The 70724-nt window shown below is 46.3% G+C and overlaps 2 protein-coding genes across 3 annotated transcripts; one reads left to right on the plus strand and one right to left on the minus strand.

Annotated features, from left to right (window-relative positions):
- The first annotated feature begins 907 nt into the window (after window positions 1-907).
- On the plus strand, window positions 908-30262 carry Cat (catalase). Its single transcript, XM_038332106.1, has 13 exons — window positions 908-1067; window positions 7330-7501; window positions 9595-9705; window positions 10835-10965; window positions 11824-11928; window positions 12472-12597; window positions 15067-15258; window positions 15733-15885; window positions 19407-19545; window positions 23133-23263; window positions 27154-27261; window positions 29445-29528; window positions 29796-30262. The coding sequence occupies exons 1-13, from the start codon at window positions 1002-1004 to the stop codon at window positions 29859-29861; spliced, it is 1584 nt and encodes a 527-aa protein (XP_038188034.1). The 5' UTR covers window positions 908-1001; the 3' UTR covers window positions 29862-30262.
- Window positions 30263-36498: 6236 nt separating this feature from the next.
- Elf5 (E74 like ETS transcription factor 5) lies at window positions 36499-57951 on the minus strand. Of its 2 annotated transcripts, XM_038332107.1 has the most exons (6): window positions 48960-49011; window positions 48408-48641; window positions 45893-45943; window positions 39016-39078; window positions 37093-37288; window positions 36499-36628 (listed from the first exon to the last, which is right to left on the minus strand). In XM_038332107.1, exons 2-6 carry the CDS (start codon window positions 48487-48489, stop codon window positions 36532-36534), a joined length of 489 nt encoding a protein of 162 aa, XP_038188035.1. In that variant the 5' UTR covers window positions 48490-48641; window positions 48960-49011; the 3' UTR covers window positions 36499-36531. The 2 variants fall into 2 exon arrangements, with proteins under 2 accessions (XP_038188035.1, XP_038188037.1); XM_038332109.1 differs by lacking the exons at window positions 45893-45943; window positions 48408-48641; window positions 48960-49011 and adding an exon at window positions 57831-57951.
- Window positions 57952-70724: the final 12773 nt, after the last annotated feature.

The raw sequence follows: 70724 nt of genomic DNA on the forward strand, positions 1-70724 counted from the left end.
AAGTTCTTTATCTAACCCTCCTTATGCCTCAGCTTCTCAGGCCATGTACTAAGGACAGTATTAGGATACAAATTGCAGTATTGTTGGGGTCAACTAAGCAAATATATCAGAAAAATGAACAGTTAAACAGTCCCTGATAAAAGTAAGCACTCAAAGAGTTTCAACTTAAAAATTTATGTTACATTTAAGTAAATGAATAACTCTGTGGTGTGTGTGTGTGTGGTGTGTGGTGTGTGGTGTGTGTGCGTGTATACAAGTGCAGTAGTCAGAGATAACATTGGGAGTTAGTTCTCGCCTTCTATCATGTGGGGCCTGGCCATCAAGTTCAGGTGGTCAGACTCGGCTGTGAGTTCTTTTACCCACCGAGCTATCTTACCGCTCCGTATTTTCTTTCTTTTATTATTTTTTTATTTTTGTGATAGGGCTTCACATATGCTAGGTGAGTAGTCTACCACTGAGCTATATCCCCAGCCCCATGCATGTGTGTGTGTGTGTGTGTGTGTGTGTGTGTGTGTGTGTGTGGTGGTGGTGGGTCAGAGGATATGTGGCAGTTGGTTCTTTCCTTCTACCTCGTGTGTCTTGGGGATTGAACTTTGGGTGCTAGGCTTGGCAGTAAGTGTCTTTCCCACTGAACTGTTTAGATGTGATAGTCACTGACTTCAAGGGCTTCACATTCTAGGGACAGTATGACTGTAGATACAGCAAAAGACACCAAACATTTGCACAGAGCACTTGCAGGAGCACTGCATAGCCCTTTAGTCCTTTCCCCTCTTCCCGTCCCGGGGCCCACCTCCAGGAGGCCCCGCTTCTTGCCCCACCCTCTTCCAATCCTGTGTCCAATCAGGAGACAGCCATCCTGAGGGTGGGGGTGGTGCTGATTGGCGGAGCCTGAAGTCACCCCGCCAGCGGACCTGACAGACAGATCGCCTCCTCCGGGTGGAGACCTCAAGCGCGCCTAGCCGTCCTGCCTTCCACGCTCTGCAGCTTCGCAATCCTACACCATGGCGGACAGCCGGGACCCAGCAAGCGACCAGATGAAGCAGTGGAAAGAACAGCGGTCCTCGCAGGTACCCTATGTTCCCCGGAGCCCCAGGAGAGAGTAGGCGGCGGCGAGTAACGGCGCGGGGCTCCCCCTGGGTGTCCTGCGCTGGGGCTGCACCCCTGGCCACGCGCGGGTGCCTGCTTTCTGTCCCAGGGACCTTTCCACTACCGGGAGCAGAGGATTGGGGCTGCCGGCCTGCAGGACTTGTCGCCGGCAGCAAGGACCGGGTGGTTGGCTCCGAGTTTGGCAGTTGTGCCAGATGGGACAGAGGGCACAGCTTGAGGGAGACACGGAGCCGCCTCTTTAGGCAGAGAGCTGTAGCTGTGAACCAGGAAATGGGAACCAGCTCTGACTTTATGTTTGTAAAATTTTACAACTGCACGTATTGGTGTTTGGGGGATGCCTGGACCAGTGCCCCCAGCAGCATTTTTGGTGATATACAGCAGATGCAACACACACACCAATTAAGTAAAGAGAATTTTTACACCCATTGTTTCATTGGCACTTAGGAGCATCAGATTTGGTATTTTAGAACTGGCAATGACATTAGGCGGTGGTCATTGCTTTCATTCACAGAGCTTTGAGGGCCTGTATTTGCCAGTTAAGCATCACAATGCCGAGCAAGACATACACGTTCTCGTGCGCTAAGACCACACCCTGGAGAAGTTTAGAGTCAAAACTGAGAAACAAGATGTGTAAACAGATAATTACCATGTAGTTCGGCTTGCAGACTAGCTGTGGAGTGTGGAATGAGTGCTGGAACTGGCTGTAAGGCAACTGTAGAAGACACTGTGGCCATGTCTTCACAGACAACAGGGATTTCAGTAGACTTGGTAGGGGCATCCCTGGCCTCCTGGGCGTCTTGGAGAGGTCAAAGCAGTGATACTGCATGGTCCCATAGCTTCTGGTTAGTATGGTGGGGGTGGGGGAGCCTGTCTTCCTTGCTCTTTCTCAAAACCATGCTCTTGTTGGTGGACTGGGGGAATCAGTGAGTGACAAGTGCCCCTGGACTAAGTTTGGGGAAATGCAGATATTCTTCTCTAAGCTCTTGGTCCCTTCAGTTTTTTTTCCTGAGTTCTTCAAGTGAACGAGAGAGACAGTCGTAATCAAGGACGTGCAGTTAATTACTGGTAGAGAGAAGATTAGAATGGGGCCCCTTAGAGCCAGGACCTGGTGGGTACCCAGTGGTTGCTAAAGCCTGGTTCTTACTGTCATGGATACTTGGTGAACTGAGAAACACTTGGTCAGCGAGGTCAAAGTAAAATACACTTGGCCTTAAGTCTCCTGTTTATTCTGAGACCCGTTTGCCTGTTACTCATTTGGGGGTAATCATTAAGTCTTTGCTGCTGATTTCTTAGGCGAAACACAGATGGTCAACAAACATAGGATAAAACTCAGTTGAAATGTTGCTCTCTCCTCTTCCCTTGATATTTCCATGCTCTACGTGTTGCCTATTGAGGGTGATACTGATGTTTTCTTCCTCAATTTGTGCTACTCTGAATAAGTGTTTATTGCTATGGGGGATCCCTCTCCTTCTGGAAGGAAATTAGCATATTCTGGATACCTTGGAAAAGTTGAAGTTCTTGATTATGAAAAGAGTTGAGAATTCAGAACAGCTGAAAAGAGCGGCAGAACATGCCTAACTGCCCAGCTTCTGGATTATATAGTTAGTTTTTGTATAAGATTATTCACCTCCCTGTCCCTTCATTCATCCATGAAATTAGGATTTTTTTTTAGTGTCTCTCATCAGTATACTTTATACTGTATACTTTATCAGCATACTTATGCAGGGATGTGGATGGAGGATACACAGTGATATTTGCATGCGTGTAGATTTGTGTGTTCTCTTCAGCAAGGTTTAATGCATACATGTACCATTATGTCATGAGTAAGATGTCAAGGCTGGACTGAGGTGATGCCTCACTAGGTAAAATGTTTCCTGTGCAAGTGGAAGGATATGAGTTCGAATCCCCAGAATGCATGTAAACCTCGATGGCAGTGTGTCCCTTGTAGTCCCAGCATACTTATGTGGAGTTGGGGGATAGAGATAGGAGAACCCAGCCAGCTAACCTGGCGTGCACAGTAGAACACAGCTTCAAGTGAAAGGCTTGTCCTGACTTCCACCCATGTACATGCACGCATGCACGTTTATACACACGAAAATTATTTCAAAAACCAAATAAACAAAGGGGCTGTCATTGAGAAGAGGTTTCAATTCTGAACAACTATGCCCCAAATACAAGGGCACCCTCATATGTGAATGAAACACTACTAAAGCTTAAATCACACATTAAACCCCACACACTAAGAGTGGGAGACTTCAACACCCCACTCTCAGCACTGGACAGGTCTGCCAGACAGAAACTTAACAGAGAAACAAGGGAACTAATAAATGTTATGACTCAAAGGGACTTAACAGACATCTATAGAACATTCCACCCAAACATAAAAGAATATACCTTCTTCTCAGAACCTCATGGAACCGTCTCAAAAATTGACCACATACTAGGTAATAAAGCAAACCTTTCCAGATACAAAAAAAAAAAAAATTGGACTAGCCCCATGTATCTTATCAGATCACCATGACTTAGTTAGAATTCAACAGCAACACTAATTTCAGAAAGCCCACAAGCACATGGAAACTGAACAGTGCTCACCTGAATCACCACTGGGTCAAGGCAGAAATAAAGACAGATGCTTTCCCATTCCTCATGGGTGCTGTGTATCAGGAGCTAAACCTTTCCCCGCTACATAGTGCTTTTGCTACGTGGCCACACCACTATTTGCATACACTGTTGCTTTACACCTGGGTTGATTCCAGGCTTGGATTATTATGAATAAAATTGATATGAAAACTCCTAAACCAGTCATTTTACGCGCCCACACTTTGATTTTTCCTGGAAAATATCTAGCTGGAAGCAGTGGCACACACCTGTGATCCAGTACTAAGGAAGTAGAGGCAGGTAGATCACCAGCTTCTGACTTACACGGCAAGAATCCTATCCTAATAAGTAAGACAAAACCCCAAACTGCTAAGAGTCGACTGACTGGGATACAGGGCCAGTGGAGCAAATTGCCCAGTCGTCTTTCCAAGTTGGCTGTACCATTCTGCACTCCCATCAACAACATGAGCGCTTTGGTTCTGTCTTGCTTCCTGTCAGCTTTTGTTGTTGTCAGACTTTTAATTGGTCATCGCTGTCCATGGTTTTCATTTGCTTTGCTCTGAGGGACTAGAGACGGGAGCATCTTTTCTGATGCCCGCTGGCCATGGCATAGGGTCCTGTGGAATCTGTTGGTATCTCTTTTGTCGTCTCACCATTGATTCATGACCCTCGTTTTAAGTCCAGTCCTGTGTGGGCTAAGTGCTGTAATAATGGCATAAACACAACAGAAATTTCGTTCTTTCTTGTATGATGGTTCAGAGTGGTTTGAGGTTGAAAAGATTAGAGGTGCTTTTTCCCTCATAGTGATTGAGGCCTCAACTGAAGGAAGCTTCCCATTGATTAGCACAAGGTTCTAAGTACTTGAACAGGGGGCTGGAGAGGTGGCTTAATAGTTAAGAGCCTTTGCTTTTCCTGGCACAGGACTTGGGTTCCCAGCACCCACATGTGGCTCACAGTGACCTGTAACTCCAGTCTTGGGGACCTGACACTCTCTGGCCTCCATGGGTACTGTACCCACATAGTGCCCATACATACATGCAGACAAAACATCCATACACATATAAATAAGTATTTTTAAAAACAACGTTGAATCCAGCGTTTTACAGGCATGACTTTGGCCCATCTAAAAAAAACTCTCTTCTCAAAATACAGTAAAGAGATGATTCTACAGGTATCTGTGGAAATTTGCAGGGAACTGATATAGGAGTTTTGTTGCCTGCTGCTCAAAGCCCATGGGTTCTTCCTAAGTCACCTCTGGCCCCTGGAGAACCCGAACACCAGAGTTCTGACTCTGTCCTGTTCCCTTGTTACCAGGGAGAGTCTGGGTCTTAGACTGTCCTTCCTGCCAGTGAGTTTTCTGTAAGAGAATTTATGTTTTTGACGTTAACCCTGATAATAAGCGTGTTGAGGGCACACTGCCAACATGAGGGATGGGAGTGGAATGGAGCCGGAGTAGCCAGGTTAACTCTGGTGTGAATGAGCTTGCCTGTCTCATGTAGGCAGGAGGGGCAGAACTGCTAAGTCATGGTGTGTCAGCAGGGGAGGCATGGCAGAGCCATCCCGCCTTTCTGTGTGTCAGCAGGGGAGGCATGGCAGGGCCATCACACATTTCTGTGAAGTCTTCACCTTAGCCAAGGTCTAGGCTGTTCATGTGTTCTCTCCAGGTTAGAGAGCAGGAGCTGACTGCAAAGCAAAAATCAGAAAATATTAATTCATAGTTATTAATTTTTGTCATTAGCTTCCCCTTTTTTAAGTACCTCAACTCTGCCACTTCTAATAAAAAAAAGAAAAGGGATATTTTTCATCTGTTGATGACTTATCCTTCAATTCTTAGGCCTTTCTCTCCACATTCTCCTTCTGTTCTCTGCCCTTTGAATAATCGAAGTAGATCAGGCCAGTCATGGTGCTAACAAATTTTAGATCTAGTTTTAAGACAGAGAAAACCCCCTTTTCAGTCGCTGTTTTGTGTACCTGGACGATCTAATAGAGGGTTTTTCTAAATGGTTTTTAATTATTAAAACTTAGTAGTAGTGTTTTGGCCATGAAGCAGCAAAGTGAATATTTGGAGGTATGAGCAACTAACTGTGACCTGTTTACTCATGCAGCCTTGCTTAGCAAAGCATTTCTCTTGTGTGTCACTGAGTGACATATTCAGTCTGTTCTTGAAGCGCTGACTTGGTGACTGTGGAACCTGACAATTACCATTTTCCTTCAAAGAAAATTGGAAGACCAATTTTCCTAACACTGGTCTCATAGGATTATTGGGATGCTTACGTGAAGTAACTTGTGTGGCCTGTTCTCCAGCCCCCAAAGCTCACTGTAGTCAGAAAAGCTCTATTTGCATTGCGGTATTTTGTTCACGATGATTATTTTCAGGGCTGGGGATCCAGCCCAGAGCCTCACACACATGAGAAAGTGCTTGACCATGAAGCAAGACCTGCTTCCCCTGCAGCGTTTGCATCTAAGAACGTATATCATTGCTAACGAATCCTGCCTCAGCTTTCTGGCCAGTGCTCCCCTGAATGTCCCCTGAAGTTGGGCAATCTTCCTTCCCAGTCTTTGCCCTCTGGGCTCTTCTCTGAACTGCTACCTATTAAAGGCTTTCTCGTCATGTTTGTTTTGGAGGTAAATTGTATGTACTTGAGGCCACATGAGGAAATCTGTTAATGATTTAGGAAATTTGGTCAAGTGGTCGAGCCCTTGTTTTACAGTTTCAAAGTGACTTTTCCTCAGTGTTCTTCCGTAAATAGCTCACTGTGCAGTGCCACTCCCTAGGGGATTATGGGGACCATTTCCCTTCAAACCAACACAGTGGCCATGGGCCAGAATAAAGCTAGGGTGCTCACAGTATCATGCGGGACCTCGGACACTGGTCACTCAGCGGAGGGGCAGCTGATGTAACTAGATCGGGGAATGGTGTGTACTACAAGCAGTTGTTCAACACAGCAAAATATCCTGACCTGTTTCAGAGACGGCGACTTCTGTACAATATTAGTAATAGAATCCATTGTATCAGAGACAATTAGCTTTAGCCAAAAGGCACAGGTTTCTTTCTCTCTCTCTCTCTCTCTCCCTCCCTTCCTTCCTTCTTTCTTTCTTTAAATTGAGAGGCGCTAGAGGTGATAGCACACATAGCCAGCACACACAGCTTCAGAGAAATGAGCATTTAGCTGTAGCGTTACTTCTGAATGTCCCCAGCACGGATTGTGTTTGTAAGTTCCACTGCATAACAAAGTTCAGCCCTAAGGGAAGCACCAGCTGGCATGGGTTCTTTGAAAGACCGTCTTTTTACTGTTAGTTCTGACGTTTTGTGTATCAAGCACACAACGTTCCCTTTTGGGGGTGTTGATCTGGGGTCTCATGTGTGGACTCCAGCGCCCATCTGTAGTAGCGGCTGAGCCGGGTAGCAGACATCAGTCACCTCTGCTTCCCAGGACTAGTGACTTAGGAACTGATGTTGAGGTGTGGGAAGGATTTCCCAGAGCGGACTGTAGTGTGTCGTGCTCAGCACACAGGGAACTTAAGAACGGGGAGGAAGGTGTGGAGATTGCAGGGGATGACAGCGTCAGTCCAGGGGTCAGCCGCACTGACTGCTGTACTTCTTTTCCTTCCGTGTTCACATAGAAACCTGATGTCCTGACCACTGGAGGCGGGAACCCCATAGGAGATAAACTGAATGTCATGACCGCTGGGTCCCGAGGGCCCCTTCTTGTTCAGGATGTGGTTTTCACTGATGAGATGGCGCATTTTGACAGAGAGCGAATTCCTGAGAGAGTGGTACACGCCAAAGGAGCAGGTGAGAGCTGTCTGTGTTCTTCACTCCTTACCTGGCACAAAAGGTTTCCCAAAGCACCTGACAACCTGAAGTAGTTATCAGACACACATAGGCTTTCTTCAGTAAAACCCCAAATCTCCATTCTTGGAACAAAGGAAACCTCATTAATAGAAGAGTAACCTAGGTTAGAATATATATATATATATATATATATATATATGCAAAACATATATGTTCATTTAACATATATGGGTGTTTTGCCTGTGCACCATGAATATAATTAGTTCCAAGGAGGCCAGAAGAAGGCATGGGATCCCCTGGAACTGGAGTTACAGGCAGTTCTGAGCTATTCCATGGACGTTGGATATTGAACCTAGGTCCTCTGGAAGAGCAGCCAATGCTCCTAACTGCTGAGCCATCTCTCCAGCCCCGAAACAGTTTTTAAGATACTAACTTTTGGGAGCTGGGGAGATAGTTCAGTTGGTAATGTGTCTACCGCGTAGCTGTAAGGACCCAAGTTTACGTCAGCATCCATGTGTAAAAAATGCTGGCAGGCTATAGAGCACTTGTAACCTCAGTGCCGGTGGGAGGAGGGGGAGTGGACAGAAGTTTATGCCAGTTAATATAGCCAAATTGATGGGCTTTAGGTTCATTGAAAGACCTGTCTCAAAAAACTAAGGTGGGAAGCAATCAAGGGTAATCTAGTTTCTCCTCTGACCTCCACACTCATGCATATGCATACACACACACACACACACACACACACACACTCACACCTGCATGCTTACATGGTGTGCGCACACACATATATGAAACAAACAAACAAATAGTAACTTTCCAGCCGGGTATGTCATGTGCCGTGTACCTGTAAGTAGGGGCAGAGAGAGCCTGTGCTCAAGCCCAGCCAGTGCCAAGCAGTAAAATCCTGTCTCAGTAAATCAAGGGTTGGGATGTAGCTCAGTTCTAGGGTGGCTTATCAGCAAACCTAGGGTTCAGTCTCCAGCACCACACATACTAAATGGCAACCTTTCATTATTTTTCCGTTATATAGTTCAGTGAAGGAGTGAGACACAGACAGAGAAACCCACAGCATAGCTGCAGCTTAGTTAAACCAACACTGTTCTTTATGGGATAAATCCTGAAAGGAGCTGCAAAGTAGAACATAGTTATATGGAAATGGTTAATTTGTGTGATTTTTTGTTTCCTTTTGTCTAACTTCTGTAGACCTTTGATCTTTTTATGATGGATGTAAAAGGTGATAACAGTGTTTCAAAGAAAAGCCCAGTAAGAAAAAGAGCAGCAGCCAGGTACTGGTGGTGCACACCTTTAGTCCCAGTACTTGGGAGGCGTTAGAGGCCAGCCTGGTCTACAGATTGAGTTCCAGGACAGCCAGGAATACACAGAGAAACCCTGTTTTGAAAACAAAACAAAACCAAAACAAACCAAAACAAAAAACAAAAAGGAGAGAGAGAGAGAGAGAGAGAGAGAGAGAGAGAGAGAGAGAGAGAGAGAGGGAGGAGGGAGAGGGAGGAGAGAGGGAGGAGGAGAGGGGAGGGGGGAGGGGGGAGAGGGAGAGAGGGAGAGAGGGAGAGAGGGAGAGAGGGAGAAGGAGCAGCATAGGAAGGATGTTCTGCCCTTCTTGGCCTGCTTCCCTGTGCTCTCAGTTGGCCTTCCCGGTTCTTTCCTTGCTTTCTTTTAGATAAGTTCCCTCCCGTCATTTTGTCTTGCATTTCCATTTGCTGTTTGGCTGCTGTTCTTTCTCCCCGTCTGTCTCCTTCCCTTGAAATGGGTCCTCCGTCTTTCCTTGCCCCGCCTCTACCTCAAGACTCCCCGAAGTCCTTTGCCTTTGGTCACCTTTACCAACTCAGTACTGATAGCCCCCATCCTCGCCTCCTGGCTCCATCTGTGCGGCACTCATTTGAGCCCCGCGTGGCAATAGCTTTTCATTTGGCTCTTAACATTCTGGGTTCGCTTACTTCTTCTCCCCCGTCGTATTGGAAGGTCCTGGACTTCTGTTGTTGGGGGGTTTGGTTGTTGATTGTCACAGGTGCCTCTTGAGGGCCTGATAGTCCGGGGAATAGTCTTGTGCTGAGAATTTCTGTCTTTCTCGTTAGGTGCCTTTGGATACTTTGAGGTCACTCATGATATTACCAGATACTCGAAGGCTAAGGTGTTTGAGCATATTGGGAAGAGGACTCCCATCGCTGTCCGCTTCTCCACAGTTGGTAAGTCAAGTCTGTTTTGCATGCCGCCTTTGGCCCCTTCAACCTGCACCTTATTTGGGGGCATTTATAATTTAATCTCAAGGAAAACATACTAAGAAATAGGAAGCAAATATTTCTGTACATTTTAGTTTATTCTACTTTATAGAAAGTATCTGAGACCCAGGAAGTTACTGTTCTATTTGTTGAACCGTGAAGGCGTTGCCACTGCAATCCTATGACATTTTGAAATGACTTCCTACAAGGGCTGCCTCTAAGGGAAGTTTGGAGTGGAGATCTTCTTTCATAACCATTGTAACAACCGCCCTTACTGAGAATTAAGTCTAGAGCAACAATAGTATGCGTGATTTACTTACAGTAATCTGTAGGTCTGCTTTGCTGTATGGGACTAATCTATTCCAGAATGATTAAGAAATTTTATTACTGTGTTACAGGATTAGTATTTATAGCTAACATTATCATGTTTATCCTAACACATCACAGTGCCTGATTAGTTAGGCTTCTCTGTTAGGTTCTGTGCTTAGAAACAAACAAACAAAAAACCAAGGCATGCAAAAATGAATGAGATAAATAATAAACCTGTATCATAGCTAATTTTCTTGTTACTAGCTTCCCCACAACTTGCTCGTTCTTAAAATTTTTATTATTTCTATTTTATGTGTATGGATGTTTGCCTGCAGGTATATCTGTGTACGATGTGCATGCCTGGTGTTCTCAGAAGCCAGGAGAGGGTGTCCTATCTGCAGAAACTGGCGTCAGATGGTTGGGAGCTGCCTTGTGGGTGCTAGGAATTGAATCTGAGTTGTTGGTTAAAAGTACCCAGTTACCTGCTGAGTCATAACTGTTTATTGCTCTAATCGCCATAATTATTTTCTTACTTTAATTACCTGTTTAAATGGATAATCCTTTCAGGTGTTGGGATATATATGATCTCTTATCGCTTTCTATTCATTCTTTTGTCTAGACCCAATTAGCAGGTAGGTTGTAGCCAAAACACCACAGACATTTAAATACTTAATCTGATTCCAGGAAGTGAATTGGAGATGGTTGATGCTAAGTTTCTCTGTGATTTATGGCTTCTTGGCTGCAGGAAGCTTGGCTGTACTTCATATCTTCTGTTTAAATCTTCCAGCTGGAGAGTCAGGCTCTGCGGACACAGTTCGTGACCCGCGTGGGTTCGCGGTGAAATTCTACACTGAAGATGGTAACTGGGACCTGGTGGGGAACAACACCCCTATTTTCTTCATCAGGGATGCCATATTGGTAGGTAATGGACTGTTCTGCTCTCTGCAAGTGTTGTTGATTTGCATTGATTTCCAGTTCTCTTTGGGGATTGACATTTAAGAATACATCCTGGAGAAAGAAGAGAGTGTAGATTGTTAGGGTTGCCTTTAAAAAAATTTTTTTTTCTTTCAGAATTTAGTATATCTTTATAACAGCGGTTCTCAATCTGTGGGTCATGACCCCTCTGGGGGTCACATCTCAGACATCCTGCATATCAGATATTTACATTACGATTCATAGCAGTAGCAAAATTACAGTTATGAAGTAACAATGAAATACCTTTATGATGGGGGTCACCGCACATGAGGAACTGTATTAAAGGGTTGTAACATCAGGGAGAACCGCTGCTCTCTAAGTTCAAGTGATAATTCTCATTGGCCTTAGATTTGGCATGTCAAGATTCACCGACCCAGTGGGGATAGTCCAGCTTCCATTGTAGAGCCTGGAGGATTAGCCAGCACTGACTTTGTCCAATAAGCAGATAGAGGCCATTTTTGTTTGTGTGCGCGCGTGCGTGTGTGTGTGTGTGTGTGTGTGTGTGTGTGTGTGTGTGTGTTTGGTGGTGGTGGTGGTGTTTAAAGAGATACTTTAGCTTTGAGTGCATTTGATCCAAGAGTATCCAAATAATTGGTTGTATATGTTGATCGAATTTCATTTGAAAGTTTAGCAATCTAAGCTTCTGGAATTGGGTTGATCAGAATTATAATCCATAAAGGAGTCATAGATGGTAGGTATCCTGTAAGGATATCAGTAAGACACTAGATACTATAATAATTCTTATAAACTTAGGTTTGGGACTTTGATTTTCTCTTTCTCTCTTCCCCTGCTCCCATTTAGTTTCCATCCTTCATCCATAGCCAGAAGAGAAACCCACAAACTCACTTGAAGGACCCCGACATGGTCTGGGACTTCTGGAGCCTCCGTCCCGAGTCCCTCCATCAGGTGAGAACCGTTTCTTTTTCACGCTGTTAAATGCGTCACCTGGGATGGCGTTGTTAATTAGGCCTTGCAGTGTGTTATTACCGCTCGAGTTGTCTGATTAGGATTGGCTTCTGTCTTTTGGGGGTGCTTCTTCAGATTTCTTGATTGCAAAGTTTACAGAGGCACAGTGCTTATATGGTTGGAAACGCTATCAATTAATATTTAGAAGACTAGGAATGAAGTCTAGTCTGAGGTGAAGCCGTGCACTAGGGAGAGGGAAGTGTGCTAAAGTCTGCTATTAAAATTAAGTTTGAACAGCATGTGCCTCTAGTTTTCAGATTTACTTTAGCGTTCCGTCATAGAATTTTGCGGTATTATTGATTCATGCTTTGTCATGCGCTACAATTTTTTGTCATTTTTTTTGTAGGCAAAATAATGGCAACTCTTCCCAGGGGAAGTTAGTGAGTGTGTTCCACGTCGTGAAGAATCTTCTGGAAATTCGTGGACGTAAAAAACTTGGAACACTTCAATTTAAACAAGAGGATTTCCATTTCTGTTCCTTAGGTTTCTTTCTTGTTCAGTGACCGAGGGATTCCAGATGGACATCGGCACATGAACGGCTATGGATCACACACGTTCAAGCTGGTTAATGCGAAAGGAGAGGCCGTCTATTGCAAGTTCCATTACAAGGTACTGTTGTTTGGGCGGCGGGTACAGGTTCCTCCTCCTCCCGAACTCTTTCCTTCTCCTATAAGGACTGAGCAGAGACTGAGAATTCTCCCACCTTTCTCTGACTTCCACCCCAGGGTATAAAGAATTGATACAGTTGGAATAGCACCGTGAATATCTTGTGAATTTTCATGGACAAATTCAGGCTGCTCAATTTGAACTGTGAGCAGTCGGTTGTTGGATTCTTCCTTACATGTAGTCAGAGTTTGGGGCACATGGCTTCTGTCTTTGGTACGATCTTGGCTTATGTTATAATGAATGATATTTTATCAGTGAACTAGAGAGGGTTAGCACTGTTTTCTGAGCACCTTCTGTTTCTAAACTACTGGTAAACTAGAAGGAAGCGAGTTCATGAGAAATGGAGCCTCCCTTGTTTTTGTGTCTGTGGTACTGGAACTGAACCTAGAGCCCCGTGCACACTAGGCAGGTACCCTACCACTGAACTGCCGCATCCCCAGTACCTCTAGTATTTGAGACAGGATCTCATTAGGTTGACCAGTTAGCCTTGAACTTATTTGGTAGCTCAACTGAGCCTTGAACTTGCAGTCCTCCTACCTCAGCCTCCTGAGTAGCTGGGCCTTCAGGCCCACATGGCCAGGCTCAGCACATCTGTCCTTTTTAAACAACATCCCATAGGCCTGCTGTCTTCTGTCGTATTTTAATACTTATTTGAACAAGCTATTTACATGTATTAAATGGGAAAACAGTTTCCTTTATATCTTGGATCAATGTTAAGAAGACAGTTGGTCCCTGGTTTTATAATTGCCAAAGGGAGCAGTGTAAGGTCACTTAGAGCAAGACTCAGTGACTGTGGGGGATACGGAGCCTAGTCGGTAGCCCTGGAGTTAAGCCAACCTTAACTCGGATCTTTACTATCCCAGATAGCTGTGACATTAGGCACATTGTTGAAAGTTCATTTCATTGTATAATTGGCATGCCCCTCCAGCGTCCACAGACCTGAATAGATTGTTTACAGGTTTACTGAGCAGAGGATCCTGAGACAGATTGAGATGTATTTGGATTCATTCATTTGCTCGTTAGTATAGCTTATTCTGACTTATAGTTACTCTCTTTTTAACCCAAGGAATTTGGTGAAAATAAGAACAATATTGCATTGTTATGATACATTGAACATATTGGCTCATTGTTATGATACATTGAACATATTGGCTCATTGGGTAACCTGCAGGTGGTTTTTAAATCTTGAAGTTGCCTTTGGCCCCTTTCAGAGTTGATTTTGCTAAGTGTTTCCATGACATGTGGCTTCTGGAGTCTTATTAAGCACATGCTCAGCCAGTTGACAGGCGTTCTGGGGAAAGTGATGTAATGCCTTTTTGAGTGTGATTGGTTTGTTTGGAAAGGCAGAATGTTGATCCTGCCAGCTCATAGCGTAGCTTCAGTGAAATTCCTGGTAGCTCGGTGAACTCAGATTCTTTAATTTCTTGGCAAAACAAAAGGAAAACAACAGAGACAGAGGGTTATGCTGATCACTATTTCAGGAATTTGAGCTGTTTTAAAGTGGGCATTAGGTTATTTCCAGATTTCCGTAGTGTATATCTAAGGCAAACGCTATGAAACGGCATGTCCAAGAGGCACCTACAACTCTCAAGCTTTTCGAAGCGGTGTCCATCAGATGGTGAATGGCTTAAGAAGGTGTGAAACAGTGGATTGCTGTTTAGTCTGCATACACACCTACACACAGACACACACACACACACACACAGACACACACACACACGCACACACACAAACAGAGGCAGAGACTGAGACACAGAGAGAGGCCCTGTCATTGCGACGTTGAGGGGAACTGCAGATCACAGTGCTAACTGACGTGATGTAGCACGCTGTGTCGCAGAGGTGGGGTTTGAGAATTAGAGGAGGAAATTCGAGTGTTGGTCATCGGAGGCCAGGGAGGGTAGGGGCTGGAGGGATGGGAAAGGCTGGCTGATGGCAGGCGTCACAGTCGGGGAGGACCAAGTTCCAATGTGCCTTTGCATAGCAGACTGTGCTGAAAACTTCAAAACCTGGAAGGAAAGATTTGAGCATTTTACTTTAAGTAAGTGCTCATTACTCTCCATTAATATGCATAATTAATGCATCAGCTAAAATAAATTTAAAAACCCTTTCGTTTTTATTATCTCTTGTTGGCTTTAGTGATGAGAATTTTTATTATTAAGAAAGTATTTTTCTGATTAAAAAGTAATATAAGCATAAAAGTATAAATGATGTAGAATACATAAAGGGAAAGAGAGCAGTGATTTTTAAGTGTGAAAAGTGTGGAAGAAATTCCCTTGACGTTGAAGAGAAACGGGATGAATAAGAATAGTCAGATCTGAACAACAAAGAATGATGTAAAGAAAGTGTCGTCTGCTTATGTTTTGGTTACCTCTTCCCTAAACTTGGTTTGAACTCCCTTCTTTTTCTCTGCAGACTGACCAGGGCATCAAAAACTTGCCCGTGGAAGTGGCAGCAAGGCTTACGCAGGAAGATCCAGATTACGGCATTCGAGATCTTTTCAATGCCATTGCCCAAGGCAACTATCCGTCCTGGACTTTTTACATCCAGGTCATGACTTTTAAGGAGGCAGAAACTTTCCCATTTAATCCATTTGATCTTACCAAGGTAAGTCAGCAGGAACTGTGTCGTTTTATAAGTGTCTTCCTGTTTATAATAATAAAATATTATTTTATTTTTATAGTTAACATAATAATAGTAATAATAAATAATCATAGCTAAACATTTACAGTGATGAGGTGGTAACTCTGCAGGGTCCTTGTGCCTTGAGTGGGTGCCTGTCAATGCCTCACTTCCGCTCCTGTGTGGGAAGTTTCCTGAGGTCACTTTGGATGCTTCCTGGGTTATTAGCAGGGGACAAGGTTTGAAAAGCTAATATGCTCTGGTTCTGCACGGTTGTCAATATTTGCCACTCCTTATTGCAATATGATAACGCAGTCACCTGAAATTCTTATCATGTTTCTATTGGGTTCAGAATTATTTTCACTGTTGTGATTATGTTTGCGAGTTGGTGTTTTCATGAATACCTTTAATATGTGCCAGTAGGTTATCTGGTAATTATGAATACGACATTGTTTTCAGATCTGGCCTCACCAGGACTACCCTCTTATACCAGTTGGCAAACTGGTCTTAAACAGAAACCCAGTTAATTATTTTGCTGAAGTTGAGCAGATGGCTTTTGACCCAAGCAACATGCCCCCTGGCATTGAGCCCAGCCCTGACAAAATGCTCCAGGTAAGCCACTGAACTGAGACATTCTGAGGCAGGTGTCTGTGTGTGCGCACGCATATATGTGCACACAGTGTATAACTTGGCGTGGTCTATGAGGAATTGCTCCAACTTTCACTTGGATTTTAGCTGAGATGCTTAATTCCTGTGAGCTCACTGGGATGAAACATCCTCAGGTGGCCATTCTTTAGTTAGTCAATTGCAAACTACGTACATGATAAGGTATCTAATATTTGAAGATGTGAACACTTGATCTCGGAAAATATATATAGTAGAACTGTCTCCCAGATTTAGAAAAAAAAATAACATGGTTAGCTCAGCCTGTAAGATATAATAAATGATTAGAATCACTGACAACATAATTTTATCCATTTCCTATTTCAAGGTGATACTTGCCTGTTTTCTATCTGTGAAAAATCATTCATAGTTGATTTTTATTAGCCTGATTTTGTGATTAATGGCAGTGACATAGTTTAATCATGCGATCTCACCAGGCCTTTAGCACCCTTTAAACCGCTTTCTAGGGTGCTCGGCCAAGAGTTCAAAGAGTAAAAATTCTACTTTGGACCAGGAATCAGTAGGAAAATAATTGGCTTAAGAATTGCTGTGCAAACCAATCTTTTGTGATTTTAGACTCTGACCACAGATCATGTTAAAAATTAGACCTTAGATCAGACCACAGAGGCTGAAGGTTGCTGCTGATGTCAGTTCTGATTGGAGAGCAAGCCGAGCTTTTTCATGTGTCTGTGGGTTACCTTTGCTGTGACACTGGGGACATCTTATGCTTTTCCATTATACGAGCTGAGCACTGCCCTGCCGGACAACCGTAGTGTAAGGCAGAGTGTGACGGCGGGTCTGAGGTTGAAACGTGTGGGATGTGGGTCAGTAACAAATCTAGGAACAAGATGGCTCTCGAGATGGAGTTTCAAGGCGGAGCACGATCCTGATTTTCAACACGACAGGAAACATTGGAGGACACGAGGATAGGCACAGATGTGCGCTGTGTTGGTAGTAATTAACCTCAGACCCACTGTGTCCTGAATGAGAGCAATTGAGTGTACGCACGTTCACCATGTCTGTGTTAGAGGAGCCTTCAAATGTTGGATATTTGTACAACTGTCCATTCTGGGAAGACAGAAGGATTATTCGGTTTTGAGAAGCATGGCCTGGTAGCTATCAAGTAGAATAACTCTTCTCAGTGATGAGCAGTAAAGGAAGGAGCTGGGGTTAGGGACAGAAAGGGAACTAGAGCAGGGCGCTGCTGTAAGCAGACGTATTTGGAGCCTGCTTGGAACTGGGGAGTAGAGGAAGTGTGGCCCTGCCACCACCTTTCCTGCGTGGTGGGCAGAAAGGAACTGTGTGATTAGGGGCTATAAGGGGGCTCCTGGCAGCAATCGTCATGGATAGAGCTCAGATTGCATAATCCTGGTGTTGAGAAGGTAGAGAAATGAAAGGTGATCCAAGTCTTCACCAGTGTTCTTTGGGACTACAGGACACCTGGGGTCAGATAGCGGCTCAGTCACACAGTTCTACTGAGAACACTGAAGACTGGGGTGGAGTACTAGGCCCAGGGCGAAGCGCCCACAGCACCTGTGTATTCTGTTCAACAAAAGAAAACACATGTAGGCCAGGCATGGAGTTATTAGCCACTCGTTCTAATTCTGTGATACATGTGAGGAGACACACAGTTGGGGAAGGGCTGTAGGGCTCCTTTGGCCACTTGGGAAGACTCTTTTCTGGAAATATTGGGGCAGAGAGCAAGTTAAGAGGGCCACAGGTACCCGGCAGAGAATGAATACTGACGCTGGCCAGTGCCCTTGCTGTGTTGATGGACAGGGTCTTCGCCGAGGTTTAAACAAGGTCATGTTAATAAATCTTCAAACTTAGTCCAAAGCAGTAAGCCAGAGCATCATGAAACGGCCAGACTTGTGTAACGCAGGAAACAGAGAGATGGTACCGAGTGTCTGGCTATGCAGCTCTATGGCCTTTCTTTGCTCCCATGCTTGGTCATTTACAGCTGGGATCTGAGAAGAAGCTGTGCTGGTTGCGTGAGTGGGGGACAAGTACTCGGTCGGGTGGAGCAATGGTGTAAAGGGCAAAGCCTCGAGTAAGGCCCCCCCCCCCCCGTGCACGTCAGTGTCAGTGCGTGTGCTCCTGTGTCCATCGCTCCACCTGTGCACCGTGCCCGTGTACAGCGTCTCCACGCATAGGTGAGGTTCGGGTTGCCTGCTAAACAGAAGGTGATCGAGCCAGAGTATTGTGCTGGAGGCTCCATCCCGGGAGCTACCTATGGCTCCATTCTCTTCTAGCTCATTGATGGAGTTGGGGCATGGCTTCTGGAGTCAGTGGAGGCAGCCAGCTTCTTTCTGTGGCTGGGGTCTAGTGCCGCCTGCATGACCAGCCATCTGAATGTTACCTGGGTGATGTGGGTGATAATGGGAAGCAGGCTTCTTTAGCCACCGTGCTGGCAGAATCAGTGGGACTGCATTAAGCATGGCAGTGTGAGTGATTCGATACAGAATTACCGCTGTGTTTGCCTTCTTTATCTTGGTGCTTAGTTTCCATTTTTTAAGGCTCATTTAAAAAATGGAGTTCAACTTTAAAATTTTAAATCAATTTTAAAGTAGCATACACATTAATGAGTTTTTATTAAGACATATATATATATATGTGTGTTATATTTCCCCTTCCCCTGCTCTCCCTCCTCTCCTCTCCCTTCCCCATGCTGCTCTCCCTTGCCAATCTCTTCGACCTTTATGTCACATTTATTCTGTAATCCCTTCTGTTTTTCCTTCTCCCTTTAAAATCTCTTCACCCCTCTCATGATCTCCTTTCTAGTTTTTTAAACCTTGGTTTTTATTTTGTCTTATGCAGTCAGGAACAGAAGAACACTGTGTGAGAGTCAGGCAGTGATCAAGGCTGTGGAGGGATTGTGATGGAGTAAAACCTGTGAGACAGTTCAGCGATGAGAGGAAATACAAGGTCTAATCTGCATATGCCCTTTAGCCTCACAGCCATTACCTGCGGCTGCGGAGGGCCAGTAGCTCCAGCCACGGCTTTCTCTCCGTGTTTGTTGGTCTCAGAATACAGAGTGTGTCCAATTCCCCGTGCAGCGTGGGAAATGCTTCTTTGAACAGTTTCCACACAGCTGGCTTTCTGGAATTATGCTGTGTTTTATGAGCAAAGATTCAGTTCTTCCCCCTGGAGTAGAGGGCTGGGGAGATGGAGAATTAATTCAGGATTCTGGGGAGGCAGGATGTAAAATACCATACCAAGGCACTATGGCGTCCTCGGGAATGGGTGGGCATCATTGTCTAGGACAGATGCTATGGGACATTGGGAATGATTATTTTTTTATTTTTTAAAGGAAGAATGCACTCTCTAGTGGGAAGAGACTTGGATCTGCTGAGCAGAGCTAGGCAGGGTTATGCAGTAATCATGTACTTGGGTTTCTAGAATGATGCTTGTGGCACATTCCCTATTTCATAAACCACTGTTCCTGACGTCTCCTGTGTGTACCACCATAGGGTCGCCTCTTTTCCTATCCGGACACTCACCGCCATCGCCTGGGGCCCAACTATCTCCAGATTCCCGTGAACTGTCCCTACCGTGCTCGGGTGGCCAACTACCAGCGCGACGGCCCCATGTGCATGCACGACAATCAGGGTAGGCCTGGTGTAAAGGCAGAGAGCGTGGAAAGTGGGTGGGCTGGGCTCCAGGTCACTGATCCTCAAACTAGCCTCCCTGAGACCTCCTGCTCTGTACCGTGCTCTGCAGGTGCTGCCGGCCACCAGGTCTGATGCTCAGTGGGAAGTTTTGAGCTGCCTGTGGTCTCTTCTTGTTTCTGGCTGTGTTATTTACATTTTTGAGATGTGTCTCCCCCCTACCCCCCCCCCCAGCTTCCCCTTGCCTAGGACACTGCAAAGGAAGCTGGGAAGCTGGCTTGCACAGGGCCGTAGTGGTGTGTGACCAACCTGGGTTACAAACTGCACAGCTCTCCAAGTAAGTCATTCTTACTGGGGCTGAGACCTTGGAAATGCTAAAGCACAGAGTTTGTGCTTCTTCCTGCGGTTCTGGTGAGGCTGGAGGGCTAGATCTGCCTGGAATTTGGAAGGGGAGGGAGGGAGATAGAGAAAATCAAGAAAATCTTTTTTTTTTACATTCTGTCACGGACCGGTCTCGACAAAAACACTTCTTGCCAGGGTAGGAGCGTGGGTTTTTTGAAATATTAGTAAAGAATATGAAGACACATGAAAAATAATAACAGCAACCATAGAAAGTACCAGGAGGGCGTTCCAGAGAATACTGCAATCACCTGCATTGATTTTTCCATACGTTTTTATACCCAAATACAAATGAGGGGAGAATGTAACAAAAGATTTTATTAACGTGATACAAAGGACAACTCACACAGTCAATTACTTTATCACTCTGAGACATCAAATCATTAGCATTCTGTTGTTTAGGCAGTTGAGCTGCTCTAGACCATGAGTGCTGAAGGTAGCCACTCCCCAGGTGACCTCATAGTTACAAAAGAAGCAGCAGAAGCACATTGGCAAATCCTGCTCACCTGTCAGGGTGGCATGGACCTACTTGTATGAGCTATTTTAATGTCAAAAGAATCAAGCAATTACATCCTGAGTTGGGACTCGCAACTACGCTTGTCAGCTACTTAGAACAACCTCCAACTCTCTGACTGTCAGATAAGGTGGAAATAGGCTCGCAGTTTTGGGTCTTCTCCCAGGTTGAATTTACCTAAATCATCAACTGAGATGATGGTCTCCTGCATTTGGATATATTTTGGGGTTCATTTGTCAAGAGCATGACTTTTCTTTTTTAATTATCCTTTTTGATGCTGTTGCCCAGACAGCCTCAGGTTTTGATTCTGATTAGCCATACTGAACACTTGGTTGCTGTGCTTTCTTTTAATATTCCTTCTAATAAATAACTTGGTTTTTAATTTCCTGCTGGGCGCCCATCTTTCAGCAATAGGCTGCAGAAATCCATCTCTGTAGAAGTTTGACCAGTGATGTTTATTTGTAGCCATAGCTATCTATCTGAAAATTAAAGGTATTGTATATTATAGGGTACACCTCTAAAAACAAAAGAATATACATCTTAAAGGGGACTTGAAAAATAGATGATAAAAAGAGACTTAAGAGCTCTGACACCCGGAGGCCATGGTGATTGCATTCTAATGTATTTCTTGCCGTTCTTTTCAGTGATGACTTTTATACATTTCATTGTTTTTATACATGCCATTCGGTGTTCGGCCTCCCAGGCCTCTCTGGTATTTACTGAGTTTGTACCCTTTCTGTCAAACTCCACTGAGTGGATATAGTATTTCTGTTCTCTTAGGGCTCAAGAGGCAGGGGCCTGAAGTTACAGATAGTCCCTGCATCTGTATGGTCTGTCAAGTCTGTATGAGTCTTTTCATTCTGCAGACTTTGTGGTCCTTTAGTTATTGCAGCTGTGCCTGGCACAGACATCTGTGTTTATCCTGAGCTTCATTTGTAGCTAATTGTTTCATGTTTGCATCCCATTGATACACTTGTGAGAAAGCTGCTTTGGGGTAGATTGTTGAAGCCCTCTGCTTGATTTTAGAGCCCATTTGGGCTATGCTCTGGAAATTCTCATGAAAGAACTTAATTGTTCCCAGTTGCCAATACCTTCAAGACAACTCCCACGTTTGGGTAAAGGTCAGGATGTATTTGGAAATCGAATTTAAAAGTTCTCAAAGGGTGAATTCTTAGTGAAGAAATCCACTGGTGCCTAGCTGTTGAGCCCTCTGCCTTTGGTACCAGCTTGGCAGCTCCAGGGCTACTTTCTGAAATGAAGAACTGAAGGCCCCAATAGTATAGCCACCCTCCCCCAACGCCACACGCCCTCGGTGTCCTGATTACTGTGATAGGAAGCGTCTTCTAATTATCCACAGTGGATAATCTGTCCCCCGCAGAGAGCTGTGAAGTTTTCCAGTCACAGGCTTCTTCCTGTAAGCCCCTTGTGTTCCCAGGCAGTGTTCCTGTACAGGCGGTGTAGACTCTGATAGGCTATCTGCTGATATCAGCTAAAGCAGGGCGTGGTCTGGAAAGTATGTGTATCAAAACAAGGGGCCATTGAGATGACTCAGAGAGTAAGGGCATCCACTGCCAGTCCAAAGACCCAAGTTCAATCCTTGGGACCCACGTGGTGGGGGGAGAGTCGACTCCCACAAATTGTCCTCTGATCTTCACACATGTTCTGTGGTACAAGCATACACGCAGTAAATAAAAATTAACTAAAAAATGACAAGATGAGAAAAGAAAAGCTTTATCTTTTATCTCAGGATCATAAAGGTTGTGTAAATATATCTGCCAATATTCTGTTCAATAAATCCAGATAAATGAATGCTAACATATTGCAAATACAGATTTAAAAAAAAAAACCCTTCCCTTTTTTTTTTTATTTTTATTTTTTTTTTCTCTCATGGTTTATTTTTTTTTATATTTAAAAATTTCCATCTCCTTCCCTCCTCCTCCCCCCTCCCTCCCCTCCTTCTCCCCTTTCTCTCCCCTCCTTCTCCCCCCACCCTTCCCTTTTAAGTAACTTTTCTTTAGGAGAGAATATAAAAGTAGAATTGAGGTGAGTATTAGTCTACCAAGGAGAAAAGTTCTAAAATCTGTGCGAGAAAGAGTGTCAAGTTTTCTCACGGTGACAGAGGCAGAAATGTAGGTTCTAACCCTAGCCCCCATGCCCAACCCCTAGGTCAGTAGGTTCTAATCCCGCCTCTCCCCCCGCCCCCCAACCCCTAGGTAAGCAGCCCTGAACATCTCAGAGTGCCACTTTTGGTTTGAGGTGGGGGAACAGGGATAGAGTTAGGTTGCTCTGCACAATTGAGAGTCACTGTTAGGATGACACCTATATCTGAATGAAACTGTCACATCTCTGGACCGATCTCAGTGGCAACCACAGCTTTGAAGATTCTTCCTGTTGCAGATAAGCCAAGAACCTTTGAGATATTGCCACAGCCTTTGAGATCTCTTTATTCAGACTTAGAGTGAGGCAGCCCACGTGAGCATTTAGGGTGGGCAGCGTCCGTCCGCTGAGCCTGAAGCTAGACCTGGGAAGTGAGGGGCCGTTTCCCGGCGTGTGGTGTGAATACATTGGCACCTAATGTATGTGTGTCTGGTTACCGCTGGTACCTGCTCCTTCCCACACTGATGGCATGGGGATATTTGTCATTTCCCTAAGCAGGTCTCTGCTTCTCTTTAAAGGTGGTGCCCCGAACTATTACCCCAACAGCTTCAGCGCGCCAGAGCAGCAGCCCTCAGCCTTGGAGCACAATTCCCAATGCTCCACAGATGTGCAGCGCTTCAACAGTGCTAATGAAGACAATGTCACTCAGGTAACGGCTTCAGTCTCAGTATAGAGTTCTGTTGGCCTAGAACTTGCTGTGTAGACCAGGCCAGCCTTGAGTTCATAGACATCCACTTCCGTCTCTCAAGTGCTGAGACTAAAGACATATGCCGTCACAGTGACTTATTGTCCACCTCTTAAGGTGCCTAATGCATCTTGAAGTCAGAGAAGACTTAGCTCTAACAGTGAATCAGGCTATTGTGTGGAGCCAAAGAGTACCATACTGTCCTTTCCATTCAAGATTTGGGGACGCAGTCTCAGTTCCCCTAGCCTTTATTGAAGGGATGCAATTGGGCAATGCTCGGGAAAAATGATTTCCTGAATATCTAAGAAATGGGCAAGTAAGACATGCGCATCCTAGCAGAACAGCGAGTTTCCAGGCGTTAGACCTGGAGATCCGAGACAGCTGTCTGGCTGGGAATGCAGTACAGCACTTACCTTGCCTTGCAGGGCAGGGCCTTGGGTTTGAATCCGAGCCACAAAACACAGACACCATCAGCAACAAGAGTATGTGGGGTTCCACGCCGGGATCCTGGGCACGTGGCTCAGCTGTGCTCCAGATGTTCACTTCTGCTTTGCTCCCACTGTGGGCCCCCACTTTTCCCCCCCTCAACTTCTGCTGCTTGCTCATGCCTGTGGCTGACTCCTTTATGGCCGTTTTTTTTTTTTTCTCTTCCCTTTTTGAGCGCCTTCCACTCTGTTTCTCAGTGGTCAGAGGGTCTTGGCCGATTCTCTCACCAGGTTGTGTGTGCTTGGCCATGGCTCAGTCTGCTGCTAATGCCCTCGGTCAGGTGCTCACCCTGTTTCCAGTCATACGTGGCTGCCCTGTGGGCTTTTCCGGTGGCAGCTGTGGGAGCGTGTGTGTGTGGGCTAGGATGTGCCCAGGGCAACTCCTACCACGCCCAGCCAAAGAATGAGAGGATGGTTGCTCCCCAGTCCTGTGTGGGAGCATTCTGCAAATTGATATTTCAATTCAATTAGAACTATTTTTTTATTTTCTCAGTTTGAAAATGTAGATTCCAAGTGAAATATTTATAAATACGTAAATGAGTCTTTGTGTGTGTGTGCGCATATGTGCGCGCACGCTATTTTATTGTGGGATATAAAGCATATTTAGGTGAGACTAAAATAACTTGTAAAAGGCTTTTATAGTAAATGCATTATTTTTAGAGATATGGGAACATCAGGTGTATTGCAGTGTAGCCTCTGCTGCTCAAGGAATTTGCTTTTGTGAAGTTAAGGCAGGAACAAAGCAAGCCATGCAACTCCTACAGAAAGCAGTTAACGAGACTGCCATTTGCACACTAAGGCCTTGCTGTGTGAGCTTTCTTAGGACCCTTTTTATGTTAGTGAGAAGTTTTCCTATTACTACGTAGGACTCATATTTTTAACCCAGCCATCACACTGGCATTTTGGATTCAAGCATACAGGTGCGCTAATAAAAGTCTTGTGAGAAATCCCTAAGAAGCTTCATGTTGGGCTGAAGAGATGGCTCAGCTGTTAAGAGCATTGCCTGCTCTTCCAAAGGGTCTGAGTTCAATTCCCGGCAACCACATGGTGGCTCATAACCATCTGTAATGAGGTCTGGTGCCCTTTTCTGGTCTTCAGACAGAATATTGTATACATATACATAATAAGTAAATAAGTAAATATTTTTAAAAAAGAAAGAAGCTTCATGTTGATTTCCTTAAGTGATTCATGTGGCTTTCTCCACCTAGCTCAGAGGACTTGTTCATTCAACCCTGTCCTCTCATGAAGAAAATTGCAAGGACAGATTAAAAGCTTGGAAGAGGGCCTGGAGAGATGGCTTAGTGGTTAAGAGCACTTGCTGTTCTTGTAGAAGAACAGGGTTCAATTCCCAGCTCCCTCATGTGGCTCACAACTGTCCAAACCTCCAGTTCTAGGGGGTGTGACACCCTTGTCTGACCTCCCCGGGCACCAGTCAAGCATGTGGTACACATTATAATACACGTAGTCTAAACATAAAATGAAATAAATCTAGAAAGAAAGGAAGAAAGAAAGAAAAGAAAGAAAACAGAAAAACTTTGGAGAACTAACAAAGAAGGGATTTAATGGCCAAGAGGTCAGAAAAGTTGTAGAACAAAAAGTTGTCTGTTGCTGGTTGTTTTTATTCTTTGCTCTTTTGCGGGGGGCCTACCACCCAGCTCTCAAGTTATTATTTTTTGTAAACGCCTGGCCTTAGCTGGGCTTGTTTCTTGCCAGCTTTTCTTAACTTATCCCATCTACCCTTTGCCTCTGGGCTTTTACCTTTCTCTACGTCTGTGTATCTTTTCTTTCCTTCTCATTCCATGTCTGGCTGTGCAGCTGGCCCCCTTCTTTTCTCGCTCCCTTTTCTCTTGCTCCTTCTATTTATTGTCTCTTCCTGCCAGGCCTGCCTGCCCTTTCTCCTGCCTTGCTATTGGCTGTTCAGCTCTTTATTAGACCAATTAGATACTTTAAAGTAACACAGCTTCATGGAGTTAAACAAATTCAATATGAAAGAATGCAATGAATCTTTGCATCATTAAACAAATGAAACACATCTTAAACTAATATTCCACAGCAGTTGCCTGTGTGTAGATAGTTGGTTTACAGAATTCCTGGATAATTGACAGTGAGCTCCCATGACAAGCTGGCTGTAGTGAACCACTGGAAATGCTTCCAGGAATTCCTCCTGGGGCAGCAAGATAACTTCAGTGGGTGAAGGTGCCTGCAGCCAAGCCTGACAACCAGAATTTGATTTCCAGGACCCACGTGTAAGAAAGAGCTGATGCTGCAAGTTGTCCTCTAGCATCTACACATACACGTGTGTGTGTAAGCTTGTGCACGACAAACAAACGGACACATAATTAAATGTAAAAACTCCCTTTTGGTTCAAGATGATAGGCATAGATAGCCTGCCTTCCTTCTTCCTTCTTCCTTTCCTTTCCTTTCCTTTCCTTTCCTTTCCTTTCCTTTCCTTTCCTTTCCTTCCCTTTTTCCTTTCCCTTCCCTTCTCCTTCCTTCCTTCCTTCCTTCCTTCCCTCCCTCCCTCCTTCCCTCCTTCCCTCCCTCCCTCCTTCCCTCTCTCCCTCCTTCGCTTCTTCCATAAACAGACTATATAAAATGTTCTGAAAAGGTATGACAGCTCAATTATACACATTATCTTTAAGGCCCTGAGTCACAGTCATAACTGGACGTGTGCTGGAAGTATATATCTGGTGGTGGTGGGATTCTTTTTTGGGGGGCACATTCAAGACAGGGTTTCTCTATGTAACAGTCCTGACTGTCCTGGAACTCACTCTGTCACTCTGGCTGGACTCGAACCCAGAGAGTCACCTGCCTCTGACTTCTGAGTGCTGAGATTATAGGCGTGTGCTACCCCGCCCAGTGTGGTGGGACTGATTTTTCTTTTTTTGTAAAGGTGTTAGGTCTCCGAGGGGTTAAAGAACCTCAGGTTTTGAAGGTTGTGGAAGGCTAGAACTGGTCTCAGTTGCTGAAAACCAGGGAAGAGCGCCACTGTGGAGATATTACTCATCGGCCTGAGCATGCCTCTTGGAAGCATGTGGGCTCTAAGTGTGAGAATCCTGAGAAATTTTTAATCCTGAGAAAGTTGGGTGTGTACACACAGACACAGACAGGCAGGCAGGCAGACAGACAGACACTTGTACATATATACACACGTACATATCTGTACAGAGACACAGAGAAGAAAACTGGGTATGAGCTACTGTCAACAAATTAATGCAGAACAGAAATTAGTTCAACACAGATGGCAGTTTTAGTTAAAAATTTTCAGTGATTTTTTTTTTTCTAAATTGTGTATTTCAAATGTAGACTCTTGGGGGAATTTTGTTCATGGTAAAATGGCCGTTCTATTTTTTGTTATTGCTTGGTCAGGTGCGGACATTCTACAAGAAAGTGTTGAATGAGGAGGAGCGGAAACGCCTGTGTGAGAACATCGCCGGCCACCTCAAAGATGCTCAACTCTTCATTCAGAAGAAAGCGGTGAGTCCGGCTTTGATAGCTGAAGGGTGCCACCTGCTGGCCCATGGAGATAGTGCAGCCGTGTGGGAGATCCTTACAAGATAAAGTCTACTTTCCAGTTTACCTGAGCTAAGACGACCTTTAAGCAGTGCGGCAATTCCGAATCAAACTATGATTACCTTGTCTTGAGGTTTTGTCTGGTGTGATAACACTCTCATTCTTACCCGTTTCTCCAGTGTGTAGAAATTTGTTTGAGGGGCTGGAGAGATGGGTCAGAGGTTAAGAGCATTGCCTGCTCTTCCAAAGGTCCTGAGTTCAATTCCCAGCAACCACATGGTAGCTCACAACCATCTGTAATGGGGTCTGGTGCCCTCTTCTGGCCTGCAGGCATACACACAGACAGAATATTATATACATAATAAATAAATAAATATAAAAAAAAAAGAAATTTGTTTGAGTTTAAAGTAAATTCTTGTGTATGCAGTCCCTTCTGCTCTTAATAGCGTGTCATGGCCAGATGTGGCTTTGCTTTATTTAGTCTCATTTAAGCTTTTCAGAACATGAGAGGTATTGCTTCCAGTCTTGTGGTTTGAAGCCTGGGCCAAGGCTCAGTGTCATGAGTCTGTGACTCTCCTTCAGGCAGAGTAGAAGAGAAGTGAGCTGAATCAAGATGCTGGGGTGTGTCTGCTGGCTGCTCATCGAGCTACACGAAGCCCTCTCTCTGGCTTCTAGGTTTCTGGTTTGCTGCAGGTGTACATTCATTGTTAACGTGGTAGCCCTTCAGTTTCCTCGTGTTAGTTGCTGCTTCTCTGATCATAGGACCACTCTTTGGAATGTTCTAGAACCCAGGTCAAGAACCAGCAGAGCCTGGTGGTTGCTCTGGGGAATAGGCAGGGCAGGTTTTATCTCTTGTTCCTGATGAGAGTAGGCAGTGCAGCCTGGCAGAACTGGGCTTGCATCCTTGACAGTCTCCTGCCACACACACTGAATTGCTAAGGCTTTCTGTTTGTCCCTGGTGTCCTTCCTCCTCTCACTGTTTGCCAGAGCACAAACTGCTGGTTGGGCATTTCTTCATGGAGTTGCCTGGCAGATACCAGGCTTGTGCTTCTTTCTAAATCTAGGCAGTGTCAAGTCTGTTCCTGAATACAGGTTATGGACTTGTGAAATACCCAAATTGGAGGTCAGCTGTTTACAGGCAGCTGGTACAAGTCATCCAGGTGTGTTTCCCCAATAGCCCATGAGGTTGGTTGTATGCTTTCTCCCTCAACAACAAGCAGTTCTTACAATTCTCTGGTGGTGTTTAGTTGTCCTGTGATTCATTTCGGTTGTGACAGGAGTCCCTGGAATTAGTGTTATAATCTTAGATCTAAGGGGGTCAACCCTGTAAGACCCCTTCCACTTTACATGTCGAGGATACCTGACACATCCATAAGTTCTGACTCCTGGGACTGGAGAGATGGCTCAGAGTTTAAGAGCACAGGCTGCTCTTCCAGGGGTACTGAGGTCAATTCCCAGCCACCACTTGGTGGCTCACAATCGGCTATGATGAGGTCTGGTGCCCTCTACTGGCTTGCAGGCGTATATGCAGGCAGAAAACTATGTACGTTATAAATAAATAAATCTTAAAAGTTCTGACTACTGACCCAGGGTTCCCTGGATCATCTGCCAAGGTTAGCGATCGGCTAGGACAGCTCACAGAGCTCAGGAAAACACGTTATCTAGGATTACCTGTTCATCAAAAAGGATATCTCAGCACTCCTTAAATGGAGGAGACATAAGCTAGGTTTGTGGGAAGGGCTGGCAGTTTCCACGCCTCTCGGCTACATCACCCTCCCAATACCTACATGCTCGCGCCTACCAGAAGCTCCCGAGCCCTCTCATACAAGGGCTTTCCTGGGCATGACTGGTGAGACCATCTTCTATGAGGTGATTGGGCACCATCTGTAGGCCCTCTGCCTTCCCTGGATGCTCAGGGTGGATTGGAAATCTCAGCCTTCAAGTCCTCTGTTTGTTGTGTCTGGTACCAGCTCCATCCTGAAGCTCATCAGACTTTCTACAAACCTCCTCAGTGGCACACTGAAGATGGCAAATCCCAAGGCTTCAGGATCCATGTGCCAGGAACGTAGGATAAAGACCAAATGCGTTTCGGTGGTACCACATAAGTGTAGCTTGCTCATTTTATATGTGCCTTCCTTTGACTCCAGGTCAAGAATTTCTCTGACGTCGACCCCGAGTACGGGGCCCGCATCCAGGCTCTTCTGGATAAATACAATGCCGAGAAGCCTAAGGTGAGCCAGAGCGGTGTGGCTGCAGAGGAGCGTGCACTGGGCCGGGTCAGATACAGCTTGGTCTCCACTGGTATTATCTTGTCAGTGCAGCAGCTACTGGGCATTTTCTTAGAGATGTAAAGAACCGACCTGCACAACACATATGCTTCATTTAGCTCCACACAATAGGACAACATTCCCGGGGAGTGCGCTTCTGGGTTGTTGGGAAAGAGATGCCCAGGTCCCCGTGAGTCAGCTAACAGGCTGGTCTTCTCTTCCTTCACACAGAACGCCATTCACACCTACGTGCAGGCCGGCTCTCACTTTTCTGCAAAGGAGAAAGCTAACCTGTGAGGCCCAGGTGCTCAGCGTCGCCCTCCGCCGAGATCTCTCCTGAAGCCGAGCACAGGGCTCGCCTGTAGCCATCGCTGGACCGCTCTCCCCGCTGAAGTGCAAGCTCACGCTGATGTGTTTAAAGTGATAATCGGGCTTCTAGAATGAATACTGGCAATGCTTTTGATGCTGTCTCCCAAGGGGGAGCTAAAGGTTAGGGCTTAGCAATCACTTAACAGAAACGTTTATCTGCATAGGACTTCTATTCGGATCATGCACTCAGAATGACTACATTTAAATGATTACAAGAAAGGTTTTCTAGGCAGAAACATAATTTGATTAGATAAGATAAAAATCTTGGTGAGATTGATGTTTTCTCATGTTACCTCATGGCCTGAAATATATACATCTCTCTCTCTCTCTCACACACACACACACACACACACACACACACACACACACACATGAATGAAGAAGATAAAGAGATGGTCCACTCAGAAATTTTATTTTTCTAAGGTCCTTTTTTTTTTTTTTTTTTTTTTTTTTTTTTTTTGGTTTTTCGAGACAGGGTTTCTCTGTGGCTTTGGAGCCTGTCCTGGAACTAGCTCAAAACCATACTTAATACATCAGTGTCTACCAAACATAACTTTAGCACTGTTGAAACTTACTGTTTGTTCCTTATCAGATTCTTTTTTTTCTCCAGTTGAAATGGTGTTTATGCTAATATGCAGTGATTTCACATAGGTTGATTTGTACTTGCTTACGTTTTTACAATAAAATGATCTACGTGTGCCTTGGGATTTTTATTGCTGTGAAGAGACACCATAACCATGGCAACTCTTAGAAAGAACATTTAATTAACATTAAGCTTACAGTTTCAGAGGTTCAGTCCATTATCGCCATGATGGGGAGCTTGGCATTGTGCCGGCAGGCGTGGTGCTGGAGCTGAGAGAGGGGTGACTTGCTGGCAACAGGAAGTCGGCTGGGAGACTCGGCAGTACCCTGAGCACAGGAAACCTCAAAGCCTACCCCACAGGGACACAGTTCCTCCAACAAGGCCACACCTACTCCAACAAAGCCACACCTCCTCGTAGTACCACTCCCTAAAAGATTATGGGAGCCAATTACATTCAAATTACCACAGTGGTGCTTGATTTCTTTCAACTCTCTGTATAATGTGGAATGTGCCACTAGATAACACAAGCTTTGTCTGTCTTTAACAACGCAAGTGCTAGCAGCCAGAGGTCACTGTTTGTTTTTGGGTGACTGTCTGGCACACTGAGAAAACAGTCAATGTCTGGACTTTGCAGATTTCTTTACCTGGCACTCATTGGCTCACTTTGCAGGGGCTTTAGAAATAAGTCCTTGGGGGCTGAAGCGATTGCTCAGAGGTTAAGAAAAACATGTACAGCTCGTACAGAGGACACGAGTTGGTTTCCGGTGCCCACATTGGGTGGCTCACAACCGCCCGGAGTCTCAGAAAACTCTGAGGCCCCTGGCTGAGAGACACGAACTCTGCCTCTTTCACCAGCAGTTTTCGTTACCCTGAATTTCCCTTCTATCTGAGCAGATTAGAGACTGGTCTATCTGTGAACCCAGACAGTAAGTATACCTGTTTACAGCTGCTGCTGAGTCCTCTCAGAGCAGGGACCTACTGCAATTGTCTGTCTGTCAAGTCTGTAGGATGAACTAAAGGACAAATACCATGCACCAATGGGGAAGGAGGTTGCTTATTTATGGGCTATACATGTAGGGTCAGGGGGTTTAGGACATACTGTTCAGCTTTATCATATTTTATTTCCTAAAATAAGTTGGCAGTTAACAGCCACATGCTCGAGCATGTTTTCTTCATCTAATACTTAGGAGTAACTTCAGTTTTTCTCTGGAAGCCTCTTGTGACTTTCAAAGATGGAGACATGGATGAGGTTCACTTCCCTCGTCAGGTTTCGTTTCTTGTCTAATTATGTTCCACTAAGGTTGTTGCCTTAGAGTGACGGAGCCAAATGTCTAAGGAGGGTGCGAGAGGCAGGTGCGGATATCGGTGCCTAGACACACGGTTGGCTTTGGCCTGGCCATGGCCACTCTACAGTCCGGTAGTTTCCAACAACAGTCGTGTCAGGCCTGGGTGCAGTTGGCCCAGTCCAGGCTGGGCTCAGCTGTGTCACGTGTCTCTACTCTCCCGGGACCCATGGTGATGGCAAGTCAAGAACGCAATCTCAGTTGTAGGAGTGCTTTTCAAACCTTTGCACCACGCCCTCTGGTATTTCTCTGGTCAAGGCCAAAGGCATGGGGTGAGGGGCATTTGCGGCACGGAGGGGGACGTGCCTGTGTGGACGTGAGGAGATGCTCTGAACAATACCCTACTGTAGACCTCCGCCCCCATTGTGCACCCCCGGAACCTTCCAGCCATCGATCTGCCCCCATTGTGCACCCCCGGAACCTTCCAGCCATCTTTCCGCCCCCGTTGTGTACCCCCGGAACCTTCCAGCATCGATCCGCCCCCATTGTGCACCCCGGGAACCTTCCAGCATCGATCCGCCCCCATTGTGCACCCCGGAACCCAGCCACCTTTTTACTGTCACCCTTCACACAGCTGCCTTCCCTTTCATTCTGATATGGTTTTTTATTTTATTTTGAGTGTGGATGTATTCATGTCTGAGTGAGAATGCGTGTGTGTGTGTGTGAGAGAGAGTGAGTGTGTGTGTGTATGTGTGTGCACATGTGGAGGTCAGGGGACAGCTTTTGGGAGCTGATCCTCTTCCCACCATGTGGGACCCAGAGTTTGCTTTCAGGTTTTCAGGCTTGTGTCTATACCCGTGTACTGAGCCGTTGCACTGGTCCAGGAAAGAGTATTTATTAACTACTTTTGCACAAGCTGTTTGGCTGTTTCCTGGCTTCTTAGTTCATGGAATAATCAAAGGGCAAAAGACCAAATTCTACTTTAAATTGAGAGACAAAAGGATGAAAAACTCTTTCGAAGCTTTGAAAGATGTGAAAGATTAATATGAACAAATTTAAAATGTTGTATTTTGGCTGGGTGGTGGTGGCACACGCCTTTAATCCCAGCACTCAGGAGGCAGAGGCAGGTGGATCTCTTGTGAGTTTGAGGCCTGTGTGGTCTACAGAGTGAGCTCCAGGACAGGCTCCAAAGCTACAGAGAAACCCTGTCTTGAAAGCCAAAAAAGAAAAGAGAAGTTATACTTTAGCAGATTTAAGGCACCACATGTTAGATTGATGCCTGCTGTGGGAAGCTGTTGCAGATCTGTATTAGTGAAAGTTCTCCTGCTTGATTGAATGGATTCAGCATTGTCTGCTGACTTTCTTATTTCTCCTTAGCATTGTTTGCTTAGAGCAGTGCTTTAAATGACCCCTTGTATAGCTGGAATTATCTTTGGATCACCAACCAGCTTAATTATGAGTGTTCAGCCTTAGCTTAGGCTTGGCCCACTAAGTCTTTTAATTTAATTTAACCATTTCCGAATCATCTATGTTTTGCCTTGGGGTTTCTTAACCTTTCTTTCATTCTGTATGTCTTGCTTTCCTGCTTCCTCTGTGTCTGACTGGCCGGCCCCTGGGGTCTCCCTGGCTTCTCCTTTTCTTTCTCCTTAAATTCTTCCTCCTCCTTGCTCTCCCTTCCCACAAGTCCCACCTAGATCTCTTCCCTGGCTATTGGCTGTTCAGCTTTTCACTAGACCAATCAGGTGCCTTAATCAGGAAAGGTGAAATAGCAACACATCTTTACATAGTTTAATTCTGCAACATAAACCAATGCAACACATCTTTGCACAATTAAACAGATATTCCACAGTCCCTTGTGTTGTCGGTCCTTGGATGAACTCTATTCTGGGGCCTTCTGTTTGCACAGCAGTCATGCTTTGAGGAGTGTGGCAGGTTGAAGGCTGAATTCCCCCAAACATCCAGGAAACTGTGATTGTGACCTTTTTGGCAAAAAAAGATGCAGACATCTTTGGGTTGAGGATCATAAAATGGGCACCTCCTGATAATCCAGGTAGGGAGAGTATGGGGCATAAGGAAGAGCAAGCTCTGCAGAACGAGCAGGGCCTAGATCTCTGCAGCCTCTGGCCAAGGAACACATGTGGTCACCAGGCACTGCAAGGAGGATGGTGGCCCTGCCCTTAGTGCACACTGCGGATTCCTGTGGCTATGGAGGGGCCCTGACTTCTGGCTTCTCGTTCCCAGCATGGTCAAGAAGCACTGCTTTTGTCTTAAGCCTCTGACTTCCACAGTTTATCACAGCCTGAGAGCTGACAGTGTGTGTCTGCCTTGATGGTTCTATAAGATGAAAATCTCACAGGCAGCAGAGGGGTTGTTTTGGTCTCCGGGCGGTGTGGTGAGCTGGCTTGTGCTGACAGAGCAGCATCCCTCAGCCATGTGGGTCTTCCTCTGGCCTGTTCTATCCACCTCAGGCCCTGCTCTCTTTCTAGTCGTGGTTCTGCTGCGAATGGGAAGAAAGTCTGAAAGTTTTCAGCACGACACCGTCTGGGATCAGTGCTTCTTTCCATTGGTTTTGAACTTTGTCCTTAGGCCTTTCGCTCACTACTTAGCTCCAGGGCACAGGCCCAAAATTTAAAATGTTGGAAAACTCAAAAGCCAAAACTAAGAACAGACGTGAATAGTAGCTGCTCTCCTCGTGCTCAAGAGGCAGGAGGAGGTGACCAAGTGTTTGTTCCAGGGTGCTTTCCAGCTTCGCCTCAGTTTCAGGAAGTCAACACCAAAAGGCACTGGAAACTAGAGTTCAGATTTCTTTTAAAGTTTGTTGTTGTTGTTAATTTTAAGTCTGATTTTTTAAAATATATTTATTTAATATGCCTACAGTGTTCCTCCTGCATGTATGTCTACAGGACAGAAGAGGGTGCCAGATCTCCCTATAGATGGTTGTGAGCCACCATGTGGGTTCTGGGAATTGAATTCTAAACCTCTGGAAGAGCAGTCAATGCTTTAACCTCTGAGCCACCTCTCCAGCCCTCTTAAGTCTGATTTCTGTAAGAGACAATTCCCAGAAAGATATAAACTGCAACCTCCAAAGAAGCAAATTTAAAGCGAACACCATGAGCTTCAAACAAAACTCTATCTGTTGGGGCCGGAGAGAGCGGCAGTTAAGAGCCATCCATCACCAGGCATAAGACTAGTTCCAGGGGCCAGCGCCTTCTGACCTCTCCTCTGTGGGCACTCGATACACATGCATTCATGCAGGCAAGGCACTCAGACACACGAAATGACATAAAGCTGACAAAAATGTCTTTGTTGGCCACACTATTCCATGAGCTCCATCTGGTAGTGGAAACTTTTATGGTTTTTGAAGGTAGTGGGCAGGAATTCTCCATATAGTTCGTAGATTTTGGAGGGCTTTGTAAAAATCCCTATTCCCAGCTTCAAGACACTGGGCCTTCAAAGGTCCTCAGGTTGCTGAATTGGACAGTACGCAGATATCTGAACATGTTAAATATTTTATTCACATTGTTTATAAACTATATCCACCTGGAAAACACACGAATCCAAAAATAGATTATTTTACAGTAATTCACATTTTTTTTTAAAAACAAGTTGCTTTTTGAGGTTAAACTCTAAACAGAGAGGTCTTCAGCCATTGCTATTCAGTGCCTCATCACTTGGCAGTCTCAGCTCTGGGGAAGTCCAGGTTGGGGGCGGTCCACCTTGTTGCAGGCCAACAGCAGGTGTGGAGACATCAGTGCAGACTCTAACCCGTGAGCGTTTATTGTTGTAAATTCACTGTTCTTACTTTTATCAAGAGATAAAACTCTGTTGTAGAGTCAGAGCACTCATCAGGTAAGAAAGGAAGAGAGACTGATGACGTGTTCGGCTGTTGTGGGCTGTTCGGACACTGTCTGCTCTACAAGGGTTTAACGTTTTAGCCCCAGAGGGAATCAGTGAGTTCTGGTTTGATCATGTTGACAGTTTGAATCACAGAAACAGCAGTGATTTGGAAATGAATGCACATGTCTGTTGACTAGTCTGTAGAAATGATGCTAGCCACCAGTGAGGAGAAAGGGGGCCGTGATCTCAGTAACAGTTCCCAGTGTGGCTAATTACGAGTATGTAAGTTCTGAAGGATTGGCTGTGGACCAAGTGGCTGTGGCTTTGTGGTCAAAAATGATGATCTGGTTAAGAAACTTATCATTAACTTAGGCTACATCCAATTAGGTCCCAGCTTAGTGACTTAGCTTTTTTATTAGGCAATTCTTCTATGGAATAATTTCACATCTAAAGTAAGCACGTTGTACATTTCATCTGCTCCTAAAAGTTAATCCCAGGTAAGCTGCCTCAGTTGACCGCACAGAACCTCTGGACTAGGAGGGTAATGTGTCCTTACTGGTGCAATGGGCCCCTCTTTTGAAGCAGCACCCATAACACTGACTACCTTGGCTCCAAACACTTCATTAGGGAAATAATGTCTCACCAAGTTGCCACAAAAGACCATCCCTTCCTCCCCCTTGGGATGAAGACACTTGCTTAAGGGGTTCTGCTGTCACCCCAATAGACAACAACTGAATCCAAATGAAAGCTGAGACGTGCAGAAATTTTATCAGCGTGTTTGTAGGTTTTGAAGAGGAGGAGAGGGAGGAGGAAAAAGAAGACTTTCAAATGTCTATTTCGATCTGATTGTTTCAAACAACAGAAATCCATCAAACAAGCTTGGTGTGCGCGCAGATCATAGCTTGTCTTCCTGCCACCCATGTGCGTTCTTTCCAAATTTGTACACTAACCTCCGGTCAACTCGCTCCAAAATTCCCGTTTTATAGTAGTATCTGTGAAAGCAAGCAGAAGAGAGAAACCCAGGGAAGGTTTTGCACCCCAAGAAAAATAACAGCACGTAAACATTCCTTGCTCCTCTCGGGTGACAGGGCTTTACCAACCCTGGTATTTCCACACCCTGCTATTAACTTACACTTAAACCCTTCCCAGACACCTTGAAGACTGAGCCTCTCCACAGTCAGTCCGGTGTGTGTGTGTGTGTGTGTGTGTGTGTGTGTGTGTGTGCACGATGGCTTGGGTTCAAGATGATTACCCCCCCTCATCCCCCCCGGGGAATGCTGCCAACTGGAAAGGATGGTGGGTCACTTTACAAGCCATAATCCCACCTGAAACTGAGGAGAGGTTTAGCTCACGACCCTTTCATGTGAGGTGGGGAGAAAGGCTGTGAAAATGGTGTAATTTTCTCCGGCTGCTATTTTATATAACTCGTCTCTACAGGCCCATGCCATTCACTTACCTTAGGGCTCTGCTCAACTTTTCATAGGTCATCCTGTCGTTTTTCTTCCTTTGTCCCCACATCTTGGCCAGGGCTTCTGATTTAACCACTCGGAAAATGCCCTGCTCCCTGTCTTCCCATTCCAGGATGCCACAGTTTTCTTCAGGAGACAGAAGCAAGTCTCGGACAAATTCCCACAGGTGAGAGCTTTGGAGGCCTTTGGGAAGGAAGCCCAATAACGTCAGCTTCCTGTCTTCCTAAAGTGGCTTTTTTTCAAAGAGAGACTGTGTCTCCTAGTAACACCATAAGCGACACCCATAAAGTCTCACCAACATGACCGCCCAGTCATGGATTGAACAAGGAAGATGCCAGTGGAGATGGCAAGCTTGGGGAAAAGCCCACGAGGCCTCAGTCCTACACAGAGAGCTACAGGCTACCGAGGAATGCTGGAAGTGGGAGAACAGGCCCTCCTTAGGAAGAGCACAACAATTAGTTGTTCAGGGCCAGTCAGTCAGTCATGAAAACATACATCCAGGAAACATGATAAGGACTGAACAGGTTCTATTCAGGAATATATATGTGTATACGTATATATACGTGGTAACGGTGAAAAAGAGGTCATGAGTTTGAAGGAGAGTGGTGAGGGGTACACAGGAGGGCTTAGAGGGAGGAACGGGAAGGGGAAATGCTGTAATTATAATCTCAGATAATAAAAAATATGAGAGATGTTAAAAGAAAAGAAAGCGGGAGGCAGAAAAGGAGAGAGAGAGAGAGAAAGAAAGGGAGGGAGGGAGGGAGGGAGGGAGGAAGTGTAACTTCTCATTAACCCGGGAGAATTGTTGCTGGGCTGGACAAGGCTCACTTTAAGTGCTCTGCTTGGAGTCTTACCGAGCTGCAAAATGTCTGTCTACTGATAAACTATAAGCAAAATCCCCACACAGAGACACGAGGTTTACCCAAAGAACACCACGGCTCTTCAAGAGCTCACTCCTTTCTGATGGGCAAGAGGGTTGCATTAAAATGGGAGCCTGGCCCTTTCCTAAGCAGAAATGGAGGAGGAGTGGATTAGGGGTGGGAACAGGGGGGTGGATGGGGGAAAGGGACAGGGAGGAGAGAAGGGAGGGGAAACTGGAGCCAGGATGCAAAAATAAATACATAAATAAACAAAGTTACTTAAAAGAAATAAAAGATCTGGTACCCACAGCCATTCTACAGTTTCATTTATCACCAGAGCTGGTATTTCTTTTGGTTAAGACTGATCTGGGCCATGACTGCCAGGGGTTGGGTCTGGAAATGCAGCCTCTTTAATTACCCTCGGTGTCAAAGGGGTAATCAGATGCCCATGTCACACTGCGGGCTCCAGGATGTCACGGTTTAATGCACGGCAAGTGGCTAGCACAGGCTAGCACAAGCTAGCACAGGGCGACTGCTTGGCACATAATGGACATGGAGCTTGATTCTGCCCCAGGCAGATCTCTGTACTGGGAAAGACTCATGGCCTGGCCAGTCCCCCACATTGCCTTTGTTCTCTTCCCCTGAGTACCTCAGTCAGATGGTCACACAGTGGACCAGGAAGCAGACAACTCTCCTTCAGTAAGAGACCCCAGCCAAAACATTTCTTTAATTCTTAAAATGTGCTGTCCAGCCGGGCGGTGGTGGTGCACGCCTTTAATCCCAGCACTCGGGAGGCAGAGGCAGGCGGATCTCTGAGTTCTCTGAGTTTGAGGCCAGCCTGGTCTACAAGAGCTAGTTCCAGGACAGGCTCTAGAAACTACAGGGAAACCCTGTCTCGAAAAACCAAAAAAAAAAAAGTGCTGTCCAAGTGAAAATAAGGATTTTGATCACGTGTGTGAAGGCCATCACTGATTTCTCTGGTACCTCCCTAGGGAAGTGACTAGTCCCACTTAAACGCATACAGAAGAAAAATGGTGACTCTGCTCTTACTTGTTCGGCTGTGACAGTCTTGACTCTTGATGCCACTTGTTTTCAAGCAACTGGAATCAGCATCTGAAACAGAAGGACCCATGGCAGTGGAGGAGCATCAGACTGCACCCCACAGAACAGAAGTTAACTGCCAGGCTCGTGGTAGGAGACACTTTAGGGTGCTTAGTAGATGGAGGGATGGGGACCTCAATCCATCCTGGGACCTGCTGTAAACGCTTGCCGAGCTTCTGCTGGAATACAAGAGAGAACACAGGCGCAGTTCCTGTGCGTGTGACCAGGTGAGCCCCAGGCGAAACAGACAAAGCACCTGGTGTTTCAAAGGTGATCCGTGCATGACACTGTATAGAGAATGAGGTAAAGAAGTGGCTACGTTATGAGGGAGGACCTCACAAGAGGAGACAAGTTACATTATGAACCAGTGGGGGGAGAAAGAAAGGAGGGAGAGGAGGAGAGAGGGGGAAGAGAGGGAGGGAGAGGATAGAGAGGGGAAGAAGAAAAAAGGGGAGGAGGGAGAGGGGAAGACAGGGAGAGGAGGAAGAGGAGGGAGAGGGGGGAGAGGAGAAAGAGCAGGAAGAGGAGGGAGAGGAGGAGGGATTTAGGTGGAGGAAGCAATGTGTACCCTGCTCTTCCCATCCCAGAGTACCTAGGAAGCATGTGTACCCTGTGGCTGGAGAGGGCAGGAGGTGCTGCTGCCATCCGTGGAGGCTATATAGACAGACAGTGGCAGGTCATGTTTTTGGAGTCTGGGTGGTGGTTTGGGATTTTATATTAAAGTGAAAGCAGAGATCCCCTGCCCCCGTCCCCATCCCAAGGTGGTGGTACTGCCTTTTTTTTTCTGAGACAGAGTCTTCCTTAGCTCACATGGCACTGGACTCCCTGTATTTTGGACAATCCTGAACTCCTGGCCCTCCTGCCTCTACCTCTCGAGTGAGTGCTGGTGATACAGGCATGTACTGCCATTTCCAATTTATGCCGGGCTGGGTACGGAACCCAAGGCTTCATGCGTGCCACACAGACTACGTAACTGGGCTACGTCTCTAGCTCAGAGACCCACATTTTAAGAAGACCCTTCTTGTGACTGTGTGGAGAGCCAACTGGAAGGGACGCAATAAAAACAAAGAGATTAGAACTTATGTAGGAAGCAAGATGTTAACTCAATATTGAATCGAGTTACATATTATAGTGCTGTAATCGATAATCTGAGATACCCACGCATGCATTGTCCCAAGGTATATGAATTTTTTAAAGAATATCAGAACCAGACCTGCATCCAACCTCCTTAAATCTCTGCCTGTTCTCAGCTCTCTGGTCACCTTGCTTCAGCTACACAGGCTCTCTCTCAATGCAGACACCGTCCACCTTGCTCTTTGCCCAGACTACTCTTCCCTTTACTCTCTGGGGATTCACAGCCTCATCTCGGTCTCGACTCAAATTCACCTTCTAGGGGTGGCCTCCTCCAGCTGTGAAAACTGTAACCACACATATGTGCCTCTAGGTTTCTGCTTAGCTTCCCACATCTACTTCCCCTTTCTGTGTTTGCCTTTGAGCTCCTTCCTGATGAATTTGTTTGTGTGGTTTGTAGTCTGTGTCCATTAGAGGGCAGGATTTTCCTTGCCTATGTATTCCCTCAGCGTCTAGCGTGGTGCTGGGTATCAGCAGGTCTGAAGTCTACACTACACTACACTGACCACATTGACGGTGTAGTCTATGACGTGGACTAGTGGGACAAGGAACAGACATGTCATTTTGGGAGGAAAGGGTGTCCTGTGTGCACTGCTGCCCAGGTCCTGTGTTCTGTGCCACTGGGTCATGTCATTCCCCAAGTGGTCCCCTTTTGTCACCAGGATGAAGGCTATCATGTTAGGCAGGCCTTTCATAAACTGGGCACACCCAGCCTGCTAACCTTATCGCTTTCTGTGACCCAACTTTCATCTGAGGTTAGTTGGTTTCAATGGGTGTGGCCGACCTGGGCCTCAGGATTTTTATGCATGTTTCTCACCCACTGCTTTTACCCAGCTGACTCTCACGGAACCTCTTCAGAAGCTTTCCCTAAAGCCACGTCCTGGACTAGAGCCCCTACCTGCCTACCCGAGGTTTAACGGCACCCATGTGTTTCTTAAATGACGACAATGTGTTTCTTCCTTTAAATTCGACCTCACCTTTCCTCTACTAAAGCTGCGTTCTTCCTAGAGAGAGGCCTCATCTGCAACATCAAAGCCCTGCAACAGCTCTGGATGGCGTGATTGTCATTTTATTGAGGAGGTGTTTAGAGCCCAGAGAGTCTAAGACTTTTGTCCAGGTGTGAAGCTGGACCTTGGGTCCAGAGTTCCCACACCGGAGCTAACACTCCCAATCAGGACGCTGTCAGGTCCTTCTGGGGAGCCTTTGACAAGCACCAAGTGGGCTTCACCAAGTGAGTTCATAAGGGCTGAGGAGTTGCCACTGCCTCTTTTGTGCTGTGTGTCTGTCCCCATCTTGAGACTTCTCCATTGTGTTGCTGAATCTTTTAGGGAAAAAGCAAGGGAACCATAATAATAATCAAAGTCGAGTTAGTGCCCGTGAACAGATAAGAAGCCTTCACTGAACTATAAGGAGAGCCAGGAAAAGGGCGTGCTTTTCAGTTCTCTGGGCCCTTGTGCTTGGGATGGAGTCTGGTTGGTGTGATAGGGGAGCACAGAGCAGGAGGCATCACAAGAGACATGAAGATGGTTCATCTGGGCACATGTTCTAACTGTCCCAGGCACTCATGAGTTGAGGAGCTTCCAAATCTCTCTTTTTGGAGAGATATCTAGTGATTGAGCTAGAGGCCGAGGCAGAGGAGGTAGAGCCATTACTCCCGAGCCAATCTCGAGGCAGGTGCTTCATTAAACTCTACACCAAGATGAGTGGTTGATCTGCTGTGGTATCCTGAAGGAACTCTGTTTATCTGCAAACAGTAGCGTGAGTGCCTGTGTGTGTGTGTGTGTGTGTGTGTGTGTGTGTGTGTGTGTGTGTGTATCCATGTAGCTGGGGTGGCTGTTGTGACCTGAGGGGAAGCATAGTTTGTGAGATTTAGGTAAGCCTGGTTGGACTTGAGAGTGGAAACTTAAAATAAACCAAGGGGTTTATTATCATTTGTTGGTTGAAATCATAGTTGCTTGTCCTCTAGAAGTTAGGATGGAGGCCTGGGTTTCAAAATCAAGCTCATTGCAGCCCATGACACTGTCAGTCCATCAAAAAGCCCACTCTATGCTAGCATGGCACAGAGATGCTCCAAGGTTCAAGAGCAGGAGTTGCTAAAGGCATCAACTCTATTCTTAGGTATGGTGTAGCCTCAACTGACATGCCTGTAGTGGAGGAGGGTGGGGACATGTGGAGAAGGAAAAAAAGTAATCAGGACTGGAGTGATCCTCCTTGAACAGTTTCGATGGCTTCGTGGCTTGCTGGACTTTTGGCAGGAACTAAGTTGAAGATACCCTGTTAGAAATCATTGTCAAACTAGACTCAGAGCTAGACACATCTCGGGAGCCTTGGGTTTCCACGAAGTGGGCAAGAGAACAAACAGGAGGGCCTGGGAGCAGCTATGCATGTGTGTATGCATGTGTATACCAAGTGTGTACTTCTGTGTGTATGCACATGTGTATATGCATCATGTGTGTACTCACGTATGTATGTGCATGTGTGTAAGCATGTGTGCACGTGCATGTGTATTGATGTATGTATGTGCATGTGTGTATTCCTGTGTGCATGCACATGCGTATGCATGTGTATAGTGTGTATTTCTGTGTGTAAGCACATGTGTATATGCATCATGTGTGTATGCATGTGTGTATTCATGTATGTATGTGCATGTGCATATTCCTGTGTGCATGTACATGTGTATGCACGTGTATAGTGTATACCCCTGTGTGTAGGCATGTGCATATGTGCGTATGTGTATTTATGTGTGTAAGCATGTGTATTCCTATGTTTATGCACATGTGTATCTACATGTGTGTATTCATGTATATATACATACAGTGTGTATTCCTATGTGCATGCACATGTGTATGCATGTGTATAGCAAGTGTGTATCCCTGTGTGTATGTGCATGTGTGTATGCATGTGTGCATTAATGCATGTGCATACGTGTATGCATGTGTGTATTCATGTATGTATGTATGTGTGTATGCATGTGTATAGAAGGTATATATGCTGTGTGTGCATCTATGCATGCACATGTACATGTATGTGTGTATGCACGTGTGTATGCATGCATGTATATGCACGTGCATATATACATGTAGCTGAATGTATAAGCACAGAGCCACTGAGAGGACAAGCTGGAATCAGTCCCAGGGTTGTGTTTACTCTCAAGTTGCTACACCCCAGGTTCTTCAGTTGCAAATGTGAGCTTGTATATCTAGATTTCTGACTCTACACCTAGCATAGTGTTAAGTGCTTAAAAAACAATGACAGCTAGCAACTTTTACTGAAGTCTCCAGGATGCCACCCTGCCTTCCTTGGCTATGCTGTGGTCTCTGGTTGGCATCAGTATTGAAAGCCAGCCTCTGGTTTCCTGTTCCAGGATATCTGGGACCATGTAACATTCCTGGGTCATAGACTTTGTGGTCATATGGTCCTAGGACAGACTTACGGTGTAGTATATCAAGTTGTTGACTTCGTTCCTCTGACCTCTGTTCAAGTTCTACATTACAGTTTCTGCTTTGGGAAGCATGGTTCTGAAGGCTGCAGAAAAGTCAGAACAGGCCCCAGGAGGGTCTGGAGAAGGCAGTAGTATCCTGGCCATGGAACTGGGGCTGGGATGGAAAGAGCTGTAGGGCTGCTGTCTGGGTAGTCTCAATAGAGGTCTTAAGTCTAGCCTCGGCCTAGAAGTTGTACCTCTTTGTTGTTGGGGCAGATGGAGCAGAGAGCCTCAAGTAGCAGCCACTGGTGGAGGGGTTACCTCTGTGAGTCCTAAACACACTTACCCAAAGCCTTCCCTCTATCGCTCCCACTTCTAGCTTTTTCTCACTTTTTCTGAATCACTGGTCGGGCCACCAGCATCACCATCCTAGACTCCTGTCCAACCCAGACACAGCAGCCCAAGAGATCTTCGAATTTAGTTGTGCCCTTTATTGTTTTTAAGCTTACAATCCTTCACTGGCTGCTCAGCTTGCTCAGTGAGACCCAAACTCCACTGCTCATAAATCTGCCCTTGCTGAGCTCTCAGGCTGAGCTCCCATTCCTCCTGTGGATGCTGCTGGTTCTCCACTGATAATGTCCAGGAGAACTTGCTGTGATGGGAAATACCAGCAATCCAATATGGTGGCGTGCCTGGCCAGCTGGGACTGCATTTAAGACATGACTAATGCTCCTGAGGACTTGAATTTTAACATTATTTAATTTTAAGTAACGATCGCATATGGCTAGTGGCTCCTCCTTTGGACAGCCCAATGTCACACCTTCTAGCTCTTTCTCAAGGATGACTTGGACTCAGCATTTGCCTTTGTCCTCTGGAAGCCTGGCTTCCTTCTCTCCAGCTAGGGTCCTGGGGCTGGATAGGGGTGACCCATTTCACAATGGAAGTTGCTATTCTTGTGCTAATGTCCCTAAACCAACAAACAAAAATCACAAAACCTGGGCCAACAAGATGGCTTAGTAGGTGAAAGGGCTCTGGGGCTGGCTGTGTGAGCCTTGTCAACCCACCACGGAAGGACAATCTGTCTCTCAGGAGTAATCCTCTGGCTTCAGTATTTGCACTGTGGCACGCACACATGTGTATACACACACACACACACACACACACACACACATACACACACACACTCGTGCACATGAATACACGAGAACACACACTAACCTAGAGCTTAAAAATCCTAACAACTATATAACAATCCCTCATTGTCTGTCCTTTCGCATCTGTCTTTCAGAAGGGCCTTGGAAAGCCCCATGTGGCCTGCCTACTCTTTGCCTGAGCAAGAGTCCATGGGGAAAGGGCCCTATCCAGAACCGCATCTCCTTTCTGCCCTTGGGCCGGGGTCTTTGCACAGAACTCAATAATTAATAGCAATAATAATCATTTTTAAAAAAACGGTAGCTCCTGCTAAAGGAAGCTGCTGGCTGCTGGGGGGGCGGTGAAGTCATTTTCTAGGGTGACTGGCTATAGCCACTGGTAGGCTGCCCTTACTCCAGTGGATGGCACCACACCCATGCACATGTATTGGCAGCACTAGGATCACGTGTTATTTTTTTAAAAAGAAGAAAAGTCATGAAGTTGAGGGGGGACATGTTGGGAAGAGTAGACAATGAATATGATCAAAATATAGTGCATATATGTATGAAATTCTCAAAGAACAAATAAAAATATTTTTTAAATGGGAGCTCCAAAGTGTCCTTTCCCTGCCTGCGTCTGCGTAAATGAAATGAGAAAAATCACTGTGATCACGGGCCACTTGAGACCTCCCCACAATTTTCCAATTGTCAATATAACCTACTGAGTGGGTTCAGATTATTCTGAAATATCAGCAACCATAAGGCCTCTAACCGCTGGAAGTTATTAGTAACATGGATAATGGGCACTGACTTCATAGTATCCACGCTGCAGGCACCAGAAAGGTCCTTTACCAGGCACAAATGCCGTTGCTTCTTCAGCTAACCGCAACCTAGAAGGGTCCTGTTCTGATCTTGTATAGACAGAGAGATAGAGTCTTGAGGAAGGCAAGGGCTCCGTGGACGTGAGCTCCCTTAGACCTCCGCCTGCGGCCACACGATTTAACCCATGACTTCCCCACTCTTTCTCTACATCTTGGCTTCTTTTGGTTCATCAACTTTCTATTGCAGTTGTTAAAGCAGGATGAAACCCAAGAGGCCAGCAAGAGTTGAGCACAGCTTTGGGCAGTTTGAAAGGCATACTTACAGTCTTTGATGGCAGTCTTCGTCTCTTCAGCATCATTGAAGAAGGAATAACCTGGGAAAGGAAGGGGAAGAGAGATTCACAAACTATCCTGTGCAATCCTGGGAGCTGGCCAGGTGAAGAGGGGAGGTTTGGGAGGAAGGGAAGTGATTCTCCCCTCGGAGGGACACTTGGAGACTATTAAGCCCTTATAAAGCCATCCTGAAACCAAACAACAGCATCCTACTTTTTCAAAGCTTGCCTAAGAAGAACAGCTGATGCCAGGGAGTCCACAAGGCTCTGTGGATCTGCCAGTTGAGCTTTAAGAGAGTAGACCTCGTCTAGAATCCAGGAAATCTGGGCTCTGACCTGAACTGGACCACTGTTGTCTGTGCAGCTTTGCCTGTCACAAGCTCTCTGGGCTCATAGCTTAGTCTCAGTGGAATATGAGATTAAACACCCACTCTGCTCCCTTCTGGCCCTGGGCCTATGATTTCTGACACGGGACTGTAATCCTTGGAGTTCAGGATGGCTGAGATGTGATAGCCAAAAGGAAGAGAAGGATAAGAAACTCACATAGCTTCACCTGAATGTTTAATTCATTGGAAGACCATGCTGGTTCCTTACTCTGTAGAATGGTGACCTGGTACTGGAGTTTAAGATCATGTTTCCAGGAAGCAAGTCAGGTCAACAGACACCTGTTTCCTAACTCGGTGTCTGGCATGAGGACTGTGTTCTCTTTGCTGATACAATGGAAACACTCTGGCCAAAGGGCCAACTAGAACAGGGTTAGGGACTGATGGGAGATGTTTCTTGTTCTACATCGTAGAAGCCATTCTGTGACCCCAGGCTTTCTCCTGACTTCTACTTCCGGTGACCAGGTCTCTTTGCTGCTAGACCTTCAACTCTTACTGCAATATCTACTGATCAGATGATTCTTTGGGCTCTGGAGGCCCCTCTAGCGCCTTCCTGGTTGAAGCTTCCTTATTTCATGTCCTGTTCTTGCAGAGCCCTAGATGATGGGGTACCCAAGGCACAGATAGTTACCCAGAATATAACTTTTGTCCAAAAAGAGAAGCTCAGAATGACTGTTCTAATGGTGATTATGCCCAGAAGGGCAGTAAGCCCACTGTGTCCTAGGCAAAAACACTGGAGTGTAAACTCTGGCCATGAAGCACGCGTATACAGACTTGACTGAGGAACCTTAAGGGAAGAACTTCAGAATGGAGCGGGTAGGTGGGATTGAAGGTGTGTGCAACCACACCTGGCCCTTGGGAGGTTTTTGAATGGAGTTCCAGGCTCCCCTTCCCAGGGAGGTTGTGATACACTCAGACTTGTCGCCTTTTAGGGAGTACACTCCCTGAGGATAGGCTTTTACTTCTAGCTCAGGGTGGCTACTTCTAGCTACCACTCTCTGCTTTCTTGGTAGGCCTTCCTGATGGGGCGGAGCAACTGGAGGCCCCAGACAGACTCCCAGAGCTGGAAGGTGCTCTGAGGTTTCTCTGTCCAAATGGGAATCTCTGCTTTGGACACAGTGTCAAGGTAGACAGCTTGGCTCCCCAGCGACAGGAAACTTCCTGCTTTCTGTGTCGGCCGAAGTAGCCTTTCCAAGAGAAAACGGACAAAACCGGCAACTTTTCAGATTCCTTGAAGTCAAACATAGATGTGTCTGCCTTAGTGCCTCTCCCAGCTCCTGGGCCTCTTGGTTGTATTAATATAGAAGGAGCGGCCACTTAGTGTCCTCATAGTGCTGGGCTAAGTAATTGTTCACCAAATCCTTCAAAGAAGCCCGGGGCAAGGGGGTCGTCCATGCTCCCAGTGAACAGCAAAGTCAGGGGATTTGGACAGGGGGTGCTTCTGGCAAACCCTATGACTTCCGTGTGTAAGAGTTAGGACTGTATTAGTGACACAACGTGTCCTTCAGATTTCCCGGCTCTTACTTTGTCCTGACTGCCTGTGGAGTGGCCCCGCACACGGTCTGGCCAGAGCGAAGGTACAGAGCTTCTCGCACCAACTGCTCTATCGCCAGAGGAAAAACGGCGCATGCTCATAGCGTTCCCGTGCTACTGGTGCCACCTTCTGGCCATTTGATCCTGGACTGAAAGGAACGTACTAAGAAAGGCAATTCTTTGGACTTCTCTGGAAACAGCAAGGGAAAGGTCTCTTTCGTTGCCTCCCTTTCTGCTTAGTCAGGGAAAAAGTAGAACGCTAGTTTTGCTCACCTTTCAGATTTTCAATCAGTTTTCAACATCCTTGTTTGAGGCTTTCAGCCTGGCCTTGGACTTCCTTACTCGAGCTTGAATTTTATTTTTCTTTAAAACAAAACCCTACCCAACTTGCTTTCTCGGCTCTTGCTTTTTTTTTTTTTTTTTTTTTTTTTTTCTAAACTCTCTACACGGGGACAATGGAATTTCTGGCTACCGAAAACTTTTGACTGAGCGCTGGTAACGTTTGGCTATGAGAGTCATGGGAAGGGAAGCAGGTTGCAGGGATCCTGTCCTAGTCTCAGCACGCGCTCCTGAGGCTTGCGGACACTGACCTTGCGAGCGAATGTTCTGGAGGATGAAGTACAGGTACTCCCCACAGATGCCGGCCGCCTCAATGAACTCCTCCTGCGTCATGCTGCACAGCTGCAGGCCGCTGACGTTGAAGTGGCAGAAGGAGATGCAGTTGGCGTCAAGTTTGTATTGGTCACAGCAGAACTGGAGCCATTCCCAGACATGGCGCTTGGTCCAGTATTCAGGGTGCACTGATGTCCAATAGGAGTCACAGGCTGCACCAGAGCACAGAGAATTAAGGGATGACAGTCTTCAAGGGGCTACAAAGAATACTCCAGTTACATGAGCATCTTTGTACTTTACCCGGTGGGAAGAAAGGGCTTTAGTTCTGGCATGCACTTGCAAGGGTCCAGATCACCTTCTCTGCAGAGATGACCAGAGAGAAAAAGAGAAGATTCTGTAGGTGGTTGCTGGGGCCAGAGAAAAAATGAGGCAGGAGGGTACTCTGTAGCTCGATTAATAAAAGCCAGAGACAGAAATTGGGGTTTAACCTGAAGGTCAGAAAAGCAAAACATCCAGCCACTGGCTCTTACCTCTACCTCAGTCAGAAATGGCCATCCTGCCTCCAGGAATCTCAGAATGAGAATGTGTGTGAAAGCTGTCTCCTCCCATTTTATATTCCTCTCTAGGGCTGGGTGGGATTAGAGGTGTTTCTATGGCAAACTACTGTGGCTACTGGAGTTAAAGCTGTGTGTCACTACTGCCTGGTTTGTAAGGCTGGTCAGTGTGACTGTTTTACTCTCTGAACTTTAAGCAATCTTTACTTAAAATAACAAATGAAATATCACTACAGTACTCAGTAGAGAAGGAAAGCAAAAATATTCCTCAGACAACATGGTATCAAGAATAAGAGCTCAGGAGCTCTAAAAGAGGCCTTGGTTCAAATCCTGATTTAGCTGCTTGCCTTTTGGATAAGTCCCATAGATATTTAGGCTTCTGATTCCACAGCTGAAATCCACAGGGATTTGTTTGACCTACAGGGTTGTTAAAGAATTTGGAGTTATAGAATTTGGAGGCCAGTGCCTGGGGAATTACTAACCAATCTAATAGTTATTAACTGCCTTCTGAGTGCCAAACTCTATTTGAAGCTGGTGTGAGTCTCTGTGTGTTAATGGACAGATACCCATGCTGGCTAGCTGTTTGTGCATAGCCTCTGACCATCTTTTCCAAGGGTCTGGGGCTAGCTAGATACTGCCCATAGTGTGGCAGACTTTGGACCACTGTAACAGATTTCTGTGGTGGAAATCATAGAGGAGTTAGCTGTACTGATGATCCTGTGTTCCTGGTGGTGGTTTTAGATTTATTCTTTCCTGTGGTCAGAGCACTTGCTTCTGCAAAGGGTCTGTGTAGATATTCACACAGTTACAGGTGCCTCCCTGACTTGGAGACTGGGATGTGTGCAGTAGCACCTTGTCCAGGTGCTCAACGGTCCTTTCTCAGTGTTTCCAGCAGAAGCAGACAGAATGGCAGACTTCGGGATAGACAAGGGGTGAGAAATCCCATGATTTAGAAGCCCGTTGAAGAGAATTGCCGCTACAATGACTTTTCTAGCACAATTCTCTGTTAGTTTCTGGTTTTTTTTATTTAGCTTATCACCCCAGAGAACTAAGACCAGAACTGGATAGTGTTCTAGAAAAATGCTTGAACTCACCCAGCTAAAATCTACAAGTAATTATCATGCAAATAACTGAGCTATATATTTTGTCACAAAACTCTAGGGCATCACTGGTTCTTAAAAAGGTGTTAACTAAAAAAAAAAGAAAAATAGACAAGGGGAGGTGCCAGGCTCTTAGTCAGATTCTTTGTTGGTTGCAGACAGCTAACTGCACAGGCTAGGCTGCACAGTGGTAAAGTTACCACTGAGCTACACCCCAGCCCTGATGAAAATGATTCTTGCATTCACCATAGTATCTATCCATTTACTCACCTGTCAATCCACGACCCATGCATTGGTCCACCCACCCACCTGCTGTTCTTCAAGCCAATAACTGCGAACTTCCCTCCCTGTTCACGAACTGAAGACAACTCTGAACCACCTATCTCATAGCTTGTTCTACAGACAAAGGGAGCTCACACACGTTTTGATGCTGTTATTAATGCTATCACTGTCCACCGGCTTTGTGTGGTGCCACAAATTGCAAAGTAGGAATTCATGGTGGACAGACACATTTAGCCCTTGTCCCTTGATAGACGAGGAACTTGAGGATCGGAGGGGACTAATTTTCCTTAGATCCAACTGACAGTGGCTAACAAAGCTGGGATGTGAGCTGCGGCCCGCACGCCTCGCTCTTCTCAACCCCCTGTGCTCATCCTTGGAGGATCAACACAGGAAAGACATGGCACGTGGGGAGAGAGGTGGGCAAAGAGCTAGAGAGGAGGTGAAAGTCAGCAGAGTGGCTGCTGTCCCTGGCCTATGCTGTGTGGATGATGGAACGTGGCACTCCACAGGGGCTGGCATTGTGCTGTTGCTATTCCCCTGCCTCAACATTCTCATACTCGCTGCTACTGTGCCTAGGTGAGCCCAGCTAGGAGACAGCTCTGCCCTGCTGGAGGCTAACTCTGAGGTGCCAAGCCCTGACTGGCTTCATCTGCTTTCTCAAATTCCTGTAGTGATCCTACCATATAGGTGTGACGGGGCTATTTCATAAAGATAGAAGCCGAGTTTCCCTCTAAAACGCAGGCTCCTTCTGGAAATCTCTTTACTTACCTACTGTTGAGCCTTTTGGAAAGTCCAAATCTTATACTTGTTTCATTTTAAAATCTTAACCAGTTTTGTATTTCCTTTTTTCTCCTGGAGCTGGAAATTGAGCCCAGGGACTTACAACTATGTAGCAAGTAATCTATTTAAATCACCAGCCCATTAACCATAATTTTACATTCACATACATGAAAGAGCCTGGATTTCGCCAGACTTGTACGTGCTGGTGCTACAGCCTTTGCCCAGTAGTTGAAGACATAGAGGGGATGGCTTGAACCTTCTCTCCTTTCCTTGGTCCCCCCACTGCTGGCTGGAGCTGGCTGATCAGGCTCATGGCTGCTTCCGGGCAGAGGGCAGGGTCTCCTGAGAATACAGACGCTTCCTGACTTCTGTCTGTGCTTTTCATCTACTGATTTCTGGCTTGAGTAAACCTAAGAGGCCTTTAGACCTTCCTGGTATTCTGATGCGAGATGTTTATGATCCTTGACATTCTTTGGCTGCTGGTCCTGCACGGGGCCCAGACTGAGATGGCTATCAAGCACTGCTGTGTACCATACAGCATGTTTCTCGTCAGGGAAAGCTTTCACTGCGTTTCTGTTCCCTTGCCCTCTCCATTTCTACCGCGGGGTTATTTTGTTTGGCATTTGAAGGTAGACTACGTTGTTTCTGGAAGCCAAGAGAGCCTTCAGGACCCAGAGAAATGGGAGGTGGGCGGCCACTGCCGACATCGGGGAGGTGTTGCTGGCATGGAGCCCTGCTCTCCGCTCCTTTGGGGGAGCTCACTTACAGAGCGGGCTTTGTGTGCAGCAGGGGCCTGGGGCCCAGCTACATGGTGGTTGGCCTTTCTCTCTGCAAAAACCCTTCCCACAGTCTCTAGAGCTGGGAAGAAATGGCTGTTCTCAGTGATGTGGAGGCAGGGCTAGGGAAGCCAGCATTGATCGACAGAGACGTTTAGGTGAAAGGGTGATTCCATGGTGTCAGCCTTAGGATGAGGGCGGAGGCCTCAGTGGCTCTGTCGAGGAAGGGAGGAATCCCGCCCCAGGGTCTTTATTACCTGCCCCTCCTTCACTCCCTGCTCTCTGCCTGAAGGTGCCTTTTCCCATTCTGAGTGGTTTCTCTTCTCTCCTGGGCCACAGCTACTCACTCTCACAAAGAATCTTCCCCTCAGGTGCCCTTCTCAGAAGGTTTCAGAAGGATTCCCAGCACCTCCCTCCTCAGATCTGGAGCTCTCTTCACCCTGAATCAGGAGTGCTAAGAGCCCCTTCCAGTTCCCCCCACCCCTAGGCCACAGGTGTCCAGTTAGTATTGCCAGATCAACCGACATTTATGATCTTTACCTTAAGGTAAGGAAACAGGTTCTAGGAGGTTACTGGTTCCCCCTCCAGGGTCACAGTGGCCATTAGTGAGGTAGTTAGGCACCCTGTAGATGTCTTGCCTCATGCCACATTTCCTGGTCCTGAAGGACCAAGTTGACGCAAACCAAGATTTGGATGAAGGCAGGCAGATGGATGCATATTCACCACACAATTAGTAAGTCTCTCTCTCTCTCTTTCTCTCTCTCTCTCTCTCTCTCTCTCTCTCTCTAACTTAGGTCTGAAAAATCAGAAAGAAGATGGAGAGGTAATGATACCAGTGCCTCCGATCCTAGGAAATTACATGAAAAATGAACGCAGGGCAGATTAAAGAAGGGGATATTTATATAAGAATTATATTCTCTTGCTGACTCATATTGTCTGGGAAGGTAGAGTGTTCTTAATGTGTCTCTCATTTATCAAACCCACTGAAGCTGGAGAAGCTGTGCTAAGAGACCTGTTTTCCTAGGTTACTAGTTGAAGCCAGCCGGCATCCTGCGCCCAGAAACCTGGATGCAGGAGTCCAGAGGCCACTATTAAGCAGCAAGCTTTGCCAGTGCCTTTGAAGTCTGAAGTGGGTCAGGGCACCTGAGGGTCAGTTGCCTTGGGAAGACAAACTGAGGAGCCTAATTCGTCCTTGATTCTTAAATGAAGCTATCAAGTTGGGTATGTTTAACTTCATTGGGACTTTAGCTTACGCCGCTGGCTGATGTGCTATGGGGTCCTCACGATAGGGAGGTGACACCCAGGCCTGAAGTAGCCCCAGGTAGGGACATGGAGATTAGAAAGTTCATGCCATAGAGGACATTAGCTGCCCAGCTCCCATAGCGGGCCTGTTCATCCTCAGAGCATGGGTAACGAGAACAAAGACAACCCAGTACCAGGCTAGGGGGACACAGACAGTCTACATTAGAGGAGGCCTGAGTTAGACAGCTTGGGACCATAATTAGCATGATTTATTAGCATAGGGAGTTGGGGAAGTTTTTCACCCAAGGCAACAATGAAAAGAGGTGGTGGGTGAACTGGGTGGTCTAGGGCACCATCAACTGCAGCTTGGTGACAGAAAGGAAGGGCTCTAAACGGGAAATCCTGTGGCGGTAAATGGCCGCTTTCAGGTTTCCTCTCAGTGCTGGGCTGGCCCCATCCTGTAACCTCTCTTGGCTTTCATTCTCTCCTGGAAATAACTTCAACCATGAGCCCTGTAAGAAACTGGGTGAATTAGACCATGAGCAGCATTAGAAACTGGATGGAGAAGAGAGGAGAGCTGGCTGGGTGTCCACAAAGAACCATGACCTTGAGCGTTTGGGAGACCTTGAGAGAGCCAGGCCTGAGTAGCCAGGGTGTGGCTTCTCAGAAGGCCTCAAGAGCAGTCAAACCTGAGGTAGCCAGCGGTGACTTCCCTGAGGTGCAACTTCTGCTACAGGATCAATCTAGACTTTTGAACGATTTTTTTGTGTGTTCTTTGATTTTGATTTAGGAATTCCTAGGCCTGTGCCCACGCATGTACTCTTGCCTTTCTGTACCAGCACATGAGTCTTAGAAAAGCCCAGGTGCGACTTAAATGCTTTCCCCTTGAATTCATACTTAAGAATTTTTTGGTACTATTCTTTTACAAATCTTTTCTTGAAACTGGATAATCAGAGCTGTTTTATTTCTTTTCTGTCTTTCTTTTTTATTTCTTAGAGACAGGGTCTCACTATGTAGCTCTGGGTGTCCTGGAACTCACTATGCAGACCAGGCTGGTTTTGAACTCACAGAGAGCAACTCATCTCTCCTCCCCAGCACTGGGGTTCGCCATCACACCTGGCCAGCACATCTGGCCAGCACACCTGGCCCAACAGCTCCTTCGTTCCTTGAGGGCTCTGATGTACTTACTAGTCAGCCTGCTCAACACTGCGATTTTCATGCTGTCTGCAAAACTTTCTATGAGGTCTTAGATCACAGCACCCATTTTACAAATAGGGAAAGGAAGGCCCCAGGAGCCAGCCCTTTTTAAAGTCACACAATGGGTAAGGGCTGGAGCTAGAGTTGGGCGATACAGGTCTCGTTCTGGTCCTGCAGCTGAACCGTGATAACAGCTATGCCGAGAAAGGGGAGGAATCTGCCCGAGGGTGTGCGGGTGGAGGAGGGGGCAGCACCTAGCCCTCTCCACTGCCACCCAGACTCTGTACTATGGTAAACTTCCTGGAATTTATTCCCTAGAACTTTCCCAGGCTGGAAAGCTCTGCTCTGGAGAGAGTATAAGCAAAATTCCAAAATGAAGGAGGAGCCACATGTTGGCATGGCCGCTTTGAAGGCCAGGGGTACAGCTCCAGGAAGCAGGGGTGAGGCAAGGACTTTTCAGAAAGTGGACAATTGGAAAGCATTTGGATATGCAACATTTTAAAAATATATGCATGTGAAACCCGTCATGGTGGCATGTGCTTTTAATGCCACTACTGAGGCAGGCAGTTGGAGTTGGAGTTGGCCTGTCCTGTTCCAAGACTTCTTATACTACATACTGTGACCCTGTCTCCAAAAAAAGTATGGCCCAGCCAGCCATTGGTGGCTCACGCCTTTAAACCCAGCACTCAGGAGGCAGAGGCAGGCGGATCTCTGCAAGTGTGAGGCCAGGCTGGTCTACAGAGTGAGTTCAGGACAGCCAGGGCTGTTACACAGAGAAAACCTGTCTCGAAAGATCAAAAACAAAAATGAAAATAAACCCAACCAAACAATAAAAACAACAAAAACCACATGTATGCCTATGTATATGAAATACGGAGTACAGAGTTTCTACCCGAGTAAACTGTCTAATATTGACAATTCTCTATTTTGAAAAAACTGAAGCCAAGGATGAATTAATGAAGCTCGAGAGCGTTTTGCAATCTGTGACTGCGCCCTTTCGAGCCTTCAGTGCGGTCGACCGAAAGTCCTGCTTCAAAGAGCAGGGCACAAACCCTTTGTAGTAAGCACACTGAGGACACAGGCTCAGCAGCTCTCCACTGAAGTCATTGTCAGCGTTTGAAAAGAGCTGGCTTTTCCTCTTTAGGCTGAGCAGTGCACCCCACCCTCCCCTGGACGTGGTTTGGCCATAGGGCACATCACCTCCTTCTCACTTCCTTTGCTGTTGGTCTTAATCACTGACTGGGAGCCTTAGCACTGAGATCTGGACTGGAGAAAGGAGAGAGGAAGGCGGGGGCCGTTTGACGCCTTTCTCAGAGTTGCAAGGCAGTCCTGGATGAGACGACCACCCGACAAGTTTAAGGCACTTGTCTAAACACCTGACAATAGGATTAATTCTCATTTTACACTCCCAGCTTTAGGGAGCGGGTTCTATTTTGGTGAAGAAAAATGTGTCAAGAAGCTTGATGTCACATGGCAAGCAAATGGCAATGTCTAGATTTAAGATGGACATCTGTGGGCAGCTGGAGACATGCTTTAGGAGGCAGTGGTCAGGGCATCCTGACTGCCCCCAATCTATTCCTGGTAGAGAAGGTTTTTATAGAAATTCAGAGCCGCATGTCACGTCTCTGGCGATGTTCTCAATGGGAGGAGAAAAGAAGATATTTTATTTACCCTGGTCTCCTATCTAGATGGAGATCTCAACTTTTTAAATGGTGGCGAGAGAAGTTTCTGTTTCTGATGTGTCCTGATGCGGGATTCAGAGACACTTCTGGAAGCACGTAAGCAATGCCATTGTCTCACTGTTCCTCACACTAACGGAACCGCCAAGGCCTCAGACTGAGGAGGGCTGCTCCAAGAATCCAAGAGTACAGAATTGAGTTACATGCTCAGTTCCATTGGTGATACCTTCTGTTAATGGATTATATTGTTTTGTTGTGGCAAATATACCAAGCATAAAACTATTTTAAACTTTTTTTGGTTTGTTTTTCAAGACAGGATTTCTTTGTGTAGCTCTGACTGTCCTGGTTCTCACTCTGTAGACCAGGCTGGTCTCGAACTCAGAGATCTGCCAGCCTCTGCCTCTTGAATGCTGGGATTAAAGGTGTGCGCCACTACTGCTTGGGTATTTTAACCTTTTTGTAATATACAGTTAGGAGAGAAGTTTGTTATGCAAACATTAGCACTTTCTCTTTACCCCAGGTGCAAGTAGCCCGAGCTTTGTTAGTGCCCGAGCTATGCCACGGCCATCACCCATCATAGAGGGGATTGGCATGAGAGGCTAAACTGGAGCCAGTCTTCACTTTAAGGTCACATGGAACCCGGCCTAGACTCTGGTCAACTACAGAAGCTCCCGCTCCTGTCATCAGGGCATCACGTGGACAGGATGTTGAAGCCATCTTCCTGAAGGACAGGCACCGACACCATGAAACAACAAACACCCTAAAGCCTTCGTTTTCTTCTTTTCAAGTAAACCTCGTATCTAAACGTTTGAGGGAAGGTGAATTGCATTTTTCACCATTTCCAGGCAATCCGGATACTTCTCGGGACCAAAGGAGAATTGTACTGCGTACTCAGATGAGTCAAGTCCAAGTGCAGCGATCTCTCGCCATTGTGACATGGAATTGTCATTCACAAGGGTCACCTTGAGAACTGCTCTACCGACTTGCAAAAGAAACACCCCATAATGTTTTAGGAAAGTGTGATTTTTTTTTTTTTGTTGGGCCCCATTCACAGCTATCGCTCAGTGCATGTGGTCTACAGACCATGGGTTGGGTAGACCTGATAGGGTCTTCCAGCTGAGAGAGGGAGGTTTCATGTGCGCAAGCGTGTGTGGGAGGGTGGGGGGCAGGGGTGTGCATATTACTGTGATTTAGGGATCACTTCTGTTCTGGGAGTGCAGCACTGGCCTCTAGCTCTAACTATAGGCAGGGGCTTCTCTGTGGTGGGTGACAGTGTGGACACCTTCTGATGACTCCCTACTTCTGCATTCTAGGCTCAGACCTGTTCAGGCTGGTGCGCTCAGGGTTAAGTCTCTAGGAGGACTGACAGCTTCACCCAAGCACTTACTCAGGCGTGGAGGCCTCAGAGGGTTTCTGGGGCAAAGCTCAGCTGGCCTCCCTCTACAGTAAGATTTACATAAGGTCTCAAGCTTCCTACTTAGGTACAGAAAAATGAGCTGGGGGTTGGGCTGGAGAAGGAGAGTGAGAGAAGGGTGGAGAGAAGGCTTTAGGACTGACGGGGGACTCATGTTTACCGCGCATTGCTCTGAGGCAAGCTACACGGTTTACACAGAAATAGGAAGAAGCAGGAGTGAGAATTCTAGTCCTTTCCTTCCCCCACAAGGCAGAACCTCCTTTCCTGCAGCTCTCCACCAGCCTCTGTCCTGAACACTGGCATTTCTAGACTCTCTAGTACATCCTGCCTGAGCCCAGTCCCACTGCCCTTAGGTGGGAACCCCCAGATGTCCATACCTGTCTGATGTTCAAAGGCAGGGTAATATTCTTCATTGCTGAACAAATCAGTCCAAGACATCAGGGGGTCACAGAAGGATGTGTTGGGTAGAAAGGTGCTATGGGTTACGGAGTCCAACATCACCCTGCAATATCAGAGAGGCTGTGAGGATGTGTGGAACATGGGCTTCCACGAGGCACATGGTGTAGAAACTCCCAATAGAATGGCCCTTAGCTTTTAACAAGGACAGCAACCAGGGACTCCCATTAAGTACTTCCCACAGACTGTGTTCTTTGGTCCTCACCAGATCCTGCCTATCCCCATTGCACCTATGAGAAAACTGATCCAGAGGAGTTGAAACAGTCGCTCAAGTAACATCACAAGAAGGTTGCAGAACTGGGATTTGCGGATGGAGGATCACATTGTGCAATACTGCCTCTTTATTGACTTTTTCTCTTTGCACATGCCTAACCCCCCCACTACTTAGTATGTGATGTATATAATATATATCTTATATACTATATAAAAGTGGACTTTGGAAGGTAGTCAAGCCTTAACCTGTGTGTTTCTATCCCGAATGCTGAACCAGACAGCTCTGAAAGTTTCTATGTTTTAGCATGTACGTGTGTTTGTCACAATCTTATTTCCCAGCAAAAGAGGCCTAAACTGGTGTTGTGACATTTTTATGCATTAGACATGTGCATATGAACACACACATACACATGTCACACTCTATTATTTCAGTTAGGGAACATTTACATGATACCCTGCAGCAATATGAATGTGCTAACGCAATCCTGGATCGTCCCAAGTGTTCTGTTTCTACAGACGAATACCACATGGCGTTCCTGACACCGGAGTCCTCTCTGCTTCAGGTGTGGAGAGTACTGTGCTCTAGTACTTCCCTCAGAGCAACTGCTGTGATGGGTGCTGGGAAAGGCTCTCTTTCATGGATGAAGGATGGGGCTCTGAGGTTCCGGATAGCTAGTGCAGCTGGCAGGAGATGGAGTCTGAGTGGCAACTCAGGTGGGCCTGCTTAGAAAGTCCCTGCTCTTATCTGTTACTCTATGCTCCCTGAGCTCCACTTTATGGTGGCTGGAGGAGATCTCATGCAAAGGTGTCTGACTGAGACTGGACAGACGACAGGTGTTCTTGCCCGGTCAACCTCACCTATGCTTCTTCCCATAGGCTCAAATGCTGCGTTCTGCTTTTCTACAACCATGTGTGTGTGTGTGTGGGGGGGATTTCATGTTTGGAAGATTTTTTTATTAATTTGTTCACTTAACTTTATTTTCTTTAAGTCTTGAAATAAAATTGATGAGATAAACCGGCTCAAACTCTACTCACAGGGAGGACACAGCAGCTCAAAATCACAGCACTGGCAAAGGCCAGGGCAAAAGCGAGAGTCTACACCCAGGGACAACATAAGACAGAACCAGAACGTGTGAATGCTTCTCCATCATTAATTCAGTGTCCCCCAAACTGCATCCTTTTACCTGTCACCATGGTAATTCTACTGAATCCACTTGCTTCTCTGAACACAATAAATTAAAAATTCTGAACAACCATTTTCTTCCTTTTCTTTTTAAGGTGAAAGTACCTTGAAAGGGAAACTTTACGTCAACATCACAGACGAAAAGCTAGTATTCTTTAATGTGCATAAAAATGAGTGTCCAGCCGCAAATGAAAACGGCTCCTTCACATGCCACCTAAACCACGAGTTAGTTATCTACAACCTGAAGCCCATCCAGCCCACGCCTCCTTGCTTTATTTATCCTGAAGCCAGAAAACCTTTTAGATTTTGAAATACTTGTTTACTTAGCATTCTTGATTTTTGTCTTTTGGCCAGCGAATCATAAAATATTTACTACCCGGCCCTTTGAGGGATTTGCCAACCTCTGGGCAGAATTACCTTCTGCTTCCCCTGTGCTGTAGTACCAGGACTGGAAAATACACTCTGCCTTTTGCTAGGAAAGGAAGTGGAGATCCAGAGAATCTCTGTCACTTGCTCAGAGTCACACAGTCAATGGCCAGCAGATTTAAGTTTGAGGGAGGCCCTAACTTTCCCATGTGGTCTGTTAGCTTCCCCATCTAAAGACATAGTTTCTTCCAGGTACATTTATATAGTGATCACTAAGAGTCACAGTGGTCCTTTGAGATGGTCACAAATCTACCATCATGATCACCAACCAGTGTGCAGAGGAATTGTATGCTGGTAAGTAAAAACAAGAGTTCCTCATCTTGGCTAGCATCTCTGGGCCAGCTCCTGTATAATCCCCAAGAAAGGTCCCAAACTTTCTTGATACCTGGACAAGGTCAGTGGACTCAGCAGTTGTCATAGCCACGGATATCACGTGGGAGCGGACAATCTGAAGCCAAGACTTCCTGACTTTGGGCTCTGATTTTCCCGTGGATTTGCTAGTTTTCTATCTTGAGTCTGTTTAGGGTGAGAGTGGGGGTACCAGGGAGTAGGATTAAGGTTGAACACCACACTTAGTCTGAAGGCAACTTCTGGAAAATCCAGAGCAAAGGATAGAAACAGCCTCACCCTTTCTGGGCAGGACACTCAGAATACCTCTGACATGACCTTCACTGAATTTCAAGAAACGAGAGGTGGACCACACAACACGGTCTCCAGGTCTTCAAAGTCAATGGAGGCATCCTCCAAAGTTTAAACTGGACCGGCTTTGCCCTTCTTCACCCACATCTGACATATAGAAGACATTTACTATTTAACAAGAAGGCTATTTGGTAAATTGAACTGGATCTTATACAGCTCAGGACTGTTTTTGATTAGTTGGGTGTTTACCCCCTTGAAGGATTTCCCCGCCCCCTGCACACTAGCCCACCCCCTTGATCTGTAATCTCTTCAGCCCTGCACACAATGATGGATTTGGTTCCCTTTGATAATTCCTTCTATGGCAAATTATACCCATTAGATTTGCTTAGAGGGCTTAGCTGGTATATACCATGCTGTTTTCCTTCCACAGTTATTTCTTGCTTCTTTGGGAGGGGGGAGGTCTTTTATGAAAGCAGTGAACAGTTCTTTCCTTCTTTTCTTTTTGTTTTGCTGTTGTCGTAAGAAGAGGCGTTATTAAGTCTAAGCTCACCACAAAAGGCCACGGCTACTTAGCCAGCATGCCCTAGGTGTGTGAGCTCAGGAAGAAAGGCTGCTTTGTGTTCAGCCGAGCCTTTTCTTTAGGCCTTGGAAGGTGCTTGCAGGAATTGGGCATTTTGACTGTTTCTTTAATGTAGGTGGATCACCAGTGTGGTACCCTCTTCTCGGTGAGGATTCTGGACCAGGAATATGTAAGACCAGGTCTGGGTTGGCTCAGCCATTCTCAGTGGGTATGGGGGTGACAAAATGCTCCGACGGGAGGGTGATAAGGAAAATAAGGCAGAAAAGACCCGGGTTAGATAGAGTTCACACTGCACGAGATGGAAAGGGGACACGAGAAGGTGCCTGGGCCCGCTGGTCTACCCACACTCTGACTTGCCATTAGGAAAGACTCCTAGACTTGGAGTCATGATCCTGCCTTTTGTTCCTCTGTAGACCTTAGTTCTTCACCTACGACAGGACACTAAGAGACGGACTCAAGGTCAGCCCTGGTTCTGTGATGTTCCCACCTGATCGGCCGGACACTTCCAAACCTGCCCACATGTCCACACACGCAGCCACATTGATAACATTTGCACTTCAGTCAGGTAAAGTCAACAAATGAGCAAAATATGACAGGTACGACACAGATTAACCTGTAGCCCCAGAAAGTCCTCTGGTCCCTTCTTCCTCCTTCCCTCTTACGCCCGACTAGACAACGCGGCCAGATACCTTAGATGTCCTGGACCCCCACGCCCTGACTTTCCAACAGCAGACGCAAGCAGTTTCTCCTACATTAGTTACCGCTCTAGTTGCCTCATAAGTAGAAAAGGATTGGTATGATCAACCCCAAGGTGGTGGAGTCAGGCGTGCTCTCTCCCACTGTCGAGAAGGCTGATTGTAGGTACCTTTGGAGTGAGTCAGGGCTGGCCTGGAGCTGAGAGCTTCCAGAGACTTCCTGTCCCCTTTTGGAGCAAGCTCATACACCATGCACGCACACAGGGTCCACCCAACCAAAGGCCCAGGCTCATGGGCTTCCGTCCTACTTACAAACCAATGGCAGCAAGAACAGGCACGTTGCCCATGGCCTGAACCACCAGACAGAGGTGAAGGCGCAAACCACCCAACCTTGGCCAATTTGCCAGAAGAGGAAAATTACTCCTTGACCCTGACCAGAATCATCAAGTTCATTTTGGGCATGTGACCAAAAATCTACCCAATTAAGCATCTATGCTTTGGCTGTTTCTCTCCCTCCCATTCCCTTCCTTTTCTCCCCTCCCCGTCTCCGCGGTGTGGACTTGCCATGCAGATCAGGCTAGCCTCACACTTGAGCTGGTCCTCTTGCTCCTACCTCCTGAATGCCGGTGTGTAGGCATTGGCTATTTTCTTGTCAAAACCTCTCTGAACAAAGCCATGGGGCAAAATAAGGAAAAAAACTGAGAAGGGCTTCCGATATTCCACTTTCCGGGCAGTGCCGTGGAGGAGAGAAAGGCTTTCTCTCCTCTAAAGCTCCATGACTCCTGAGTGTCCACAGGGCCCAGAGCCCCACAGGCAAGGAATGTCAGCTTCCCATCCGCTGGGGCTCTTTAAGAAGGGCAGGATGCGGAGCGCCCAATGAGGGTATTTCAACACTTGCCATAAAGGAAGGCTTGTGGGTTGGGTACTCGAGTATTTGCTCTGGAAGCTACCTCAGCATTGTGGGAACCAACTTGTTGGTGGCTTATCGAGTAACTCTTCATTTTTTCCTTTAGTTTACTTAGGACTTCATTTGTTTGTTTTTAGCTGTTTTTCTGGAGGCTCATGGAAGGAAGCTGTGGGTTTTGATGCAAGAATCACAAGTTTTAGGTTAAAGACCTAAGGAATGAATATTGCTTGTGGTACTCACCAAGCAAGCGACATGGGGCAGAGTTCCTAACTACTTGTCTGCTGCAATCTCTGACTTTCTTACATACATTCTAAAAGTTTTGATTTTTTTTCTTTCTGGCCTACCATCTCTGATAACCCCTTTCCTCATCCTTAAAACGGACATTTTCATACACAATCCTCTTAATGTCCTGAGGATTTTAATAAACCACTTAACATAGATAGAGTAGCTAAAATCTTGCATTCTGGAGATGTTAGAGGAGGCAAAAAGCTGCTGTCCTAAATATGTTGAATCATAGAAAAAACCTTGTAGAGAACATAAAAGCAGAAGAATTAAACTTTCATGTGGATGGGCAAACAGAGGCTTGGGTCTGGAACTTTGGACTAAACACAAAGCTGTCTCCATAAATTATCGGGCCTTCTCGTGCCTCAGTTGTCCCTTCTGTAAAATGGAGACGAATTTCTTAATGTTCTAGGATACCATTTCTCTCTTAGGAAATTCTCAGCACCTTAACGCAGAGCGGAAGAGCATGCGTTTCCAGCTTCTGCCAGTAGGGGGCGAATACACATGAACCCAGCACCCATGCAGAGACTGATTAGGTTTGAGAATACAGTGGAAAAAACCCCCAGCCACTGTTTTTCTGGAATCATTCTGTTCTAAGGGGCTGTGGAAGGGTCAAATTGGATTCTTTTTTTTTGTTTTTTTGTTTTTTTCAAATGGGATTCTTTTAAACTATTTTGTAGAGACTCCTGAAAAGTGGCCCAAACTGTAATAATACCATTCTCTCCTTCCAGAGGGACAGCATGGTGAACAGGACCCCTACCCGGCGGGGGAGGGGGTCTGGGAGTGAGGTCAGGGTTGGGGAAGGTGGTGAATTTTCCTTGAGCTGATTATCTGTGCAGAATCCGGCTTCCCTCCTAGAGGCAGCCTTGAAGGAGAGGCAGAGATTTGAGCTGCCTGTACACATTCTCCTCAGCTGCTAAGCTTTAGTGGATCCAGGGGAAGTGGGAGCCAGTGGAGAGAATGGGTGGCCACTTTGCCCGAGGAGACAAAAATCTCTCCGGCTAGCAGTCAAGGCTGAGTCAAACACCCCCGGAGTTGGCACTCTGACTGCCTCGTGGAGGGGCGGGTGAGGGAGCTGGATATAGAGAGAGACTCAGTCCCAGGCCCCGGCTGTGTCTCTGAGCCCGGACACCCCTTTTAATTCATTCAAAAGAGCAAAAGAAAAGCTGCTTACGTGAAGACAAGTGGCGGCTTGGTCCAGACAGAAGGCTTTCAAGGCAAGAGAAGGCAGGCGTGCTCCCGGCACCAGCGGACGGTAGAAATAAAGGCACCTGTAGCCTTGCGATATAAGTGACACCTACAGACAGGTCCGTTTGGTTTTTCAGGTTTATGCACAGCCCCTTTGATGACGGTGACATACAGTGTGTCACGGCTCCTTGGTGGTGGCGGTGTGTGGGGGGGTGGTTCTCACATGCAGAAAACTTCCCTTTCTCCTGCTTTTGTGCCCAACTCCCACCGCCCACCACCCGGTGAGGGGACCCCGGAAACAAGCAGAGAATTCTTGTCCCTGGGAGATAGACGTGGAATGCTTACAGGTGCATTCTCCGTTGAACTAGCTGGAGGGAAATTCAAGCCTGGTGTCTGTCCATTGCACCCTTCTCCTCTCTAGCCAAGTCTCGAACCTTTGTGTGTGGTGTTGGCCCCTTTCTGGGTGCGCGAGGAAAGAGGAGCAGAGTCGGTCGTGGTAAAGAAGAAAGGTGCTGCAGGAATCCAGTTCTGCACTGATCATTTTCCGGCTGTGTTACTGTGAATAAGTTAATGAGCGTATCTGGGATTCATCAGATTAACGCAATAATGGAAGCCGTTCCTTGGGGCTGCTGGGAAGACGGTACTTGGGAATGTCAGCTAATCACCTGTCCTTAGGTGCTACAAGTTTCTTTATAAGGCCTGTTAGTCAGAATTTCCCTTCCTTCCACTGATCCTGGTGGTGACCTTCCAGCCAGGGGCACGGGGAGAGCCAGTGGTCAGCTGCCTTTGCTAGCTCTTTCACTCTAAGCACCCAGAGGGCATCGTGTTTGAAACGGGAGCCAGGAGATAACTTTCTCCTTTTCCCAGTCTCCTCTGCTTTACAGACGATCTACGAAGGGACCTTGTGCCCAGAACCACATACCAGGGGCCCTGACTTGGCTGCAAGCTCTCAGTTGTCTCACTGAGAGCTCCCCACTGTTTAGGACACCTCTCTAATCCCACTGGTGACATATGCAGTCCTCCGGGAGGAGAGTTTGTAGCCCTCCATCTTGTGTGCCATGCTTCCTCGATCTCAGGCAGCGTAGAGGCCAACATGCCCAAATTGCAGACTCGGAGCTTGAAGGCGAGAGCAGGGACTGGTTGGTTAGGTTTTCTTGGGAACGCTGGGCATGGGCACAAGCACTCAAACCCAAACACATGAATGGTGCAAAGAAACAAAAGGTGTTTCATCCGAGAAGTCATGTGTCATCATGGAAAAATAGCCGAAGAAAGATAAGTGGACTGTTGTGGACACCGGCTTAGCTGCGACCTTAGACAAGACAGCCAGCCTTTCGGAGTTCCAATTCTCCCAACAGCAATAGGAGAAAAGAGGATTAGGATAGCTATTTATAAAATCATTTTGCTGGGTGTGGCGGGGCTTTTAATCCCAGCACTCAGGAGGCAGAAGCTGGCGGATATCTGTGAGTTTTAGGTCAGCCAGGACTACAAGCAGTGAAACCCTGTCTCAAAAAAGTGTTTTAATTTCTTTATGTTTGTGTGTATATGTGCATTTGTGTCTCTGTGTCTGCATGCTTGTGTAGGCCAGAGGTCAGCACTGGGGGTATCTTTCTCAATCACCCTCAATCTTATTTTGTCTTATTATTTTTTAAATTTATTTTTATTTTATGTGTATGAGCGTTTTGCCTGCCTACATGTATGCATGTGTGTCTGGTACTTGTGGAAGTCAAGAAGGTTTTGGAACAGAACTGGAGTTACAGATATCGTGAGCTGCCTCGTGGGTGCTGGGGATCTAATCCAGGTCTCTGCCAGAGCAGCGAATCCTCCTGACTTTGAGACATCTCCCCAGCCCCTTGGTTATTTTTGAGATGGTCTATCACTGAACCTGGGCCTCACTGACTTAGCCACACTAGTTGGTCAAAAGCTCCTAGGATCAGCCGGGCGGTGGTGGCGCACGCCTTTAATCCCAGCACTCGGGAGGCAGAGGCAGGAGGATCTCTTGAGTTCGAGGCCAACCTGGTCTACAAGAGCTAGTTCCAGGACAGGCTCTAGAAACTACAGGGAAACCCTGTCTCGAAAAACCAAAAAAAAAAAAAAAAAAAAAAACCTCCTAGGATCCTAGGATCTACCTACCTCGGCTTTCCCAGTGCTGGGATTGCAGGCACGTGCTGTTGCACCTGGCTTTTTTTTTTTTAAGTATGGGTTTTGGGATCTATCTAGCTCAAGTTCTCCTGCACGGGAGGCAAGTACTTTATCCACAGAGCCATCTCCCTAGCCCCCGGGGCAGTGGTTTAGAAACCGTCCTGTTTGAAGGGTGAGAGCAGGAAGAGAAAGTGCGTCTCATGCTTCCTCTCAGATTCAAGAATGGTCTCAAAGATTTTCTTTAAATCTGGGTAAGATGACATCTGAAGAAAAGAATCTGAACATGAACGAAATTTGCAATAACCGAGTTCAGATGCCCTCTGGGACTCTTTTGAGTTTTTACACCTATGAACTGTTCTGGAGAAGCCTGGTTTCTGGGGGCTCCTATAGTCCTATATGCTATTTTCTCTCCTGCTGAGTTTTGTCCCATTTTGCTATTGGTTTCTGAGCCACACACATACAGTCTTCCCGAGGAAAAATTTCCAAGCAATATATGCTATTCTGTTGTTGTTTTTAGAAAAGAACCTTTTGGAGAAATTTGCATTTTTTTCTATGCCCTCGGTTGTCTAAGAGTGGAAAGCAATTTAGCAGCTGATGTCTGTGACGTCAACCTGGTTTGTCCTATGGTCCTAGGTATATAATGCAGCATCTCTGGGTGACAGTGTGGGCAATTACAGGTTTCCGAACCAGTAGATAAAGGGGACGATTAATACAAACAAAAACAGAGAAACTGCACTCTAATTAAGTATCAGCATCATGTTTTGTCTAAACTTGAATAGAATGGGTATTTGGATGACCGCAAACACTAAGCTTCTAAAAGCTGCATAATGAATGTGGATGAAGATGAGATGTGGAAGTGGGAAGGGCAAAGAGCCAGGGGTGGGGGCCAGGTGGTAGAGCAAGGGCTGAAGTTATTTAAAATTCTCGCTATTTTCCTTTCAGGTCCTCAAAGTGACATTCCCAGTCCTTGTATCATTGTAGCAGAGTCGCTAAGAAGGGGGACTCTGGAGAGAGACCTCTCAGGCTGCAATCCCTGCTCCGCTACCTTCTGACTGGATGAGCCTGAGAAGCCTCATCCCCCCCAACAACTGCATTACAGCAAGTGCCACCTGCTGTATTTCATTAATTCAATTTTGTGCAGATCTTCAACCAGGGAGCTACTTAGCGACTCCCTTTTTCAGCTGATGAATGTGAAGCCTATGGGCATAAATTTCTCAGTAGCAGTAGCAGAGCAAGCACTGTGCAGCCCCCGCTGTTTGCCCCGGGAGTCCAGCCTCTTAGGATCTGACAGTTATGGGTACTCCTGGAGTCGATTTTTGGGTAGGGGAGGAGCGAATCACATTCATATGCAGCATCTTTCACACGCCGAGAATTGTACTGGGGTGTCCCACCTATCTCACACTGATTACTTTTTACAGAACCCTAGGAGATGGTTACCATTATATTGTTTTTAAGATAAGGAAACAGAGGTGCTGGCACTTGTTGGGGGTCACCCGGCGGGGCTGGAGCCAACTCTGGTTGAATTGCAGCCTACCCAATATGAAAACCACTGTAGAGAAACAGGACCTCATCTTGGCCTCCCTCTCTTGCTCTGGCCTCAGCACTGACCTCTTTGGGTGTCTCCCTCTCTATGGCCCAGGGTCTTCATATCTCCTGGTCATTGCCAGTGCAGCCCCTCTCTAAGTTAGAGTAGACATTCTCTGGTGGACTTCACTGAATATGGAACCCGGTGGGTAGGTCTTGGGGTAAAGAAGACCGCTAGCGTGTTTAACACACACACACACACACACACACACACACACACACTCTCTCTCTCTCTCTCTCTCTCTCTCTCTCTCTCTCTCTCTCTCTCTCTCTCTCTCTCTCACATGCACATCACAAAATTGAGTTAAAGGACATGCCATCTGACATGGGGTGGGAAGGTCCCATGCAAGCCTTCGCTGGACTCCTCCAAGCAGGCACTGGCTTGTGTCTGCTGCTTTTCCTGGAGCTGTTATCCAGGTCATATCCCCATCTTTTCTCCCTACAAACTGCCACCTTCACTGCCCCCCAACCCCAACCAGGCAGCACAGACTAAAAACAAAAGTGAACTGAAGAGAAAAAAATGGGGCAGATCATAGACCATCAGGAAAGACCTTCACTAGTGAAAGTTCAGGTTGTGGAATCAGTCTCTATTATTCTGGCTTTGTTTTCGGGACAGATTCTGTGGAGAAATGTTTACTTTTCGGTACTCTGTTGTTTCAACTAGTTAATGTCAGAATGTGTTTTGGTGGGGTTTTTTTGGGGGGAAGGATGTCAGTGGATGTATCTGATAACAAATTCCTGGCACCTGGTGCCGGGCACCTGACACCTGGGAGCCATTTGATGAGGTATGGTCTTCATGGGTACATTTCTTCATCCGTGAGGCATTTACTATGATTGCTGATACATGGTAGGTTTCACTGGGATGGAGAGAAATACAGTTGTTGATGGAGACCCCTGACCTTTGAGTCTGCATGCCAAGATGGATAATGAATAGCGCTAACAGCAACCCTTCACTGGGTGCATTTCCTGGGTGCTAGGAACAGACTAAGCGTGCTGTGCCTAGTAAGTCATTTGAGTTGTTGCGCCATTCCTATGATGGGTGTGTCATTATCATCACCTAAAGTTTGCTGATGAGGAAAGAGGGATTGAGAGTTCAAACAACTTGCCTAATACCGCACAGCTGGTAGAACCCTTCTCAGGGTTTGGATGCAGAAAAGCATGCGGCCAGAGTTCCCTGACTTATGTCATGGCAGTCCTGGGAATTGAGATGTATCAACTTTCTGATTTGATGTTTGAAAGCATAAAGGGTGGAAATGCACTGCTCTCTAAAATTCACAGCATGGACTTGCGTACATATAGGCATCTAAACATTTTGCCTATTGATTGTGTAGTTTGAGATTTCTTTTTCCCTTTAATTCTTCTTTGGGCATCTTCTCCCATCTTTAGCCATTCATGTGTCCTTGCTGATTAAAGATCTCCGTTCAGTTGAGAGCATCAGTGTGGGGCCTCGCTCTATCTCCTACATCCTCCTTCTTGGCTGTGCTTTGGAAGTGATGGGTCTTTGTATATTTCCAGCACTGAACCATTATGGAACTTAAACACTGGCAAAAACTGGTTAGTCACAGAGTTATAAAGATGAATAATGCTGTAATAAATATTACAGAATTTGAGTTTTGTCTTGAGACAGAGTTTTCCTATATAGCCCTGACTGTTTCATTTCTATGTAGACCAGGCTGGCTTTGAATTCACAGAGACCCACCTGCATCTGCCTTCCAAGAACTGGAATTAAAAGTATGTGCCACCATGCCTGACTTGAATTTGATTTTTTCTTTTTGTTTTTAAAAAGGATCTCGCCGGGCGGCGGTGGCGCATGCCTTTAATACCAGCACTCGGGAGGCAGAGGCAGGAGGATCTCTTGAGTTCGAGGCCAACCTGGTCTACAAGAGCTAGTTCCAGGACAGGCTCTAGAAACTACAGGGAAACCCTGTCTCGAAAAACCAAAAAAAAAAAATTTAGTAAAAAGGATCTCATGCAACCAAGGATGGTTTTGAACTAAGTCTGTAGCCAAAGACGACCATGGACACAAGATTCTCTGCCTTCCAAGTGCTGGGATTATGGGGTTATGCTTCTCTGATTTATTTATGAAGAGCTGAGGATGAACACTTAGGCTTCATGCGTGCTAAATGAACACTCTACCAACTGGGTTACATCCACAATAGAACTGGATTCTGTTAAAACCGTGGAAATACCAATCTCCTATTTACAAGGGCTTAATTACAGTGATGTTTGTGAAATGGCTGCTACACTGTCTTTTCCCTTAGTCAGTAGAGGCATTAAAAGGTGACCCATTGCAGACTTCTTGCTCAGCCTCAGGATGGTAAATCTGAAGCCATGATATGCACAGGCATAGATATGACAGGTTCAGTCAGGGAATCCTTCTCCAAGGAAGGATTTTGAAGACAGAATTTCCCTTAGTTCTTTTCTTATTAAACATCAACACACTGGCAGGCATGAGGTTTGCTTTCTGTGAATGCTATCAGAGGTGACCCTGTGGCCAGAACACGCTGTTGCCAATTTAGTATGGGTACTACTAGTGCTGCCATTGGTATCCCTGGTGGTGAGTTGGACTGTCTCTCTAGCCATAACCCATGAGCTTAATTGATCTGGAAAGGATCCTAATAAAGACTATCAATAGATAAACATATTCATTAGGGTCAGGGCCCTCTTCCAACAGGGCCCTGGCCCTGGGCTTGAGCAAGACGTTCATCTTCTGGCACTGTTTCCTCATTGGTGAAGGGGGAAGGCCCACACATGTGTATGGTGATGTGTATGGGCACAGTGGCTTCAGATTCAATGCTGAACTTCCCATTCCTGCAGGCCTCATGCAAAGGTGTGTCCGTGGTCAAGAGCAAGGAAGGGTGTTGAAGCGGGGGGGGGGGACTTCTGGGAAATTAGTAACTGGATTTGTGTAGATCTCTTTATTAATTAGGATCAATTAATTCCTTCTTGGAGATGCTGCTGAGAAGAAAATAGTACAGC

This window comes from Arvicola amphibius, chromosome 5 (assembly GCF_903992535.2).
Source record: "Arvicola amphibius chromosome 5, mArvAmp1.2, whole genome shotgun sequence".
NCBI classification, from domain to species: Eukaryota; Metazoa; Chordata; class Mammalia; order Rodentia; family Cricetidae; genus Arvicola; species Arvicola amphibius.

What these genes read in the sequence shown, in the direction of transcription:
- Elf5 (XM_038332107.1), bottom strand. Translation starts at nt 48,489, where the DNA reads ATGACGCAGGAGGAGTTCATTGAGGCGGCCGGCATCTGTGGGGAGTAC. An exon ending in GAAGACTGCCATCAAAGACT is followed by an intron (nt 39,079 to 45,892) that starts GTAAGTATGCCT and finishes CTTCTGTTTCAG; the next exon opens with ATGCTGATTCCAGTTGCTTG. An exon ending in AGACTGTCACAGCCGAACAA is followed by an intron (nt 37,289 to 39,015) that starts GTAAGAGCAGAG and finishes TCCTTCCCAAAG; the next exon opens with GCCTCCAAAGCTCTCACCTG.
- Cat (XM_038332106.1), top strand. Translation starts at nt 1,002, where the DNA reads ATGGCGGACAGCCGGGACCCAGCAAGCGACCAGATGAAGCAGTGGAAA. An exon ending in ATCCATTTGATCTTACCAAG is followed by an intron (nt 15,259 to 15,732) that starts GTAAGTCAGCAG and finishes CATTGTTTTCAG; the next exon opens with ATCTGGCCTCACCAGGACTA. An exon ending in ATGAAGACAATGTCACTCAG is followed by an intron (nt 23,264 to 27,153) that starts GTAACGGCTTCA and finishes TTGCTTGGTCAG; the next exon opens with GTGCGGACATTCTACAAGAA.